Genomic DNA, 72,089 nt, shown 5'->3' with positions numbered 1-72,089 from the left:
CTTTTATTTAGTGAGTGGGTAGAGGGAAACACTGTCAAGGGAAAACACATAAAAATTATAAAAGCTTCAGTTTTCAGATACTTTTGGAACCCATATATCATAGAGATAAACCAGAGAAACAGCAAACATCTGGCAAGGCAGCATTTTGCCTTAAGTAAAGAAATCCAGTGGGTAGCTGGTGGGAAATGAGAAATTGTCCCCCAGGATGGGGAAATAGCTTCAGAGCAGCCATAACTAGAGAAGTTCTTCTCAAACGTACATCCGGCAAGGACTATAAAACCCTCCCCAGTGAGTCACAGAGGTGTTCCCAGGATGCATTTTGAAGGAGGCATTTGCAGAGAACATCCATGGAGTATTTTGCATTGGGACAGAATTGAACCGCAATTTCAGTGGCTCTGGGTTCCAGCATACACTTGTGAAATAGCAAACAGGGGATGAAATTAAGAGGACAATAGAAATAGTATTAACATGGATTTTGAACCATTTCATAAGAGTCAGCTGATCACTCTCTTCATAACGTATTATGATGATACAGAGAAACGGCCAGGCTGACCTGCACCCATGCAACTTGTGCACCCTCACAGTTTCACAAGCCTGCATGTCTCTGCATAATGTAATTGCCTGTCTCCTTAGACAGATTGTAAGCTCCCTTCAAGAAAACTGTGCTGCCTTCACTGTGGTATCCCAGTACTTAGCAAAGTGCCTACCAGATAATGGACATATAATAAATATTGCTTGATTTTAATGGGCATGGACTCAATAGAATGCAAAAAAGAACTCACTACATATGACTTAACAGAAAAAAGATTTGAATGGAACCCACACTAGGATATTCTCTGATCACCCATGGCTAAGATCGTTCATACCAGAACCACACTGGTACTTAAAATACTATGTTTACACATTATTTTCTCTCTTATAATTCTGATTAAGTAATGCATGATTCAGTAAGACCCATTTCTTCACTCTTCACTGGGAGTTCAAGTCCAAGTGCAAGTTCTTTATTATCTATTTTAAGGCCTTTATTATCTATTTCAAGTCCCCAGTTCAGGGATCCCTTCAGTTCTTATACATAAGAATTCCTGAACCAGGTTGACCAACTAAATTTTGGGATTTCTCTCTAGGTGCCCAGTTGGATTTGTAGAGAAGACCAACCACACCCTCTGCAGTACAGCACCTGGAGAGGAACTGCTGCCATGACCATAGAGGACACCCTCTGGATACAATGCCAGACTTGATGTGGGACTTACTAACCTATGGACCCCAGGCACCACCACCTAGACCTGCTCAGCACCTGAAAGTAAGTCCTACCCTTCTGATGGAAACTCTAGGGTGGCAGTATGAATTCTCTGCCTCAGAGGATGACAGGGAAGGTGACATCCTCCAGGAAGCACAAAGCAGTACTGGGACGAGAGGACAGAGAGGATCTACAAGGATGAGGGTCAGGTATGGGCAGCATGCCTCACCTCCCAAATCCTCTTCTAAGTCATTCCTCTTGCACCCCTGTGTGAAAACCCTTCTTCCTTTGAGAGGCTATCAATCTGGCTCTATCACAGTGTCAGTCAAGATTCCCTTGGATGTAAACAACAGAAACTGGCTGGCTGATGTAGGCTGAAAATGAATGTATTCAAAAATGCTGGCGAGCCACAGAATCATGGGGATGGCGCAATGGGATGGGGTGAGAGGCATCATTGAAGAATCAGCTTCCCAGGCTATGCAACCAGAAACAATGCCCCAAACCAATCTGCAGACCCTGTCTGCTGAAAGCCCACAGCCCACTCAGCACCAGGCACTCCTGGAGGCTGCCGTCCATGCCAGTGCCTCTGCAGGTGGTAATTGGGCATGCGGATTTGGCAGCAGTCCCTTTCCAGAGTGGCTCCTGCACAATGGGTACAAGGTTGAGCTTCCTGCTGCAATTTGAGGGAGGCACGTCTGATTGGCAGAGCCTAGTCACATATCTGTATGCACCTGCCAGGAAGTCTGAGAAAACGATCCCAATTTCATAATGAAAGGAAGTCTCCACCTCCTAAGATGGAGGATTTTCCAGACAGATTCTGTCCTACCAGTCAGTTGCTACAATCACCCGCTATCTTTCCTTGTTACTTCTGTCTGCCAGTCTCCAGGTCACTCCATCTCCTGTTTGTTAGGAGCTCCACCACAGACTTTTCCTGTACCATGTTCTGCTAGCAACACCAAGGACTTCTGTATCCTCATAGTCCATCAGACAACCTCACCTCACAGTTCCTTGAGAGTCTCAAATCTAGAGAGTTCTACTATGTTATTCTTGTCACATATGCCCAGACTTACACCAAGGAACCTACCATTGCCAAGAACTGCTCCAATTTAGAACTCTTCACCTCGAATTCCCCACTCTCACGGCCTCATCACCACAACACCTGCTCTTCTGGAGACAGGCTGCTAGTGCTGCCGTTCTCCTGTTGGTCTCCCTGAGCCCTCTCTTTCCTTCTAACAACATGGAGCTGAGCATGGCTTATGAGTGTGAATAAGTCCTTGGTTCGTCTCTGTCCCAATACTGCTCTGTGCTTTCTGGAGGACATCTTCTTTTGCATCTGTTCAACAAACCTACAATAAAGTATCCATTCTATAAATCATCTAGTACCAGGCTGCTAGCCCTACTAGAGAAGGTTCCTCAACCTGCTGGTTGGCAACACTAAAGGTTCTTGCTCTCCTGCCTTGGCTGGACCTTTAGTACAGAGAAACAATTTCCTTCTGTTTTGTCAGCTACCATTTTAATATTTTTCCACTTTCCTCAAGCGTCCCTCACCCCCTTCCGTGTTCTCACCCTTAGCAAACTGCATGCCTCCTATCTTATCAGGAAAATGAAAGCAATAGAGCATAAAGAATTTCAACTACACATCTATTTTTATTGCAACCCAAATTTCATTCCTTTCTTTCATTTTCAGACAAAAGGCTGTTTTCTTTTCAGCTCTAGGTCAACCTCTCTTCCCAAACTTTGTTCTCCACTGCCTTCTCCAACAGTTTACTTCATCTGCTTTGTATTTTCAGCTTTTCTATCTCCTGTTCACTCTTCATGTAGACATATCTTCAAGTCATCTTCTCCAGGTGATACAAACCTTAAGAGCATCTTTGTACCCATTATGAATGAGTACACAGTGAGTGATATGCATTTGTTGAGTTGGATCTTTGATATTTCCACACATATTTTCAACATACCTGAAATTTATATTCTAAAACTTATATCCGTATCTATATTCTAAAAATGTGTATCTTAAGACTCATCTTTGGTTAAGGGCTCATTAACAGGAAAAGGCTTTTAGCAAATTTATTAATTAGGGTCAATCTACTGTTAATTATTTATTTAGCTTATTAGCTTAGTTTAATTCTATCATTATTACTTGTAAGTAAAAGAGAATGAGCTTGAATTTCAAAGGTATATATCAACTGCATGTTAAATAATAATTGTTACTATTAAATTCTACCCATGGCTTTTATTCCTAGAACAGTCCCACGCTTACTAAACTTTTTTCATGAAGTTGTCATGATGTAAAAATTGCTAAGGTTAACTCCTGGTAAGAATCCCTTTCCACATGCACCATCAATGCACGTGATGGCGAGTGTGTTAAGGAGGAGGGGAGAATGAAAGGCAGAGCTTACAGTGTCTACTTGGACAGTACAAAAGTTTGTCAGAATTTTTTTTAAAAAAGCTACTTCAAAGAGGTGAGTTTTCAATTGCAATTCAAAATGAGGGTGGCCAGGCACAGTGGTTCAAGTCTGTAATCCCAGTGATTTGGGAGGCCAAGGCAGGAGGAGCACTTGAAGCCAAGAGTTCAAGACCAGCCTGAGCAACATAGCAAGCCCCTGTCGCTACAAAAAATTTAAAAATTAGCCCGGCATAGTGGTGCATGCCTGTGCACCACTCAGAAGGCTAAGGTGGAAGGATCGATTGAGCCAGGAGTTTGAGGCTGCAGTGAGCCATGATCACGCCACTGCACTCCAACCTAATGACAGAGTGAGACCCTGTCACTTACTTATGCATTTATTTATTTATTATAAATAAATAAATAATAAAATGAGGGTGACACTCAGAGCCACAAGACCAAACCCCAGGGAAGAAGAGAAGGTGAGCATTAGAGTCTAAGAATAGTTAGTATATGCCATGCTTTCTAGGAAGGCCCCAGAGCCCTTTACAAGCTAGGCTGGGATTGAAGAGAGATGAAGTTACAACAAACTGTATCTGCTTCAAGGTCCTTTCTTACAGCTCTATACCTATGATCTTCCAGAAAAAGAAAGCCCGCTTTCTTTGATGCAGGGATTGTGTTGTGAAAACTCTAGTGCTATGGCTGCCAGTTATTTGCCCTTTCATCCACAATAGTAATTTCTCCTCCAGCTGATGAGCTCAAAGTGTTATGGTTCCAAGCAGAAATGCTACTTGCAAACAAAAAAATCAGAGAGAGTGTTTTTAAATCCAAATCCTTTTATCTTCTGGTTTGCATGTGGGCAAAGCCTATTTTTTAATGTCACGAGTGGCTTATTATTCCAACGCTGGAATAGAAGAAGGCTGAAGTTTGGGTAAGATATAAAAACAGATTATCTTTCATCAGCACCCAATAGTTGGAAACCATTTTTGAGTAGATAATAAACAGACTTCTTTGCTAAGGATGTGCTCTTGACAAGAAGTGTGTCTTGAACTGAGGGTTGAAGTCATTGCCTTAGGCCTCCAGGTAGAATGCAAATCTGCAGGTCTTCCACAGGTTTCTGAAATCTTACGTCTGTATTTCTGGGGTCATCATCCATGTTTCCAAATGCTAACACATATGCGGGAAATGCAGGGTCGTAATGGTGGATGTCCCTACAACGGGCTTTTTTTTGTGCTCTTGAGATTTCTGATCATGTTTTTATGTGATTCTTCAGTCCCTGCACCTACATTCCATACCTTGGAAAGCTGAATGGCTGTTCTTGGTCTCAGCTGGTCCTTCTCAATTTCAGTAATGATCTCAGGACATTCATTTATACAAAAAAATCTGATTAACAGTGTGATGCTCATAGGCAGACCCAATTTTCTTACTTTTTAATAAATTTATTAGCGGATAAAAGTGGGCCTCAAATAATAGTTCAGAGAGATGTTTACCCTCAGTGCAACAAGTGTGCTCTTCATAACTGACTGCAAATAAAGCTCATATCTAATTAAGAGGTTGACTTGGCTTAAAATATATCTCCTAGGCTGGGCCTGGTGGCTTCTGCCTGAAATCAGCAGTTTGGGACACTGAAGTAGGAGAATCACTTGAGAGAAGAAGTTTGAGACCAGCCTAGGCCACATAGTAAGACCCCATCTCTCCAAAATATATAAAATAAAAGTTCAAAAAACAGACCTCATTGCTTAGGAATCGAATGCATCGAATCCCAGCAGAGCTCTTATTGGACACATTCCAGTGTCCTGGCCCAACCAGTCAATGGTAGAATGTACTTTCCCTGTAATGGCTGAGACCTAGCAGTTCAGGATAGAAAGAAGTTGGGATGGATAAGTGGAAAACATGAAGAGAGTCTAGAAGCAAGTTATGGACAGTGGCAGGGGGTTCGGGCTTCAGTTCCTGCGAGAACAGGTGGGGAGAACAGGTAAGAAGACAGGTAGGAAAACACCTCCACATGTTTCAGAAAATATGATGAATACTATTGCTGGATAAACAAAAGCTTAGTCATATTAAAGAAAAGGGAAAAAAAAGAAACACCTTTTCTTAGGAACTGCAGAGGAAGGAGCATAGTGAGGAGCACGTCCTCCACCATCGCACCCAGCACAGAAGACACACACTTGTCCAGTCAGTGATCAAACTGAGGGCACCTCCCACATCACATACCTTTAATCTGCCAATTTCTCACCCACCCTATGGCCACAGCCCCGGTTCAAGCCACCCACACCCTCACCTGTATTACTAGAACACAGCTTCCCAATTTGAGCCCCTCTAATTAGAGTCCCCACTCCAATCCATTCTCCTCATGGCAGCCTGAGTGAGCTTTGAAAAGAGCAAACCTTACCAGTCAGTGTCCTGCTTCAGATCCTTCAATACCTCCCCATTGCCCTGAACTACAAATGCAAATGCAGCTCCTTGACCATGCCTCTGGGTCCTGGGAACCCCTCTCTGCTCTCCCTCGGTATCTTCTCAAGTCAGAAGAAACTCTCACAAGCTAGCAAGCTTTGTGCTTTCATTTTTGCTCATAGGACTTTGCACACAGATCTCATGACTTGGCATGGACCATCTTTTCCACTCATGACATTGGCATGCCTAGTTTCTACTCCAGCTTTGGACATAGCCTTCCTTTCCCCCCCAGGAAGCCTTATCTGACTTCTCCTTTCTGCAGTGGGTACTCCTGCTCTGTGCCCTTAGATCATTCTATAAACTCCCAGCCTTAGGACTATCATATCCTATTGTCATCCTCTGTCAACAATTTCTTCCATCCAGCCTTAGGGCCTTGCCACTCAAAGTGTGGTCCAGAGACCAGCAGCACTGCCATCACCTGTTAGAACTGCAGCATCTCAGGCTCAAGCCCAGAGCTACTGAATCAGAATCTGCTTCTAACAGAATCCCTGGGTGATTCACACACACACATTAAAGTGTGAGGAGCACAGCCCTCACTATAAACTCTATGAAGATAGGAACTTTTCTTTCTTACTCACTGTGGTCTTCCCAGGGCTGGCTAGATGACGGCCACACAGTGTGTCTTTCTCTATTGAAGAGATCAAGAGCATGGGTCCCATGGAGAGACATGAAGCTCAATTTTGCATGCATATGTTTCTCCTTTCATAAATATTCATGACTCCTCCTATAGCTCATTGAATATGCATAGTTGGCCACCTCATTCTGCATAAATCCCCATCTTATTCTTCCCACCCTCAAAGTGCGTATTTCTGGCTTCTGACAGGAGGCTGGGCAACCCTGGAGGCTGCAACCTTTTGTGAAAAATAAGCTCTCCTTTCCAAATGTACAAACCTCATCATTCTTCAGCTGACAGCACTGAGGTTGCTACCTCCCCTATGGCTGGAGCAAGATGAGCCCCAGCTGTGTTTCCAAGTGAGTCTGATTGAGACGGGAGCCGACGTGGGACGTGGAGGCTGGAGATGGGAGCAGGCCTGTAGTGGACTCACTGGCATGGGCAGGCAGTGGGCTGGGTCCTGGGTTCTATCTGTTCCCATGAGCTGAGCAACACTGGACAAATTCCTTCACCTCTCTAGGCCTTATTTATTGATCTATACATTGGGCAGATAAAAATATCTATCTTTCCTTTCTCATTGGAGTCTTAGTAGGATTAACTGAGACAATGCATGCAGAAATGCTTTGTAAAAAGTAATCAGTTCTATATATGAGAGAGAGAAGAACCCTTATTTGATCCTGCCTTTGATCTGCTCGGAGCCATGCACCCACCCTGCAGTGAGTGGGCCGGGCTCAGGTGTCGGGCACGTGGGGACCCCCTGTGAGAGGGCAACCTTCCAGGTCACTGCCAAGGCCCACACTTCCCAGGAGCTCTGCACCAGGTGCAAGAGCACAGGGGGCCCCACCCTGACCTGCCTCGCTCAGTGTTGAATGCATTCCAACCATTCAATAGGGATAATGAGCAGCAAGAAATCTATCAGTCCCCTATCAGCCCTGTAATCCTGACCCTATTTAACAAATCTGATGATATTTAGCATATCAGCATGTTTGCTTTCTTTCCAGCAAACAGTCAAACATGATTAAATTCTTTCCTCATTTCCATATTAATAGGACACCCGTGTGAAGAATTTAGGAAAGCACATTTCTGGAAATCTCATTTTTGATTTAAAATTTTTCAGTGTTGCAATGAACAGAGACACACTGGCATGCAAAAATGTCCTCTCCTGCCAGGGTGCTCAGAGGAAGTGTAGCTTCCTTTCCAGCAGCTTCCAGTGGTCAACAGCTGCATCACAAAATGCTCTCTTCCCCATCAGTTTCCTAAGTCTGCAACTTGAGGGCATTTCTTGCTGTTCTCTCCTTACTGCGAAGAGAGGAGAGGGCTTCCTAGGGAGCTGGGTAAGGTCTTTTCTCATGCCTAAAGATGACAATGACATCCTTCTGTCCCCTTCCAGATCTCAGTCCCTTCCTATTCTAGTTGGATGTCCCATTTCTTCTTACTTTTCTGTAGGTTTGGGGCTGGAACAGTGTGTGGCTGAGGAACGGAGAGAAATGGTGAAAACAGTTCCCACTCTTCCCCAAATCCATCTTGCAGGCCGACAGCCCATCATGCTCTCTTCTTCATGGAGGTTTGGGGTTGGGGGTATAGCCCCATCCTCTCCTGCACAGGCACTTTCCTACTGAAGAGACACCGGGAACAAGCTCAGGCTCTGGAGGCAGCATCACGGCTTCCTTAGGGATATACGGTGTCATTTGGAGCAAGCAGCTCCCCAACACTGCTTCTTTACCTGTACAAATTGAAGCAATGTTAGTATCCATCTCATAAGGTTGTTAGGAGGCATCTGAAGTAAATGATGCATGTAGAACACTTAGCTTAGTGCACAGAAAATACAAATGCCCAGCAGAAGTTGGCTATTGTTATTTTGTTTTTATTGCTCTAAATAATGCATCACAATTCGCTGTTCCTTCCAGCATTCACAGCCGTGGAGAGAGAACCGTTCACTGCCACCACCCACACTTCAGGCCCTTTCAGCAGCAGGGTGACAAAGGAAGAGGGAAATCGACTTGGGAAAGAGGTAGGCTTGGGCCGCCCCTGCTCTGCCACTGCGCTTCCATTCATTGCCGCCATAGAAAGAGCGGTGCTCTGTAATGAGATGTGCGGGTTAGCCCCACCTCTCTCTCTCATCACTTAGTGGAACGCTCAGTTTCTTTAAGTTCTAAAACTTGGGGATTTCTCTGACTTGCTTCCACTTTCTTGTATTCCTGGGTTGGGTGCAGTAAAGATGATTTATCTGTAGAGGACTTACCAGAGCCCTGTGAGGCAGATTTTACAGGGGAAGAAAATGAGATCCAAACCGAGGTTAAGTGACTTACTTAGGACTAGAACACAGGTCTTCCGGGTACAGACAAATTGTTTTTCCACATGGCCACACTGACTCTCAGAAGACCAAGGAAGCCTGCTAGCTGAGAGACGCTGGGCTCCTACCGTGGCAGATTCGCGGTCGACTTCTGTCCAGCAGGGCACTCCCTTTTCTCTCTAGACACTTTCCTGCCCAGACTTCGGAGTGCAGCCCCAGGCTAGCTTTTTAGTCGCTGCATTCCTGTCTCCAGGTGTCTGACCCTGTGCCTGGAGTTACCGAGCTTCCTTCCGGTTCCGAATCCTGCCATCTGCACACCCTCAAGATACTAGCATTCTGGGTGTGCTTCAGGTGACATGTGACTCTTGCTCTGTGAACCTTTCAAAATAATTTGAGGGTTTTCATACAAAACACAAAGCAACAAAAACGATCCTTTTTGTTTTGAGACTTAGGGTAAAGAGGATGGGGGGGAAGGGAGGAGTGGTCCCTTCCTTTCCCTTTCCTCTGATTTCATCCCCTTTGAGTTCTAGATCAGTTATCTTGTATGCACCTGTGTTTTGGAAAAGCTCTCAAACTTGTTTCTTCTCTGCTCTGACACCACCACAACACTAATCATCCATACAGAAGACTTCTAGGGGGATTTCTCACACATCAAGCAGCGGACACCAGCAGTGTGTCCTCCAATTCCATTCCGACACTTTCTACCCAGAGAAAGCGTCAGATCCCACAGATTGAGGGCTCCGTCCCCAAGACTGCTCCCTGCCAGACACCAGTCACAAATCTTGGGGTTCCCATGGACCCCTCTTTGGGTTTGACTAATATGGGAAATACTTGCATTTGCTATTCATTATGAAGAATATTGCAAAGGATACAGATGAAGAGATATGTAGGGGGAGGTTTGGGGGAAGGGCACAGAGCTTTCATGCCCTCCCCGGATGCCACCATCCAGGAACCTCCACGTGTTCCACTATTCAGAAGTGCTCCAAACCCAGTCCTCTTGGGTTTTTATGGAAGCTTCATGACACCAGCATTCCTTCCCCCCAGGTATAGGGCTGGGTCCTCTCTCGGGAGGGTCTTTTAACCCACAATCAGAAAGGCTGGGAAGATTAGAGTCCTGCCTTGGTGCAGTTGAAAGGAAGGTAGGAAGAGGTCAGAGAGATTGTTTCCTGAGGCCCCACACACCCAACAGTATAAGACAAATCTGTAACGGGGCTATGGGGGTTATGAGTCAGGAACTGCGGATGAAAACATATGTATATATATCATAACAGCACAACCTGCCTGAGCCTGGCTGTCCTGGGGAGGCCACGTGTGGTCTTCCTTCCCAGTAGATTACAGAGAGCTGCTCTGTTCTGGCCTCCCAGTTTCATCCTCACCACGGGCTTCTAGATCCCTGTGTCTTTGAATGTTTGCCTGGGAAACACCATATGTGTGAACTAAGTTTATAAAGCAGCATGTTTAAGAATAAATTTCAAGATGCTATTTTTCAGCAGCCTATGAATCACTTAAACTCATTTGCAAAATAAACCGTTTGCCAGGGGAAATTCATTTTTGATGACCGTGGAGAGAATGGAAGTCGTAATGCACGGGGCTTCTCCCTCCTGGTCGTCATGAGCTATTTTCCCAGGAGGGATAAGCACGAACAGTCACATAACTTTTAAAGGCAAGTTCTTGAGAAATAAAAATATATATCACATGTTCTACTGTCAACTCAGGCTCTAGTTTTCAGAGCTGCATGGCATTTTGTCAAACAACTTGGGGCTTTATTTTGGTCTTTCACCAGAAGTAGGAAGATGAATATTATAATAAAGATTTTATAGAGTTGCTATATGCCTTGATTTACCAAGGAGCCATTTATTTCACCACCTGGCAATAAAAAAGTATCTGAAAGATACTTCCCCAGAAGGAATGTTAAGCAAGAGATGGGTTCTCAGACGAAATGTGGCCGGTGTCTCTGATGGGTGGAGGAGACACGTGCAACAGTGATCAAGACTTACCATCCACATTGCTGGGTTTCAAATGCGTTGTTTTCATGTTATCACTTTGTGCTGGCTTTTTTGTGTCTGTGATGCTTGGCTGAATTGTGCCTCTTCAGCTTTCTCTACTCAGTGTGTTGTTTTTTACTTCCTTGTCTGGAGAAGGGGAGCTGGGGCCTGCTAATGATGAAAGATACGTGCAGAAAGCAATCAGCACCATCCATCAGGAGCAAAGCCAGTATGTAGGTCATTACCATGGATCAGAGCCCCTTGCATCAATCTCATTTTCTTCAGAGAGCGTCCAGGGCTGTGCCAGGGAAACGTCTATTGAGAGGCGGCACGTCACAGGGATGTGCACCGGGAATCACTGACCATTTCCAGACGGAGTGCAGCAGGATCAAGGAATTGCAGGAATGCTCCTGTTTACTTGTCATGATAATTGTCCAAATAGCGCTGGCTTCCCTTTTCTAGTATATTTTCTTTTAGCAATTCCAGACAAGGCTACGTTTCTAAAATCAATCTTGATTGGGCCTTCAGGGATCAGACCAATCACACAGACTTTACCGAGTGATTGGTACATAAACCCTGCATGGTGGTTGAGTGTTGAAAGAATGCCGTGAAATGGGGCTTCTGTGCGGGCACAGGAGCAAGTCCCAGGTCGGTGCTGATAGAATTCCGTTGCTTCTGGCTTTCCTGCTGACCACGGAGTAAGAAAATCTTGGCTCGTGCTAATCTGGTTCCATACAGCCTAGTGAGTTGAAAGCAACTTGGGTTTTTGCTTGGACTTAACAACAGCATGCATGCACGCCTGCCGGGTGTGCAGTGTGAACCTATTTTTCTTAATGTAAACATTGGGACAGCAGGAGCCAAGTCCTATGTCTGATGTTCAAGGAACAGTCAAACATTATTTCATTGCTTTTTAATTTATTTTTTTTTTAATTCTCTGAGCTTTCAGCCTTTCTGCACGGCAGGCCCTAAGTGTAGCAGACTCAGGCAAGAGAGGGCAGGGTCTGGGGAGCTTCCCAGGTTGCAATTTCCTGTGAGTTTGGAGGCTGGGGGTTGGGAATTGGGTTAGGCCTCAGTCAGTCACTGCTGAACATTGTTGAATGCATTATCCTTGTCTACACAACAGCACTTCAGGACTCTGTATGTGTGTGCATGTATGTGCTGTCCCATCCCTGAGCACAGGGGCTGTCCTTCATTCATCTGTGCTTGTCCTCAATGAGTCTGGGAAACAACAGAGTGCTTGTCCTCAATGAGTCTGAGAAACAATACCATCTTATTAGGAAGAAGCCCAGAGTTACAGCCCTGAATTAACTTTATGCCAAAATACACCCACCCCCAAACCCTGAACATACACACACCCAATTAGCAACTAAAGGGATACTGTAACAAGAAAAGCTTTATGAGTTGAAGGCCAGCATGAGCCCTAATAACAGTATGTACCTCTTAGTATGATGTAATATGAGGTTCATGACATATTCTTTCTTTCTTTTTTTTTTTTTTTTTTTTGAGACGGAGTTTCACTCTGTCACTGAGGCTGGAGTGCAGTGGCACCATTTCAGCTCACTGCAAACTCTGTCTCCTGGGTTCAAGCAATTCTCCTGGCTCGGCCTCCCAACTAGCTGGGATTACAGGCACCCACCACCACGCCCAGCTAGTTTTTATATTTTTAGTAGGGACAGGGTTTCACCACGTTGGCCAGGCTGGTCTCGAACTCCTGACCTCGGGTGATCCACTCGCCTCGGCCTCCCAAAGTGCTGGGATTACAAGCGTGAGCCGCGGCACCCAGGCTCTTTCTAAAAAAGTTACATTTATTAACATTTAGATCTAACTTCTACTTTACAAAAAGTTCAGAGACTAGAGAAACAAGTTAAAGAACACGCAAAGGAAACAATCACACACATCTAGACTCTGGGACACTCTGTAAGACAACAGGCCCCGTCTCTTAAATATGAAACTTAATATAAGAGACTTACGTATTATTCCCAAAAAACCAGGGAAGGTGATGTGAAAAAGACTTAAGAGATATAACAATCAAATGTAGTGTGTGTTTCTCCATGTGAGAGCCTGGTTTGGCAAAAAAGAAAAGCTGTAAAGGATTCTTGAGGCTAACTGGTCAAAGTGAAGCCTGTGCCTTAGATGACACTGGAGAGTTACACATGAACTCTCCAACATCGTTGGATCTAGGTAGTGGGTGTTCATTGTACCAGTCTTCATATTCTTCTGAATGCTCGAAAAATTTTATCAAAAAAATTTTATGGCCGGGCGCTGTAACTCACACCTGTAATCCCAGCACTTTGGGAGACTGAGGCAGGCAGATCACGAGGTCAGGAGATCGAGACCATCCTGGCGAACATGGTGAAACCCCGGCTCTATTAAAAATACAAAAATTAGCTGGACGTGGTGGCGTATGCCTGTGATCCTAGCTACTCAGGAGGCTGAGGTAGGAGAATCACTCGAGTGGAGTCAGAGGTCAGAGGTTGCAGTGAGCCGGGATTGCGCCACTGCACTCCAGCCTGGTGACAGAGAGAGACATTGTCTCAAAAAAAAAAAAAAAAAATTAAAGAAAGTAAAATAGCAATTTGACAAGAAGGGGAAGGACATTCTAATATGAGCTCTTAGGCATGGAGGTGAAAATCAGTGTGGTGGGCTCTGGGACCTACCAGGCACTTGACGTTGCTAGACTGTCAGATTCACCTGAGCGAAGCTGACAGTGAGAGTAGAAAAGCAGAACCCACCATGCTGCCATGGAGCTTGGACTTGGGAACCACTGGAGGCTTTTTTTAAAACAACAGCTTTACTGAGATACTACTTATATACCATAAAGTGCACACTTTTAAAGTGTGTGATTCACATGGACACATCAGGGGAACAACACACACTGGGGCCTGTCGGTTGGGGGTGGTGGGAGGGAGAATAGCTAATGGATGCTGGACTTAATACCTAGGTAATGGGTTGATCTGTGCAGCAAACCACCATGGCACATGTTTACCTATGTAACAAACCTGCATGTCCTGCACATATACCCCAGAACTTAAAATGCAAGTTGGAAAAAAAAAAAAAGATAAAGTCTGTGATTCAGTGGTTTGGGGTATATTCAAAGAGCTGTGCATCCATCACCAGCATCTAATTCTAGATCATTTAAATCACACCAATTTGAAACCCTATACCCAACAGCAGTCACTTCCCACTCCCCTCACTGTCCCCAGCACCTGGCAACCACAAATTTGCTTTTCTGTCTCTATTTATTTGCCTATTCTGGACATTTCATATAGACAGAATCCTAGAATATATGACATTGCCTGTCTGGCTTCTTTCACTTAGCATGTTTTCAATGATTATTCATGTTGTAACATACGTCAAAACTACTCTCTTTTTTATGATCAAGTAATATTTTATTGAATGGCTATACCACATTTTGTTTCTCAGTTGATGGACCTATGCATTAGTTCCATTTTTGGCCATTATGATTACTGCTGCTATAAACATTCGTGTACAAGTGTTTGTGTGGACATTTGATTTGAATTTTCCTGATGATATACCTAGCAGTTTAACATTTTAAGAGCTGTCAAATTGTTTTTCAAGACAATTGAACCATTTACATTCCCACCAGCAATGTATGGGGGTTCAAATCTCTCCATACTCACCAAGACTTAAAATTGTCTTTTAAATCATAACCATGTTAATGGGGATTGATATCTCATTGTGGTTTTGATTTACATTTTTCTAGTGAATAATGACGTTTAGCATATTTTCATGTGTTTTTTGGCCATTTGTATATATTACTTGAAGAAATATCTATTCAAATCCTTTGCCCATTTTCGAATTATTTTACCTGTCATTTTATTGTTTAGTTATAGGGGATTTTTAGATATTCTAGAAACACAACCCTTATTGGGTATATGATTTGCAAACTTTATTTTCTCCCACTCTGTGTGTTTTTTTCCACATTTTTATGTAGTCCTTGAAGCATAAAATTTTTAAATTTTCATGAAATTCAATTTATCTCTCTTTTATCCTTTTGTCACTCATACTTTTGGTGTTATATCTAAGAAGTCATTGTCTAATCTGAGGTCACAAGGATTTACTTTCATGGTTTTCCTGTCATTCCCAAAGAGTTTTGTACTTTTAGCTCTTACAATTATGTCCCATCCATTTTGAGTTAACTTTTCTATATGGTGTGAGGTAGGGGCTCAACTTTATTCATTAGCCTGTAGATATCCTATTTTCCTAGCACCACTTGTTGAGAAGACTATTCTTTTTCCCATTGAATGGTGTTGCTGCAAATCTATTGCACCCTTGTTGAAAATCAATTGACCATAAATGTACAGGCTTATTTCTGGGCTGTCAGTTCTATCCCATTGATATATCTGTGTAAGCCAGTGCAACAAGGCTTACTGTAGTAGTGAGTTTTGAAACTGGGAAATGGTAGTTATCTAACTTTGTTCTTCATTTTCAAGGCTATGTTGGTTATTCTGGGCCCCTTGTATTTCTAAGCAGTAGGTTAAAAGAAAGAAAGAAAGAAAAGGTCCAGAAAGAACAAAAGCCAACTGGGATCTTCATAAAAATGCATTGTATCTGCAGATGAATTTAGGGAACATTACCATTTAACAATATTAAGTTTTGTAATCCATGAACATGAGTTGTCTTTCCATTTATTTACATCTTCTTTCTTTCAATTATATTTTAAAGTTTTCGGAGTATAGGTTTTGTACTTCTTTCTTTTAAATTTGTTCCTAAGTATTTATTATAATTTTTGATACTGTGAATTGAATTGTTTTCTTGTTTTTATTTTTGGATTGTTCATTTTTAGTGTATAGAAATATAGTTGATTTTGGTATATTGAGCTGTAAACTTACTGAACTTGCCTATTTGTTCTGATAGTACTCTAATGGATTTCTTAGAATTACCTTTATGTAAGATTATATCATCTCTGAATAGAGATGGTTTTATTGCTTCATTTCCTATCTATATACCTTTTTTCTTTCCTAATTGCCCTGGCTAGAACCTCCAGTACAATGTTAATAGAGGTAGCAAGAGCAAACGTCCTCATCATGTTTCTGATCTTAGGGAGAAAGCATCATTTCTTCATCTGATGTTAGCTACGGGTTTTTCACAGTCTTTATCATATTGAAGAGTTCCCTTTCATTGCTAGTTTGCTGAAGGGGTGTTGTTTTTTGTTTTTATCCTGAAGGGGTGTTGGATTTTGTCAAATGCTTTTTCTCCATCTGTTGAGATGATCATGTGCTTTTCCCCCTTTATTCTACGAATGAATCTATTACATTGATTGATTTTTGTTGAACCACTCTTGTGTTTTTGTGGTAAATCCCACTTGGCCATGATGCATAATCCTTTTAATATGCTGCTGGATTCAGTTTGGTAATATTTTGAAGATTTTAGTGTTACATTCATCAGGAATATCAGTATATAGTTTTCTTATAATGTCTTAATCTGCCCTTGATATTAGGGTAATATTGGTCTCAAAGAATGAGTTGGGGAAGTGTTAGCTCCTCTTTTATTTTATAAAAGAGTTTGTAAAGGATTGGTGGTAATTTTGTCTTAATTGTTTTACCCATGGTAAATTCATCAACAAAGTCACCTGGGGCTTGGCTTTTCTTTATAGGAAGTTTTATGAGTGCTAATTTAATTTTTTTACTTGTCATAGGTATGTTCAGTTTTTATATCTCTTTGTGAGTTGGTTTCAGTAACTTGTGTCTAAGAAATTGTCCATTTTATGTAGGATATCTAGTTTTTGGCATACAATTGTATTCTCTTATAATCCAGTAGTGATGTTCCTCTCTCATTTCTAATTTTACTAATTGGAGGTTTTGTTTTTTATTTCTTGGCCACTCTGGCTAAACATTTGGTAACTTCATTGATCTTTCAAAGACACAACATTTGATTTCATTAATTTTTTTCTATTGCTTTTCTATTCTCTAGCTCATTTATTTCTGCTCGAGTCTTATCATTTCCTTCCTTCTGTATATTTTGGTTTCATTTGCTTTACTTTCTATAGTTTCTTAAGGTAGAAAGTTAAGTTATTGATTTGAGATCTTTTTTCTTTTTAACACAGGCACATATAAATTCTGAGCTATAGCGAAGCAGGGGAGGGAGTGCTATCGGCAGACATGTCAGACGTGTAGCCCTGCCTTATGCCTAGTTTCATAGTTGTTCACTCACAGAAATTCCTGTGGCAATCCAGGACAACATTTTTATGCTAGAATGAACCTCAGTGATTTTCTAATCTCCTTCCACTCCACTTTCCAGGAACGTGAGGCCCAGAGAGATTAAGTGACCTTCCACAAGGTCACACAATCAAGGGCAGTAGTAGTAGTATCTGTGTACATCAGTCTAAGCTTTGCCAACTTTCCTTAAATGGGAATGGCCAGACCATGTCTACTGTATCTTAATAATATAGCTTCTTAATTACAAGGAAACCTCACAATGTCAGCCATAGAGAACAGGTGCCTCAAAGTAATTTCATAAGAATTTTCTGTCAATAGTCTAAAGTGGGACACACCCAGGGTTCTACTTGAGCCACAAAGGGGCTGTTCTCCCCTAAAGACCTTCAATCAGAATCTCATAGATATGAAAATTGATATTCCTAGATATGGGCTACCATGTGGATGATTAGGGTGTTGTGTTTTAGGCAGGAAAGCTTGCTTGTAGAGAGATCTACCTTGAAAAGGGTACTTATATAGTCCCTGATGGGAATCAGAATTGGTCCTGGGGAAAAAGAAAAAGAATTGGTTCTGGCAATAACAAATGCTGGAGAAGATATAGAGAAAAGGGAACTGTTGTACACTGTTGGTAGAAATGTAAATTAGTACAACCACTATGGAGAACAGTTTGGCGGTTCATCATAAAACTAAAAATAGAGCCACTATATGATCCAGTAATCTCCCTGATAGGCATATACTCAAAAGAAAGGAAATCAGGAGGCCAGGTGCTGTGGCTCACGCCTGTAATCCCAGCACTTTGGGAGGCCGAGGCGGGTGGATCACAAGGTCAGGAGATCGAGACCATCCTGGCTAACATGGTGAAACCCGTCTCTACTAAAAATACAAAAAATTAGCCGAGCGTGGTGTCAGGTGCCTGTAGTCCCAGCTACTCGGGAGGCTGAGGCAGGAGAATGGCATGAACTCGGGAGGCGGAGCTTGCAGTGAGCCGAAATGGCGCCACTGCACTCCAGCCTGGGAGACAGAGCAAGACTCCATCTCAAAAAAAAAAAAAAAAGAAAGAAAGAAAATGAAAGGAAATCAGGATATTGAAGAGATATCTCCACACCTGCGTTTATTGCAGCACTCTTTCTAATAGCCAACATTTGAAAGCAACCTAAGTGCTCATCAACAGAATAATGGATAAAGAAAATGTGGTACATGCACATAATGCAGCACTATTCAGCCATAAAAAGAATGAGATCCTGTCATTTGCAGCAACATGGATGGAACTAGAGGTCATTATTGTTAAGTGAAATAAGTCAGATACAGAAAGACAAGCATCGCATATTCTCGCTTATTTGTGGAATCTAACAATCAAACTATTGAACTCATGGAGATAGAGAGTAGAAGGATGATTACTGAGGGCTGGGAGGGATAGTGGCAGAGTGAGAGGAAGTAGGGATGGCTAATGGGTACAAAGGATAATTAGAATGAATGAATAAGACCTAGTAATTGATAGTACAATGGGGTGACTATATATATATGTATATATATGTATAGTCTATAATAATTTAATCATACATTTAAAAATAACTAAAATAATGTAATTGGATTCTTTAAACACAAAGGATAAATGCTTGAAGGGATGGGTACCCTATTTACCATGATGTGATTATTATGCATGCCTTTATCAAAATATTTCTTGTACCTTGTAAATATATACATCTCCTTTAATTTTTGTGTAGACACAAAAATTAAAAATAATTTTTTTTTAAACAAGAATTGGTCCTGGAGTTTCACACAGGGCTAAGCCCCAAGTAGGATTAAGCTGGCACAACCATATTGGTTAAGGGCTTTGGAGGCAGGGGTGTGCAGGTCACACAGTGAAGCCAGGTGTCAGGGCAGCAGTAAAATAAGGAGGCTAATAAAGTTCTTTGTTCTGAGATAATGCAAGGAGGCAGAATGGAGAGGCCAAGAGAGAAGCCTAGAACAAGGGCCAGGAGGAGTGGGGAGAAGATAGATACTAGTGAGGGGTGGGAATTGGGGTGGGAGGCTCTGGAGGCCAACCCAGGAGGGCCGAACATGCTGTGGAAAATGACTTTTCCCTCCAGGAGCCAAAAGGAAGCTTAAGGATGTAATTTGGCCTTGGTGGAAGAGGAGAGGGCCAGCTAGAAGCAGGTCCAGAGTCAGGGTAAAGACTATGTTCATTCCCCCAGAAGCTCAATGCCTGCCCCAGCATGAGAGCTGGTCATTCTCCTCCACATGCTCCCCCGACATCAGGAACCCTGCTCCTCAGCAGCCTTCCACTCTGAGCTCTGGAAGAAACTCAGTCACAGAGTCCCCTTCCCTTTGTGCTCACCACTCAGAATTAGTAACTGCTTTCCCCACATGGCAACATGCACCCCAGAGAAATAGATCTGAAGCTTACCTTCCTCTTCCCTAGCCCAGAGGAAGGACTTTGGGATAAAGAAAGGCAAGAGAAGACCCATAACAGGAGCTGGAGAGGCTGGTGCTAGGGACCTGGGTCAGTCTATGTCATGAGGACCTGCCCCGCATGTGTTCATCCCCAGGAATGTGCTTCTTTGTCTCAGGCAGCTTTGTTGGCAGGGTCGTGGCTCATGTGTCAATGTCTCAGGTCCTGTTTGGTGGCAGTGAGGATGCAGACAGGAAGACATGTGATGGATTTTGAGCAGAAGGTCTGGAATTCTGGGTCACGGTAGAGAAGCCCCCAAAGTGGAGAACCTGAATTTCTCTTCAATCATAATTTTGTGTGGATTCAGCCTCTGCCTCACAAGTTTGTCCCCAGGCGATACTGATAAAAAACCAACTCTCCTATGAGAGGTGGAAACACACTTCGGAGGTTCAGTTGAATCTTAGCTTGCTTTTGCATCCCATGGGAGGATGATTTCTCCAATAGCACCTGCTCCAATGTGCCCATAGAGAGCCCATTGATAGTACCACTGCTTATATAGAAATATCCTTCTTCAATTTTTCTTCAACCTACATTGGAAGAACAGTTATGAATACACTGGAGTAACTACCAAGACATTAGCAGGAATTCGTTTACCATATTATCTTTAAGTGTCCAACCATGAGTACTTTGGGGCACTAAGGAAATGGCACCTTCCATTATAATTGAGGCAAGAACAGAGGTGGGGTTGGGTTGGGCAAGAGGATGACCATTTGTGCCCTGAGAGAAGGCAGAACATCTCTAAGTTAGGACTCTGAAGAAAGACATTAAAAGTTGTCATTTTACTGAGTGTTCCCCAACCCAAGAGGATATTTAAATCCATGATATTTCTGCCTCAAGATGCATTTAATTTCTGGCTAATTGAGTCAGATTACAAATCACATCCGTTTACTGTAAATAGAAACCCAGTTAGATTTCACCATTTCCATCTGAGTCACTCAGCTAATTAAATTCCTGATTTATCATTACCTATCTATCTATCTATCTGTCTGTCTATCTATCTATCTATCTATCTATCTATCTATCTATCTACCTACCTACCTATATCATCTCTATCTCTCTATTTCTCTCTTCCTCAAGTCAGATTGCCTGTGGTCAGTCTACCTCATGATTTCTCAAGATGAAAACCAGCCCTATGGATTGACAGCTCCCATGGCAGCAGACAACCTTAGATGCTCCAGTTTAGGGGTTCAACACCTCAAAGGTCACAATTTACTCACCAAACTCGATCTGCCTCCTAGTCAATACAGCAACCCACAATGAGGAACACTTTCTTGACAAATGATAGACTCCACACCATTTTTTTGGAATGCAAGTTAATTTTTGCAATATCCTTTCCAATCTACAAAGCATCTTTGTCTATCATCTCATTGATCCTACATTAAAATAATCCGATGAGTTAGATAAAACTGGTAGTATCATTATCACTGAAGCTCAAAGAGGTTAAAGGGATTTGTTCAATGTCACAGAAGTGTAGGAGCCAAGGGAGAGCTTTCTCTTTAGCTCTCTGAAGTTTTGCTGAAAAAGCAACTCATAAAAGGCAGATTAACTGGAGAAAAGGCATAGATATTTATTTAATGTGTACACATCGGAGCCTTCAGAATGAAGACCGAAAGATACAGGGGAAATTGTCCATTTCTATGCTTAAGTTTGACAAAGTATAAAGAGTCATGTCGAAATACAACTGTACAGAAAGGATATGATCTAATGCTAATAGACTCATTGGACAAATCCAGCAAGATCTGTCTGTCTAGATTCTTCTTGGGCTCTCTGAGCTTGCATTCCTTCCTCTGAGTGTAAGGCAGGATCCCCTCTGGAATGGGGGTGTTAGGGCCTGCAGTAAAACAAGGTAGATTAGATAATTTCTTTATGGCCAGTTTTCACACAGAAAGATGGAGGGAAAGTTAGAGTAATGTAATATTGTTATATCTGATGGCTGGCTTGGGAGAAAAGGGAGTCTGGTTTCTCTCACTTGCTTTGGGGAAAGGGATTCCAGTTTCTATGGCTGGCCTTGGAGAAGAATGGAACTGAGAGAGAAGAGGGGAGGAGAAGGTCAGAGGAAAACTTCTGCTTTTCTCTGTGGCTGTTTCTGAGGCCTTCATTTTGGGGTGTTGTTTTCTGAGCCCCAGCATTCCCCAAAATGAAACTTCCTCAAGAAGTGTCAGCGTGCAAATATCAGATTTGTGAATTGTCTCAGAAGTCATCAAACCAATCTCTCAGTCCTGAGAATAGGTCAGTTCAATTAAACAGTTAGCAGTTGTGTCTCATTTCAGGCAAGTGTGCTACAGATGGGCTTTCACCAGAGGCAAGCCTTTTTATGATGTAAGAAATCAGATATTTAGTAAGAGTCATTTCAATGGAAATAAATGCAAAACAAAGGTGAATGGTTAGAACAAACTATAAACTCAGATTTTAAATCCAGAGAGCAGTCAGCCAGTGAAGATTTTTATATGTTAGGCACAGCATCTTCAGATGAAGTGAGAGCAGATAGTGACCCTCTGACACATTTTTCCTGTTTGTAGTTTGCACCAGTTGTTCCAGTGAACTTTCTGAGTAGACTATTTATCAACAGGCACAATTATATGTTAAGTTGTTCATATTTTAAACTATTCATATATTAAGTGCTCTAATGATTTTTCAAAGTTTCTAACAAGTTGTCTAGCCTCATCTTGCAGAGCTTCAGGGAAAAGCAGTTTTAATTTTAGAGATTTCAAATTAAAAAATGGGATTTAGAGATTTCAAATTAAAAAATTTAAAAAAACTTCTTATAGTTTTTTCCATTTTTCATTTTCCCAACTTTTTATATCCATTCCATTTTATTTATCATTTTCCCCTTTAATTTAAAGCAAGTTTTAAAATCCTCGAAACTAGACAAAATTAATTTTCCTTTAACAAAAAACCATATTTTATGTCTTTTTTAAAATAATTTTTTAAACCAAAAAGGCATCTTACTTTTCTTATACTCTTTGTGAATAGAATTGCTTTTCTTATATGTAGTAGGTTTTAATTACATATATTAGTTATAATGTTAGCGCTTAGTAATCCTTATTTTCAGTGAAAAATCTAGGAAATAAGCAATTTTAATTATGTATCAGATACAGAGCCTAGGAAAAAGGACGATGCCTGGAGGAGGAGTTCCTGCATCCCTGGGCCTCATCATGGCCTAAAGGTGCAAATCAAAGATAGAAGCTCACATATTTAAAAAATCATACAGCAACTATTTTATGACCTTAAAATATCTATCGGTATAAACCTGTCTGACCAATAGACACAGGTAAAAATATCTAAATTAAATTCTGAAGATTTTTTTTATTTTATTTTACCAATAATTTTAAAACTACATTTATTTATCAAAGATTATTGAAGCCACATGACCTTGAAAAGCATTTGGGCTAGTTATTTATGAGTACTCATTTATCTTTAAGTTAATTTGGTGCCATATATAGTATATAAACATCTGCACAGACATATACATACATGTAGACACAACATATAACATATATATGTATGTATCTAAAAGCCAGATTGATCAAGGAGTTTAATGCAGAAGGTAGTAAAGCTTTAGATTTAAGAGGAATCTGTCCACTTAACAACTATTGGGGTTTTACGAGGAAAAACATACATTTCTCCCCAAAAGAGAAGTCTGTAGTGCCTTTGCTGCTTTCCTTAGAGATTTCAGGGTGTTAGAAATTTTCTTAGGTGTCCCCATGTGCCACGAAGTATGGAGAGGAAGGAGGCACGGACAGAAGTCAACAGAGAAACACACCAAAGGAGCATGTATGGTTAGCAGGGGTTCAAGAAGAGGGGAATTCAGTGGACAGAGACATTTTTAGAGAGAGAGAACAAAGGCATTAAACCTATATGTATATGTGTACATATATAGCCTAAATATCAGTTTCAACAAAGTTGACTTTTGACCATACAGCTCCTAAAAAAAATCTTTTAAATCTCTTATTATTAGATTTTAGCTGGGACAAATGGCTAATATTTCTGGTTTTTGAATCCTTTTTTCTTAAGCCAAAGATTCCTTTTAGTTGAACACTAACCATGGTTATGACATAAGCAAGGATGCAAGAGGTGTCTCCAAAGAGAGGAAAGCACTCGTCACAAGATCCAGAACCACCTCAAAGACAGCTCAAACAATGAAAACGTTTGCTAGCCACAGACGAGGTCAAGTCCACATTTCTGTCTAGCCATATTCTTTCAGGGTCTCAGTTTTTCAGCTGACAGTCTACACCAAAGGCCCCCAAACCTTGCATGCTCCCACAGATAGAAAAAGACAGGGGCCAGGCTCAGCGGCTCACGCCTATAATCCCAGCACTCTGGGAGGCTGAGGCGGGTGGATCACTTGAGGTCAGGAGTTTGAGACCAGCGTGGCCAACATGATGAAACCCCATCTGTACTAAAAATACAAAAATTAGCTGGGCGTGGTAGCGGGCACCTATAATCCCAGCTACTCGGGAGGCTGAGACACAAGAATCGCTTGAACCTGAGAGGCAGAGTTTGCAGTGAGCCGAGATTGCACCACTGCACTCCAGCCTGGTTGAGAGAGCGAGGCTCTGTCTCAAAAAAAAGGAAAAACACAGGAAATCAAAATGGTCAATAACAAATGGATACCCCCAAAAGTCAAAAGTCACACAAATATCAAAACTGGAACCACTGTTCTCTGGTCGGGAATTGAACCCAGGCAACAGCTATGAAAGCCAGGAATTTTAACTACTAGGCCACAGGAAGTGGCCTCTATTATCATTCTCACAAGGATCTAAAGCAGGCAGTTTGTACAAATATTTTAGCTTTGTTTTATGTCCAATTTTTGCTTTTTATAAAGAGAATTTCTAAGGCTAGCCATGACATTGTTAAATGTCTTTTAGTTTGGTCTTCCAATCAACTATTTAGAATAAGAGATCTCTGTTTTGTTTTTGTTTTTGTTTTTAATTTCGGAGTTTAATTTAAAGCATCCGTCTTTCGGCCATTGACAATTAGAATTTCCCATGGTGTATTTATAGCACTTCAATAGCAACTCAATTCAACGGCCACTTCAGAGAAGAAGCAATTCTGAAGATTCCCTCCGGAAAATTCCCTCCTAGGAATAGGCTAAAATAACAAAAGATTCTTGTTGCCACTGACATTTAATGATAGTGTTTGCCTTCAGTAACCCACGAATTTATGGGGTGGCACCAGTCACAGACCTGTTAATCTCTGATACTAGGTAGGCCCTCTTGGGACTGGACTTTTCCAGCACTACGCAGGCAACAAGGGTTGAGATAACAAAAGTTCCTTATGGACAGGACTTCTTATTAAGACAAACTTTCCTGAGAGCTTGACATATTCTGAAGAAAAGTTTCAGGTTCCTAGCCATTTTCAGACTGACCACCTGACATTACCTAAAAATCATGCCCGGCAGGTGGCAAAGACTGACAGAGTACTCCTGCGGTCACATGTCACACCTTCAAAGAAATCAAACAAGAGGAAACTTTATCTGATACCTCTTGTTACAAACAACATAGAAAGACAAAGGAAAAGACCATTTTGGGCAGGAAAGGGATCAAATAACATGAATATTCATCCACAAAGAATCAAAAAGTACACCAGGGTTGCTACAGCAAGGCTAGTCACACACAAATCTTTTGGTCCTATTAATAAAAATTTCACAGAGAAAGAGTGATTTTTACCATCCACTCAACTGGATTGCACAGAGAAAGAGGCTGGAAGCCTGGATGGCTAGAAATCCTTACCCTTTTGCAGCTAATCAGGTTCCTGGATTTCCTTAACTGAGGCTTCCAGAAGGGGGGGACTTTGATCATCTCGTTTGTGACAGCAAACTATAGAAACTATAGGAACCAAGGAGAATCTTCCCCTTGGCTCTCTGAAGTTTTGCTGAAAAATCAACTCATAAAAGGCAGATTAGTTGGAGAAAAGGATGCAAATATATTTGAAGGGTATACATGGGAGCCTTCAGAATGAAGACCCAATGATACAGGGAAACTGACTTTTTTTTTTTTTTTTTAAGACAGAGTCTCTCTCTGTTGCAAAGGCTGTGCTGGAGTGCAGTGGCACGATCTCGGCTCACTGCAACCTCACCGCCTGGGTTCAAGCGACTCTCCTGCCTCAGCCTCCCAAGGAGCTGGGATTACAGGCATGCACCTACCACGCTTGGCTAATTTTTTGTATTTTCAGTAGAGACGGGGTTTCACCAGGTCGACCAAGCTGGTTTTGAACTCCTGACCTCAAGTGAGCTGCCTGCCTCGACCTCCCAAAGTGCTAGGATTACAGGTGTGAGCCACTGCACCCAGCTGGAATTTGACACTTTTTATGCTTAGGTTTAATAAAGCATGGACAGCCCTGTAGAAATGTGATTGGACAAAAAGTACAATCTAATGCTGATAGACTTAGTGAGGAAACCCAGCAAGAACTGTCTGTCTAGATTCTTCTTGGCCTCTCTGGACATCTATTTTTTCCTTCAAATATGGGGCAGGACCCTCTCTGGAATGGGGGTATTAGGACCTACAGTCAAACAAGGTAGGTCAGACTATTTCTTTTTTTTTTTTTTTTTTTTTTTTTGAGACGGAGTCTCACTCTGTCACCCAGGCTGGAGTGCAGTGGCCGGATCTCAGCTCACTGCAAGCTCCGCCTCCCGGGTTCACGCCATTCTCAGGCCTCAGCCTCCCGAGTAGCTGGGACTACAGGCGCCCGCCACCTCGCCTGGCTAGTTTTTTTTTGTATTTCTTAATAGAGACGGGGTTTCACCGTGTTAGCCAGGATGGTCTCGATCTCCTGACCTCGTGATCCGCCCGTCTCGGCCTCCCAAAGTGCTGGGATTACAGGCTTGAGCCACCGCGCCCGGCAAGACTATTTCTTAATAGTCACTTTTTACACGGAAAGGTGGAGGGGAAGTTAGAGTCGTGTTTTAAGGTTTTATGCCTGGCTTTGGGGAGAGGAGATTCTGGTTTCTGTGACCTGCTGTGGGGAAGAGGGATTCTAGTTTCTACATAGCCTTAAGGGAAAATGGGACTGAGAGACAGGAAGGCAGGAGAAGGTCAGAGAATAACTTTTGCTTCTGAGACTTTCATTTCGGGGTAATGTTTTCTGAGCCCCAACACTAGCAAGTGGTAATGCTGCAGATATAGGTACAATGGTCTTCTATCTTGAGATGCCATGTTTTTTATTTCTTTTTAACAACTACATCACAAAGATGATCAAATGCTACTGGCCCTAATCCTAATTCTTAAGAGGATTGGATGAAGAGAGCATCTGACAGGCTGGGGAGACATCTTCAGTTTTAAAGCATTCTGTTGATTCTCTCTCAATGTACACGGTGTGCATAACACCAAGGAAGGGAATGTATTAGAGCTCATTCTTGAGTCTCCTGGCCCTTGTCCACTGGCTTGAGATGCTTGGCTTTTGGTGTGTTCCTTGGTTGGACTCACACTCATATGTGTAGACCACAAAATACCAGTGCCCATAGTGCACATTGCCGTCAATAGAATAATCTTTCTACAGCACATCTCACACTAGTCCATTTTGCATGAAATGCCTCATGTGTTCTGCCCTCCCTAACAATTATCGTTTGCCCTCTTCTTGCATTTTTTGGTCCTTGCAACTACATTATTTTTCTTGAAACCTCAAATACTACTTCGGGTGGAAGGCTACCATTTTCCCAGACACAGACGCAATTTCTCCCTCTTCTGAACATCCATGGCTTTCTGTCTGTGTTGATCTTGCTGCATATCTTTTCAATATGCCAGTAATACATATATCTCATCTTCCTAAATCAGAAGATTGTTGGGATAGAGTTTAATCTGATGGGTTTTGCATTGCTAACAGCAATTACCACAGCCATGCTTGTGGTGAGCTGAATAATAGCCCCCAAATATGTCCATGTCCTAATCCCCTGTGAATATTGCCTTATATTACATGGCAACAGAGTTTTTGCAGGTGTGACTAAACTGAGGGTCTTGAGATCAGATTATCCTAGATTATCTGAATGGATCTGATGTAATCACACAGTCTTTATAAGAGGGAGCCAGGAGGAATTGGAGTGAGAGGAAAAGGCAAAGTGACAATGGAAGCAGAGAATGAAATCATATGCTTTGAACGTGGAAGAAGTGGCCACAAGCCAAGGAATGGAGAGGGCCACTGGAAATAGAAAAAGGCAAGGAAATAGATTCTCCCCCAGAGCCTCCAGAAGGAACCTGCCCTGTGGACACTTTTGCCTTAGCCCAGTTAAGCTGAATCTGAACTTCTGACCTCCAGAGTGTAAGAAAATTAGTTCTGTGTTGTCTTAAACTACTGAGTTTGTGGTAATTTGTTACAGCAACAATAGGCAACTAATACAGTGGGAAAATGTTTGTTGACTTAAAAAAAGAAATAAATGACTATGAATAAGTCAATACATGAATGAATACATTCAAAAGTTTTTTCTTTATAATATTTCCTTGCTCCCTTTGTCTAACCACTATGGGAAGTCTTGCCATAGAGAAAGGCATTTTTTAAAATGTCCCTGAATGTTTCTTCAGAGGTCCAATCAAAGTGCCAGTGGTTCAGCTGGAGCTCCGGATTGGTAGGGCATCAACCTCCTTACTCCTATGGACTCCCCCATTGTTCTAGAGATCACAAGAACTGAGGGCATAGAAGGGAAGATAGGACTCCGTGGGGATGGAGGATCTGAGAGCCTGGGGCACAGGGTGTCTCCAGGACAGGAGGGGGAAGTTCTTGACTAGATCAAGAGCTGCCCAGTGCCATACCCTGACTTGAACCAAGTAGCTGGGAAGTGAGGCACGCCCAGCTAATTTTTGTATTTTTAGTAGAGACAGGGTTTCGCCAAGTTGACCAGGCTGGTCTCGAACTCCTGGCCTCAAGTGATCTGCCTGCCTCCGCTTCCCAAAGTGCTCGGATTACAGGCATGAGCCACCATGCCCAGCCCTCCTATTTCTTTCTAAGGACAAATTCTTATCATTTTCAGGGACAAAAGTTTGGAATAAAATTATTTGCTGTTCAGTGTGTTTCTTACTTTTCAGTGACTGACTGATAAGCCCTCTTTTAACTTTAATTAGAAACCAAACTGAATAAAATACTTGGCTTGACATACCGTAGTGATTTAAAAGGGCGTTTCAACTCCAGTACCAAAAAAATACGAAACAGTAATTCAAAGGGCTGTTAACATGGAGCCTCCACCACCTCTTGTGCATAGGGAAGGGCTAAATTAACCAAAATGATAACTGTGCCACAAATTAATTACTATTTAAGGTTACTCCTACTAAACTTGACCATAAAAGTCTTCATATTCCCTAAACTACAATCTTAACTATTGTCTTTTTGCAAAAAATAAGCCATCTCTTTTATAAAAACTCACACACACACACACACACACGCATGTGCACACACACACACAATAAGCTCATCTCTTCATGGACTATTAACCTAGAGCTGATCATTTCCCTCATTTTCTCAAATAGCATATATCATTCACACAGAGCGAGAGCATAATTTGAACAAAATCGAATGAGATTTTCCTGAGCTTCACATGAATTGAAGTGGGAGATAATAATCCTTTCTATTTTTTTCCTATCCAACAAGATCAGCTCTTAGAAGTCTCCCCAGTGTTTCAGATTTAAATACATGATATTTAATGCAGTTTCTAAATTTTAACTACTTCTAATTCTTCTAACTGTGCAGAAAAGTGTACTGAGATTTTGAGATTGTGCAATCATTCTGAAGTCAGGCCCACAAGCATGAGCAAGAGCAGAATGTTGACTGGCGTGCTTAGCAGAATCCCAGCTCCAGGTCTCTGATTTGGAAATGTGTCCTTCAGTCAAACTAAAAAACTTACAAAATTAAAATTTCAAGCAAAGAGAATGACTTTAATAAAACATCTTATTAAAGTTGTTTTTATACAAATTTATGTAAAGTTACACACATTTATTTAAAGTTGTATAAACATTATTAAAGAGAGGTAGACCGTATAAAGAAAATGTGGTACATATATACCATGGAATACTATGCAGCCATAAAAAAGAACAACATCATGTCTTTTGCAGAAACATGCATGGAGCTGGGCCATTATTTTTAGCAAACTAACACAGGAACAGAAAATCAAATACTAAATGCTCTCACTTATAAGTGGGAGCTAAATGACAAGAACATATGGACACAAAGGCACTGAGGCCTATCAGAGGATGAAGGGTGGGAGGAGGGAGAGGAGCAGAAAAAGTAACTATGGGGTACTAAGCTTAGTACCTGGGTGATGAAATAATCTGTACAATAGACACCCATGACACGAGTTCACCTATATAAAAAACTGGTACCCGTGAACCTAAAATAAAATTAAAAAAGGAAAAAAGAGAGAGAAGGAGAGAATTCTTGGGTACAAGTTCCAAGTAAATCATGCTTTACACTTAAGTATAATTTTCCTCTAGACTGGAATAGTATTTTACTTATTACTATAATCTATTTTTACCAGCACTCAGAGAAATCAAATGCTTTAAGGAAGAATAAACAAGAACATGTTAAATAAAGCTGCATAAATAATTTTCACACTTTCTACTTGAGTGTCTGTGTGTGTTTTTCATTATCTTCCACATTATCTGTGAAGGTGCAACTGTTTTCTATCCTATGCCTATTCAGATACTGCTCTATGCTTTAAAATTGTAGCTACTGTTTTCTTAACTCAGTAATGTTTGATTCTATGCCTCTTGGATTTCATTACCTCATAGATTTTGCTCAGTTCCTTGACTCCTGTGTCATTCCCCTAAGTCCATAACAATTGGCGTATTCGTTGGGGAAGTTACCTATGTTTTATCTGTAGTAATGAAATTATGGGAGGTCTGTTCACAGCCTGGTATTTCTTTAGACGGCAGATTTGTCTAACAATAAAGTTACACATGCTCCTTAAGCGAATGGAAATGATCCTCTCTTAATAAGTTCACAGGTTCAATGTAGTCATGAGAGCAGAAGAATGCCAATACTTTTCGAACAATCTATTTTACTAGAAGTTTTCAAATTATGTATTTTAAGTAAAAATAATATGATACTAGGCAGAAGGTTTCAGCTCTGACTAAACCCAGAGGAAAAATTCCGTTATCTCTTATCCTCTCTTGAATGCTTCTACAAGGGACCTCTGACCCAAGAGTTTGGTCAAAGCATATGTTGGCAGCCATCTGCACATAGCACCAAATAGGAACTTCAAAGAGAGGAAAGCCACGTTTGGAAGAAAGCTCACACACAGACTGTAAATATTTCAGAGCAGATTGTCTCTGTAGATTAAGTAAGTTGTGAAAATCTGAAGCTCTGCCAAATTTTAAGACCTTGACCTTTACATCTCTGAGTTTCTGTCATTTTACCTTTCTGAGTCTCCTTTTATATTTATAAAATAGAATTAATAATCTTCTCAGCCTACCAAGTGTTAGTGTTCTGGGGATTCAGATAAAATATGTACAAAATTACTTCAAATTACCTGAAACATGACATTTATTCATTCAACAAATATTTGTTGAACATATACGTCCTTCCTGGTGCTGTGTCAGGCGCTGGTGAATATGGCTGTGGTCATGGCAGACTTTATCTCTGCTTTCATAGCTATAATATGAAAGTGATGCTACCACAGTCATGCTATCAGAACGACTACTTTAACATCGACTACTAATATAAAATTTGTAGATGTTTAAATGAAATCATTATTATTTGTGTAACCATTAATATCCTGTGTAATGTTATAATATTTGAGGCATCTTCATAATTGTTAAATGATTTATTTCATTCCCAGGTGAATCTGTAGAAAATAATACAATCACTCTCAATTCCATTAAGGTTTTTACTTTCCGTTTGATTCACATTGCTCATGCCAGTCTAATGTAAGTCAGGACCTGTAAGAACCAGACAAAGAAAAAATAGAGCAAACTTGAAAGAAATCAACTATCATATCTCTATAAATGTATTCTGCCTCTGTTTTTCATTTTCTTTTAATAAAGAATTTTATAAGAAAAACAATGAAGGGCAGGGAATTAGAATCTACTCGAATTAGAATCTACTCAAGCATCTGCTGTATTCTAGACATTTTACATCCATTGTCTCCTTCGCACACCTTGGCACTCGACAATGCAGAGGTTATTATCCCCAATTTGTAGATGGAGGAGGAGAGGCATTGAGAGATGAAGTGACTTTTCAGACCCAGTGAGTTGCTCTCTAAAGCCAGTGCTCTTTCCACTGTACCTAACAATTTCTTTCTATCAATCTGTTTAACTACAACACGATATTAGTTAATGTGACGCAGTTCATATGCTATTGATCAGCAGGGAATTGATGTGAATTTTGTTGGTCTTGTCAGCAAACAGGTTATTTTTGCAGTATGACAATGTTCTAACAAGATCAGAAGCCAGTTTTCTCACCATTAAATCAAAGTCTTATCAATATATGGAGACCTTTATGGAAAGGAACCTGAAATTATGCAGAAATGCCTTGCGCAAGAAGTGGCTAGCATGGTGGCTTCAAGAACAGTGACATTTTCCAGTACGTCTGCTGTTCTAAGACGTTAGATACATCACAATTACCTGGAAAACTTGTTAAAACACAGAGGTCTGGGCTCCCCCTCTTTGCCAACACCCATTCCCAGAGGGTTTCTGATTCCATGGGTCTGAAACACCACCTAATGATTTGCATTTCTAACAAATTTCTGCCTGAAGCTGCTGGTTTGAGGACCACACTTTGACAACCAGTGCACTGCGTTAAGCTATCTGGAGAAGCTGCAAATGCAGATGAAGCTACAAATTTTTCTATGTCAAGAAAAATTGACTGAAGGGGACCTTCCGATCACATTTTTAATGTTTATGAAACTGGTCTCCTTATCAGAAGCAAATGTCTTCAAGAACTTCAGCCTGAGGAAGAAAACATGAGCCCTAGGCATATCAGGGTACAACCACGTTTGGAGTGAATCTAGGCGCAAATCTCAGTGGAGAATTAACTGTACCAATATTTTAATTAGGATTACTATTGTTTTGTTACTTCTCTGATTACAAGGCTCTATAGGTTTTGAATGATCCACTATAACCCTGTTTCTTTTCCATAAGTTGAGTAGTTTTTAGCATGTAATTATGCAAACCATAACGTTTTTCAGGAATACTAATATGGCATTAGATTTAAAATGTTATATTAAAAATTATTATTAAATCTAGTGATAGTAACCAAAAAATAGAAGATTCAGAGGAACTAGGAAATGTGGAGAGAATGGATGAAACGGAAGCAGTGTGAACCTAATGAATACTTGCCAAGCTGTATCTCCCCTGAATTTGTCAAAACATCATCTCCAGCACCTGAGCTAGACCAGCCCTCAGTGCTAACATTGATGTGATTAAAAAGAGTCTGAACGGGGAGCAGAATTCCTTCAGGTATTTTGTTAATAAAATAAAGCCCTCCATCTCTCCTTAAATTAAACTAGCCTGCTCTCCTGGATCATGTTTTGAACATAGTTCATTTTACGAAATGCTTCCCTTTGGGGCCCTTTATTTTAATTCTGCTTGTGCCAATCAGCCCATGTTCTGTTCATGAGGGACACCTGTTCATTCCCCATAAAAACAAATTTGTTGGATGCACCCTGGGAGGCTCCAAGGAGGGAAGTGAGAACGTGCAGAGCAGGTAGAAAAAGAAGAGGCCGGGCGCAGTGGCTCACGCCTGTAATCCCAGCACTTTGGGAAGCTGAGGCAGGCTGGATCACGAGGTCAGGAGGTCTAGATCATCCTGGCTAACAAGGTGAAATCCCGTCTCTACTAAAAAATACAAAAAATTAGCTGTACGTGGTGGTGGGAGCCTGTAGTCCCAGTTACTCGGGAGGCTGAGGCAGAATGGCATGAACCCGGGAGGCGGAGCTTGGAGTGAGCCGAGGTAGCGCCACCGCACCCCAGCCTGGGCAACAGAGCGAGACTCCGTCTCAGGGAGAAAAAAAAAAAGAGAAGTGGGGGCTTTCAGGGGAGGGTACCTGAAGCACCTGAGATTTGGGGGTCTTGTCCCCTGCGTCCTGCCAAAAGTCTTGCCATGCACCTCCTTCGCCAAATAAATGAAGAGTCAAAATGCCACCCACTAAAATTAACATGAAAGGGGATAAAAGACGTGATGTTCGCTCCTAACCTGTGTAGTTTGAAACAAAGTTCCCTGTGTTCTCCAGCCTCATGCCGTGGGTCGGTGGGGGGTGGGATGGGAGGGCAAAGTTTACAGGAAATCATCCCCTGTGTGTCAATAGTGCTTCAGTAGCTGGTATTGTCACCTTAGTTTAGCTAGATAGAGAGTTTATCCCTGGACCACGATGTAAGAGAATGCTGATGTTTTAATCCCATATAAGCTTCTAGTGACTGGTTTGGCTGAATCAGACAACGTGGAAACTGAGTGAAAACTCGCTGAAAATGTGTTTCCAAATGAGCCTGAGTAGGTAAATTCAAGGCAGAAATCTCCTGGTGAGCCAGTGTCTGCAAAGCCTTCAGGGGAAAAGAACTTAGTAGTTAAATAACAAAATCAGGATCTTAAATGATGGAGCAAGGCGTTTTCCTCCCCCCACCTTTTAAACAATGGCCTTTATTAAAAAGTCCACAGTTCTGTGCCGATGGGGAGGTTACTGTAGGTTCGGAGAAAAGGACTAGATGGTGTTCTGAGTTAATTAAAATGTTGGCTTTGGCTAAATATTCCAGTTCCTGTGGCAGTGACAGCCCACAGTTCATTAGCTGAATGTAACTGTTTGACAAGTATTTGAATGAACAGCTTACCTTGAGAAACCCAATGTTGTGTGATAGTTACAAATGCAGTAAGTTCTCCATCTGCTACAGTCTTAATCAAATCTCCCTGAGTAAAGGCATTTTTCAAGCAAGTAGAATGCAAGACAGTGTCCCTGCATACTAAACCTGTGTGGTATGTAATTTAGAATCTTTGTTTCGGGAAATAGTTTATATCTTGATATGCATTGAAGTTATTAGATAGATATGCAGTTACCAGGGGATATGTAGAAGTAGCTATTAAACATCAGTGTGCATTAGAATCACTTGGAGGGTTTATGAAACCCTAGATTGCTAGGCCCCACCCCCAAGAGTTTCTGATTCAGCAGACCAAGGTTGAGGTTTGCATTTCTAACATTTGTATTTCTATTAGAACATTCCAGGTGATGTTGGAGCTGCTGATTCAGAGACCACACTTTGAGAATCATAGAACAGATATTGGTGATGGAGTGGTAAGAGCTTCCACTAGGAATTGCGGCACCTAGAATCTCTTCTAATTAATCATCAGTATGACCAAGGTCAAGCTAATTGCTTTTACTGAGGTTGACTTGGTGGCTTTTCTACAACTCCATGTTGGAATTATTGGGTGAAATTACTGATGAGTAGAGAATTCTGCTAAGATTGTTGATTCACCGTAGTTTATCAATTATCCTTGAAACGGTTACCTGACAGTGAGTATTTTCCAACTTGAAGAAAATGTTTGAAGAAAAAAAGACAAGTAAGCTGCCATTATCAATCAGTTATTACATAATCAAAGAACATTCAACTTCCGAATCAATAGACTGTGCTTTGGAAATGTTCTTTGATTGTCCAATTAGGGCCAACTCCTGGGCCATGCTCCATCACTCAAACCCTCCCAGATTCTCAGATGCCTACATAGTTTGTCTATGACCTTTTCATCTGATTTATCCTGAGCTTCTTTGATTCAGGACTATTTGGCCTAGGGATTTTAAGGAACTGGAAAAGCTCATTGATTATTTTCTTTTAGATTAAGCTACATATGTTAAAAGTCACTAAGCAATCATGTCTGAAAAATCTCGTTTGCCACAGTGAAGGAAAACAGCAACATTTGGATCTTGTGTTTTGAGCCAGGACTAGAAAAGCAGCATGCAACTGGGTCAACTCTAGAAACCACTATTTGCTGTGTTGTTATATTAATCAATTAAATAGGCTTCCAAATGTAAGTCAAGTCCTCTTCCTGGCCATGTTTGAGTAATGTAATCATAGGTTAGTGACTGACCTAAGATACTTGAATGTTATTTTATTCAGCATTGTTAAGCATTGGTTCATGATGCAGCAACATAAAAACAGAATAATTTTAAAGTCATTCTCAAACTTCTTGTCTATTAGCATCATTTGATATTACTTATCATAACATGTATCACATGGAATATCCTACCCTTGCCTCAGACTGTAAATCCCACAGCTAATGACTGGTGTTACCTGGAGGATAGACACAGGTTTCCATATATGGAACGATCGGGGCATCCTTCTAGAAGACAAATTTGGAACATCATTTATCTTTTTCATTTTCAGTTGATCATTGACAAAGAGGAGAATGGCCACCAGCTTCCTTTACAAATGCTAATATTAGAGAATTATTTGAAAGTGCATACTGGGCCATTTCTGTGCTAACTTTTCCGCATTTCTTCTTTCTACATTATTTTCTAGAACAAATAAACACTTACTTGTGTTTCAAATTTGTTACAAAGCCAAAGTTTTTTAGAAAAAAAGCCATTGAATTTGCAGATAAGAAAAATATGTTTTTCTATATTTATAAGTTAAAATTCCAATCCTATATAAAAGTTCTCTGTTATTTCTGTAAAATTATTTTATCTAACATTTGAAAAAGAATAAATATTATATAATGTGCTACATTTAGAAGACGATGACATGCGCAAAGTGTAACAAACTAGAACACATTTACGAGGACCATCAAACCAGAAGCCAAATACACCTTTCCCTTAAATTATCTTTCTTCTCAGAAAGGGAACCATTAGGCTAATATTAAGAATATAGATTTTCAATAAAATAGAACCAAATATCTTTCAATTTTAAATAACAAATTCTGTGTAAGATGATGATTGCTTATAATAGTAACACAAAAAATTCTCTCACCTAATGGTCTTGATATGTTTTATAATTTTAATGATTTCCTTAAACATTAAGAAAAATCGATTTCTGAGGGCTATAATGATATTACATAACTAGCCTTTTAAACGTCATGTAACTCAAGAAAAAAGAAACAATATTAGCTTCCATTTGGACAGTACTTGACAGGTTCTCATAAACAGCTTTGTTAAGATATAATTTACTCAAAGTGTTCAATTCAACTGTTTTTAATATATTCACAGATATATGCAACCACCATCACAGTTAATTTTAAAACATTTTTATCGTCTCAGAAAGAAACTCCATACATTTTAGCTATCACCCCCCACCTCCATCCCAACTTCCTCAGCTCTAATCAACAACTAATCTATGTCTATAGATTTCCCTATTTCGAACTTTCAAATGAACAGAATTATATCACATGTGATCTTTTGTGACTGACTCTTTCACTTAATATGTTTTCAAAGTTCATCCACAGTTTAGAATGTATCAGTGTGTTATTTTATAGCCAAATAATATTCCATTATTTGGGTATATCACATTTTGTTTACCCATTTGTCTGTTGATTAACATTTGGGACTGTGTACACTAATGTTTATAGCAGCATTATCTATAATATCTAAGTTTTTATGTGGACATATTTTCATTTCTCTTGGGTATATCCCCAAGGATGGAAATGCTGGATCATATGGTAACTCTATGTTTAATTGTCTGAGGAATTCCAAACTGTTTTCCAAAATGGCTACACCATTTTACATTCCTACCAGCAGTGAATGCATGTTTTGATTTCTTCACGTTCTCACCAAACTTGTTTATATATTTTTTATTCTAGCCATCCTGATGTGTATGAAATGGTATCTCGTTGTGGTTTTCATTTGCATTTCTCTCCTGGCTAATAATGTCAAGTATCTTTTCATATGCTTATTGGTCATTTGTGTTATCTTTCTTGGAGAAATGCATGTTCTGATCTTCTGCCCATTTTTAAATTGGGTTATTTGTCTGTTTATTGAGTTGTAAGAGTTCTTTATATATTCTGGCTATAAGTCCCTTATTAGAAATATGGCAAATATTTTATTCCATTCTGTAAATATTTCACTTTCTTGATGGTGTCTGCTGAACCACAAGAGTTTTTCATTTTAATAAAACTCAGTGTATTTTTTCTTTCATTGCACATGCTTTTGGTATCATAACTAAGAATCCTTTGCCAAATCTGAGGTCATAGAGATTTATGCCTATAATTTTTCTATACTTTTTAAGTTTTAGCTCTTATCTTTAGGGCTGTGATCCATTTTGAGTTGATTTTTGCATATAGTATGAGGTAAAGTGCTAATCCTATTCTTTTGCATGTGGCTTTCCATTTGTCCAGCATCATTTATTGAGAAGACTATTCTTTACTCATTAAATGTTCTTAGTACCCTTGTCAAAAATCAGCTGGGGCTGAGCGCAGTGGCTCATGCATGTAATTCCAGCACTTTGGGAGGCTGAGGTGGGTGAATCACTTAAGCTCAGGAGTTTGAGACCAGCCTGGGGAACATGCTGATACCCAATCTCTACAAAAAATACACCCAGGCAGGGGTGGCACATGCTGTAGTCCTAGCTTTGTGGGGGGTTGAGGCAGGAGGGTCACTTGAGCCAGAAAGTTGAGGCTGCAGTGAGTTGCATTTGTGCCACTCCACTCCACCCTGTCTCACTGGCCATACAGGTATGGGTTTATTTCTTGATACTCCCTCAATTTTATTTCACTGACTTATATGTCTATCCTTGTGCCAGAACCACTGTCTTGATTACTATTGCTTTATGGTGAGTTTTTTAATTGGGAAGTTAAAGTCCTCCTACTTTGTCCTTTTTCAGAATTGTTTTGGATATTATGGGTCTGTTGCAATTCCATATGAATGTTACAATCATCTTGTCAGTTTCCACAGGTAAGTCAACTGAAATTCTGATAGAAATTTTGTTGAACCTGTAGATCAGTTTAGGGAGTATTGCCATCTTAACAATGTTAAGTCTTCTGATTCATGAATGTGGAATATTTTTCCATCTATTTAGACCTTTAATTACTTTAAATTACATTTTGTAGTTTTCACACCATAGGTTTTACACTTCTTTTGTTAAACTTATTACTATGTATTCTTTTTGATGCTATTGTGAAAAAAAATGCTTTTTTAATTTAATTTTCAGATTGCTCATTGTAAGTGTACAGAACTACAGCTGATTTTTGTATTTTGTTCTTATATCTATAACCTTGCTGAATTCATTTATTGGCTGTAACCACTTTTTAACAGATTTCTTACAAATTTTTTATATATAAGATTATGTTATCTGAGAATAGAGATAATTTTACTTCTTCCTTTTCAATTGGACTGATCTTTTATTTTTTTTCCTTGCCTAATTTGCCTGGCTAAAACCTCTAATAAAATGTGAAATAGAAGTAGTGAGAATGAACATTTTTTTCTTATTACTGATTTCAGTAGGAAAAGCATCCATTCTTTCACTGTTAAGTATGACACTAGCTGTGAATTTTTTGTAGATGGACTTTATCAAGTTGATAATATTTTCTCTTTTTTTTTAGTGTTCCTGTTATTAAAGGATGTTGGATTTTGTGAAATGCATTTTTTGTGTTTTTTTTGAGATGATGAAGTGAGTTTTAAAAAAATCATATTGTGATAATGTATGACATTAATTGATTTTTGAATTTTGAACCAACCTTACATTCGAGGGATAAATCCCATTTGTTCATGGTCATAGTTCTTTTTATAATCATGTGGTCAGTTTGTTTGTGTTTTGTTGAGTATTTTTACATCCATATTTATAAGATATATTGGTCTATATTTTTTTGTGATGTAATTTGTCTGGTTTGTGTATCAGGATAATACTGACCTCATAAAATGAATTAGGAAGTGATGTGGTTTGACTCTGTTTCCCCATCCAGATCTCATGTTGAATTGTAATTCTCAGTGTTGGGAGAAGGACCTGGTGGGAGGTGATTGGAACATGGGGGTGGATTTCCCTCATGCTGTTCTTGTGATAATCAGTGAGTTCTCACAATTATTAAGTTTTAAAAGTGTGTGGCACTTCCCTCTTTGTGCTCTCTCACTCTCTCTCTCCCTTGCTGCCGTGCGAAGAAGGTACTTGCTTCCTCTTCACCTTCTGCCATAATTATAAGTTTCCTGAGGTCTCTTAGTCACACTCCTGTTAGAACTGAGGAACTATGAGTCAAACCTCTTTTCTTCACAAATTACCCACTCTTGGGTAGTTCTTTAGAGCAGTGTGAGAATGCACTAATACAGAAAATTGATAGCTGAAGTGGGATATTTCTATAAAGATACCTGAAAATGTGGAAGCAGCTTTGGAACTTGGTAATGGGCAGAGGTTGGATTAGTTTGGAGGACTCAGAAGAAGACAGGAAGACGTGGGAAAGTTTGGAACTTCATACAGACTTCATACAGACTTGTTGAATGGTTGTAACCAAAATGCTGATAGTGATATGGACAATGAAGTCCAGGATGATGGAAGTCAGATGGAAAAGAGGAACTTATTGTGAACTAGAGCAAAGATCACTCTTATTATACTTTAGCAAAAAGACTGGAAGCATCGTGCCCCTGCTCTAGGGATCTGTAGATCTTCAAACTTAAGAGAGATAATTTAGGGTATATGGCAGAATAAATTTCTAAGCACCAAAGCATTCAAGATGTGGTCCAATTATTTCCTAATTGTATTCCATTATAATTATTTCCTTAGACAATTGTATCTCTGAAAATCTGTATCTTTTGATTTATTTAATTCATTCACATTTTATGTTATTATTAATATAATTGGATTTGTATCAGTCATTTTCCTGTTTGTTTTCTAAATGTCTCAGGTATGTTTGTTCCTTTATTTCTCTTTTAATAATTTCTTCTGCTTAAGTGAATATTTTCTACAGAAACATTACAATTTACCATTACCTTTACCATTGCTCTTTGTTTTGTTGTGTGATTTTGAATTACTGTCTAGGATCATTTGCTTTCAAGCTCAAAAATTCCATTAGTATTTTTTGTAAAGCGGATCTGTCAGCAATCAATTCTCTCAATTTTTGTTTATTTGAAAATTTGTTTATTTTGCTTTTTTAATGATGGTTTTGCTGGATGGATCTAGGTTGATGATTTTCTTTCTTTTCTTTTCTTTTTTTTTTTTTTAAGTCAAAGTCTCACAATGTTATTCATGCTGGAGTGCAGTGGCACAATCTCGGCTCACTGCAGCTTCTGTCTCCCACGTTCAAGCGATTCTCCTGCCTCATCCTCCCATGGAGCTGGGATTACAGGCACACGCCACTGCGCCCAGCTAACTTTTTGTATTTTTTAGTACAGATGGGGTTTTGCCATGTTGGCCAGGCTGGTCTTGAACTCCTGACCTCAGGTGATCCACCTGTTTCGGCCTCCCAAAGTGTTGGGATTACAGGTGTGAGCTACCATGTCTGGCCCAGTTGATGGTTTTGTCCTTTGAGCGCTTTGAATATGTTATCCTTCTCTCTTGTGGCCTTCATTGTTTCTAATGAGAAGTCAGCTGCTAATCTCACCGGAATTGTCTTACAAGTGACAAGCAGTTATCCTCCTACTACTTTCAACATTTTCTCCTTGTTTTCACTTTCAGTAATTTTACTATGTTGTGTCTGTCTGAATCTCTTTACGTGTAACCTACCAGAAGTTTGTTGAGCTTCCTGGATGTGTAGTATACTGTTTTTAATAGATTTGGGGAGTTTTCAAACTATTTTTTCAAAAAAATTTTTCGCATTCTCTATTCTCCTAGTATTACCATTACACAGATGCTTATTTGCTTAATGGTATTTCACATTTTTCTGAGTCTCTGTTCTTTTCTTTTTAATTAATTTTTCTTTAAGTTATTGTAATTTTCAATTCCAAAATTTTCATTTTTAAAATAATTTCTATATTTTCATTGATATTCTCTATTTGATGTAACATTTTCATCATGCTTTCCTTTCTTTTTTAAAAATTTGTATACATGTATGGGGTTTATTTATGTGGTCTAAGTGTAATTTTGTTAGATGAATAGACAAGTGAAGTTGGGGCTTTTAGGGTATCCATCACTTGAATAATATATATTGTGTCCATTATATAATTTCTCATCATCCAGCCCCTCCCACCCCACCACTCTTCCAGTCTCAATTGTTTATCACTCCACACTCTCCAACCACATGTACACATTATTTAGCTCCCACTTATAAGTAAGAGCATGTGGCATTTGTCTTTCTGTGACTAATTTGTTTAACTTAAGATAATGGCCTCCACTTTCATCCAAGTTGCTGCAAAGGACACACTTGTTCTCTTTTGTCTGGCTGAGTACTATTCCACTGTGTGTATATACCACATTTTCTTTTTTTTTATAGTCATGAGAATGCTTTTTATTTTCTTATATTTGAAATGATATGCATACAAAATGATATGCATACAATATTGTTTAAATATATAAATTTAAACAAGTACATATAGTAATTACAGAGAAACAACAAATTAATAACAGTTAAAAATGTAACCATCACCCAGAAAAAATTATTGTTAATATATGGTCATCTTTGTTCCAAATGTTCCTATTTTATGTATTTATTTTTATCATTATTATACTTTAAGTTCTGGGATACATGTGCAGAACATGCAGATTTGTTACATAGGTATACATGTGCCATGGTGGTTTGCTGCACCCATCAACCCATTATTTACATTAGGTATTTCTCCTAATGCTATCTCTCCCCTAGCTCCCCACCCCAGACAGGCCCCAGTGTGTGACATTCGCCTCCCTGTGACCATGTGTTCTCATTGTTCAAGTCCTGCTTATCAGTGAGAACATGTGGTGTTTGGTTTTCTGTTCCTGTGTTAGTTTGCTGAGAATGATGGTTTCCAGCTTCATCCATGTCCCTCCAAAGGGCATGAACTCATCCTTTTTTATGGCTGCATAGTATTCCATGGTGTATATGTGCCACATTTTCTTTATCCCATCTATTATTGATGGGCATTTGGGTTGGTTTCAAGTCTTTGCTATTGTGAACAGTGCTGCGGTAAACATATGCGTGAATGTGCCTTTATAGTAGAATGATTTATAATCCTTTGGGTATATAACCAGTAATGGGATTGCTGGGTCAAATGGTATTTCTGGTTCTAGATCCTTGAGGAATCATCACACTGTCTTCCACAAGGGTTGAACTAATTTACCCTCCCACCAGCAGCGTAAAAGCATTCCTATTTTTCCACATCCTCTCCAGTATCTGTTGTTTCCTGACTTTTTAATGATCACCATTCTAACTGGCATGTATGTTATCTTATTGTGGTTTTGATTTGCATTGCTCCAATGATCAGTCATGATGAGCTTTTTTTCCTATGTTTGTTGGCCATATAAATGTCTTCTTTTGAGAAGTGTCTGTTCATATCTTTTGCCCGCTTTTTGATGTGGTTGTTTTTTTCCTGTGTATACCACATTTTCTTTAACCATTTATCTGTTGATAGACAATTAAGTTGATTATCTTTGCTACTGTGAATAGTGCTATGATTAACATATGGGTACAGGTATGTTTTTAATGTAATAATTGTTTCCTTTGTATAGATACCCAGTAGTGAGATTCCTGGAGCGAATGGTAGTTCTATTTTTAGTTCTTTGAGAAACCTTCATACTGTTTCCCATAGAGGTTGTACTAATTTACATTCCCACCAACCGTGGGAATCCCCTTTCTCTGCATCCCCACCAACATCTGTTGTTTTTTGTTTTTTTAATAATAGTCATTTCGACTAATGTAAGTTGATATCACTTTAAGGCATCATTTTGCATTTCTCTGATTAGTGGCATTGAGAACTTTTGCGTATGCCTGTTGGTCAATTGTATGTCTTCTTTTGAAAATGTCTATTCATGTCCTTTGTCCACTTTTTAATGGTATTAAGTGTTTTATTGTTGCTGAGTTGTTTGAGTTCCTTGTAAATTCTAGTATTAGTGCCCCTTCATACGCATACTTTGCAAATACTTTCTCCCATCCTGAAGGTTGTCTTTTCACTCTATTGATTATTTCTTTTGTTGTAAAGAAGCATTTTACTTTAATTAAGTCCCATTTGTTTTTTGTTTTGTTTTGTTTTGTTGCCTGTGCTTTTGAGATCTTAGTCGTGAATTCTTTGTCTAGACCAATGCCCAAAAGAGTTTTCCTTAGGTTTTTTTTTGGTATTTTTATAGGCTCAGGTCTTACACTTAAGTCTTTAATCCTTCTTAGGTTGATTTTTGAATATGGTGCGAGATAGGGATCCAGTTTTTTTCTTCATATAGCAATCCAATTTTCCCAGCACCATTTTTGAAATGGGTGTCCTTTCCTCATTGTATGTTTTTGTCAGTTTTGTCAAAAATCAGATGGCTGTAAATTTGTGACTTTATTTCTGGATCCTCTATTCTATTCCATACATCTATGTGTCTATATTTTTTATCAGTACCTGTAATGCCAGCTATTGGGGGGCTGAAGTGGGAGGATTGTTTGAGATTAAGCATTCCAGACCAGCCTTCATAACACAGTGAGACCATATCTCTAAAAAAGTAATAATAAAATAAAAAGAGATTTCCCACTAATCACTTTCATAGGAATGGTGGGACATCCTTCACTTCTTTAATCATGCTTTCCTTTAGGTCTGTGAACCACTCTCTACAAACTAGCTCTGTGAATGGATCTCATCAAATTGTGACTCCTTTGAGGAAATAGTTTCTTTTTTATTTTCATTTTTTATTTCAGTGGCTTTAGGGGTACAAGTGGTTTTTAGTTATGTGGATAAATGGTATAGTGGTGAAGTTAGGGATTTTAGTGCACCCATCACCCAAGCACTGTACATTGTACCCAATAAGTAGTTTTTCATTATTTACGCACCTCCCACCACCCTCTCTAAATAAATAGTTTTTGAAGTCAGTATTTGATATCTGTTCTGCCCTCAGGAAGGCTCTTTCTAGCAGGCTTATTCCTACTTCTCTCCTGCAAACTAGTTATCTACAGTCTAGGCTGTATTTTCATTAAATCCATGAATTTCCTCTCAATTACCTTTTCCCGTAACATCCAGTGTTCTTGAGAGCATTGTTAAGTTTAAACTTCTCCACGCTCTGTTGCAAATTAAGTCCAGGTTAATCCAGGAAAAGATTAAGAGATACCTATTTTAGTGCTTGTTTTTCTTTGCAGGTAAAATTTTCTGAGCCAGGGCTTTGAAGTTGGGTGGGAGAACAGTGGCAAGTTTCTCTCTGAGTGATATTCTCACTCTAGGAACTTCACACTTTGTGCAGGCAAGTGGAGCAGCAGCCTGAGGTCACATGAGTGGAACCACCACTTCACAAGCTGGGGACAGGCAATCAGAACCCCAGTGTTCTTAGCACATCATGCCCCGGGTACAGCCTCCATTCCACAAGTGGTGGGGCTGGGCAGAAGAAAAGAGCTCTTACCGCTCATTTCCACTGACCTGGAACATAGCCGCAGTAACAGATAGCAGGGGTAAGATGAGAAACACTGAAGTTCTGCTCCTCCTGGGAATAAAGGCCCCTCTGACTAGAAGCTGGTGGGGCAAGGAAGCCCTGTGCTCTTGGATGCAGCAGTCTGGAGTGGAGTCTCTGCCTTATGTGGGGAAGAGTGGAGTAAGTGGTCTTGGTTCACACACCACAGACTTTCAAATTTCTTACTGAATTTTCTTGAATAGATGCTTCTTTGCTGTTCGTCCTTAGAATCACTTCCAGAGGATTTAAATATGTTGTTTGTTTGCTTTATCATTTTCACCACTTTTACTGGGGAACAGGTCAGTGGAGCTCCTCACACTGTTATAGCAGAAGTTAATCTCCAGTATGTTACAGTTTGTAGTTTTACGTATGTTTTTCATATTATTGTTAAGTACTTCAATAACCATGTCATTTAGGTAGAGTTTCTCTCATGCTTCAGTTCATATTTACTGAACAGGAATTCTATGTCAAATACGGTAAGTATAAAAATAAATACGATCAGTTTTTTTCCTTTAAAGAGTTCATGTTACCTATGTAACAAAACTGCACATCCTGCACATGTCCCTGTAACTTAAAATTTAAATTAAAATTTAAAAAAATATTCACCTGTGTTAGGAGATATAGAGGAAATTCTAAGCCGTCACAGAAGTAAGAGTAGGATTTGAACACAAAGTCATTTGAAGCTTAATCTCACTAGTCGAAGGTGCTTTCTATTGGATCTTGGGACTATATCAAATATGAGAGAAATAGAGTAGCCTATTTGAGTGTCAAAACTGTATTTTTTTAACCCTACCAAAAATTGAAGGTATGGAAATTCCACAGTGCTCTCTCCTGCCTGACATAGTCTAAGTTTTACTGTGTCACTCTTTTAATTTCAGCTTATCATAATATTAGGCATCTAGTTTTTTTGGTGGAATGTTGAAAGCCCAGGTTGTTTGTTAGTGAAAATGTCTTTACGTTCAACTGCTACTTGGAGCTGGAAGCCATTACCCTCAGCAAACTAACACAGGAACTGAAAACCAAACACTGCATGTTCTCACTGTACGTGGGAGCGGAATGATGAGAGCACACGGACACATGGTAGAAAACAACACACACTGGGGCCTGGCAGAAGGTGGGAGATGGGGGAGGGAGAGCACCAGAAAGAATAGCTAATGGATGTTGGGCTTAATACCTAAGTGACTGGATGATCTGTGCAGCAAACCACCATGGCACACGTTTACTTTTGTAACAAGCCTGACATCCTGCACATGTACCCCTGAACTTAAAATAGAAGTTGGAAAGGAAAAAAAAAATAAAAATATTAAAATGGCTAGAAGAGAAGACAATCCTTTTGGAGAAGGAAACAGCATTGCCGAAAGTACAAGTGAAAGTGCAGTAAAGATTACACTGGGCAGCAAGAACAGCACTGAAGTGGGGAGAATCTGTTCCTAAAGGAGAGCATCTCAAAGAACCAAGACCCAAGCACTGATGAGAATGGTTTGACTAAGAGTGTCAGTACCATTTCCAGAAGGAAGCGAGCCTTCAGACGAAACCCACAGAACAGCTGTGTCAGAGGCAGAATATAATGAGTTAACAACCTGAGGACAAGGACAAGGACAAGGAAGTTCCAAACATTGTGGACCCAAATCGACAGCAATATCACCATGAGACAGATATGGCAGAGCAGAGAGTCTCTTCAAAATTCAAGAGGAAGAATTGATGAAAAAGGCAGCGATGGGATAAGGAAATCACTCAAGGAGAGATGACATACCTTTTGCAGAAATTACTTGATTGCAAAGACATGATAAGGCTGCACCAGGCTTGATTGAGCAAAAGCTACACTGCAAGATGGCAGAGCCATGTAAAGAAATATCAGCAAGAGAAGCTGACACTTTTCTATGTCCAAATCAGGAGAGTCCCAATGCTACTCACCAGCAGTTTCACCTCATTCAAATTAAGGAGAAAAAATTTGATGGGGAGTTAAGAGGAATGAGAGTAAAGAGTTAGAAGTAAAGGGAGCCTGGATTATGCCTCACGTGGCTTTGTATTCATAATGACTGGCACACAGTACGTAATAAATAAATGACTTACTGGTATGCTTAGGGAAATATAACAAGAACCAACAAGATGAAGCATCAGTAAGGAAAGTTATTTCTCAAGTTTTAGAGGTTTAAGTTGGTCATTCTATCTCATTCCTTATTAATAATCATACACTGCTACTACCCCTACCATTTATGGAACATTTACAATATGCCAGGCAGCATACTACTAACACATATGTATATATGTGTCTGTATACATATATGTGTGTGTGTATGTGTATGGTTTATGTGTAATACATATATGGAGGTATGGGGGATATCCACATGGAGATAGATATGGAGATATATAGGACATATATGAAGATATATAGTATACGTGGAGATTTGCATAGATATACTTGATTCTAACAACAATTGTAAGAGTAGGTGATCTTAGCTCAATTTTAGAGATGAAATAACTGAGTCTAAGAGCAGTTAAATAACCGAATCTACATGACTAAGTGATATGATTGAGATTTGAACTCAAGTTTGTGTGAATCTAAAGCCCATATTCTTAAGCCCTGCATCATTCTATCTTCCTACAAAGAAGCATGGATTTAGATACTGCATTCTCTAGTCTTACTTTATTATCATAATAATTTATTTATGATTTTCTGCTACAGTCCCTATAGAAGCATTTTTTTTTCCACAAAGAATAATTAATGCAAACCATTAGATTTTTCCTGGTTTGTGTCCCGCTTCTGTTGGGCATTTACTCGGTCAGGACTTTTCAGTAGGACCAGTAGGACCTTACAAGGACCAAGGATCCCCTGAGGAGCAGTTTTCTAGGGCACCAGTCCCTAATCTTTTTAGCACCAGGAACTGGTTGGGTGGAAGACAACCTTTCCACGGACCTGTGGGAAGGGAGAGGGTGGGTATTAGACTCTCACAAGGGACATGAACTTAGATCCCTCGCATGCGCAGTTGACAACAGGGTTTGTGCTCCTATGATAATCTAATGCCACAGCAGATCTGAGAGGAGGCGGAGCTCAGGCGGTAATGGGAGTGAAGGGGAGTGGCTGTAACTACCAACAAAGCTTTACTGGCTTGCCTGCCACTCACCTCCTGCTGTGAGACCTGCTTCCTAATAAGTACTGGGCCATGACCAGGGGTTGGGACCCCTGTTCTAGGGGCAAAACCATTCTCTAACACTGATTCCATTTCCTATCCTCTTTCCATCACAGTATTTTGTAACAGGTATTTTAACTAGGTAGGATTTTTGTTATAAGAGAACTGATAAGATCCTGCATGCAGACAGAGCTGAAACAGTTGGAAGAAATCTGTCTTCCCCATTGCTCTAGGAGGCCCAGCATGTCATGGGTTCTTAGATAGACCAGAGCTGGCACCCTCCTGAGGTGACTGAATCCTCACAAAAGGCATCTTTGGCAGGATCATGATGAGGCTTCCTCAAGCGGCTTTGTTGACTGAGAGCAAGGGGACTGAGGTGTGTGCTGTGTAAGGAGATTTGAGCAGGCGTCTGGGCTGAACTGCACCAGGTGACACTGATTCTGATCAAAGTGTGCACCATGAACCAGCAACAACAGTATCACCTTGGAGATGGTTAGAAATGCATAGAACAAGGCTCACCCTAGACCTACTGAATCTGAATCTCTTGGAGTGGGACCCAGAAATCTGTGCTTTTACAAGCACTTTGTGTGATTCTGACACATGCTAAAGTTTGAGAAGCACTGATCTAGGTGAGAAGCAGTGAGACTCTGAACTGAGGCAGTGGCATTAGGGATAGTATAGAGGGGAAGGGATTCAAGAGATATTTGGAAGAAAGAACCAGCAGAACCTGGTGACCAGCCAAAAGTGAACCAGAGGACCACAAGTTTATTTTGACTCTCAAATCAAAATTGGAGTTAAATACAGCATGGATATCTTTGTCGTTCACAGGACAAGCAATATAGGGGAAGGAACAGGTCTGGAGTGCAAAGAGGCAATAATTTCTGTGTTGAGCTTGGGATGCCTGGGAGACATCCAAGCATAAACACCTATTAGAAAAAAGTAACATAAAAATAGAGCAATGTAATATTTCAGTGAGCCGGTGGAGGGTGTGAAAAATGAAGCCGTTCTCCTTACTTAAGAGACAAGTGTGTTCAAATGCTGGATGCTCAAGCAAACTGAGAAAAAGTTTTTCTATCCAGAACACTCCTCAAAGTGTCTGTCCCCACCGTTTGGATCTAGTTACCTCCCATTGCAAGGGTATTAGGGAATTTGTGTCTTTTCCTTGGTGAGCTCTGGTCCTATTTGTAAATCTTTGTGACTCATGGGGCTGAAATGGCACTACATTTTATAGCGACCATAGGTTCTAAGCCAAAAGTCAGAATATAGTGTCTTATGGATTAAAAAAAAAAATCGGATTTGAATATTTACTTAAAAGATTATTATAAAAGGTGACAGTTAAGGAATAACTTTTTATTAGAAAAAAATGTTACATGACATAGAGATCATTGTTTCCTGTTTCAGAATCTACCAGGATGCTTTTTAAAATGCAGATGAAGCCAGGTGCGGTGGCTCATGCCTGTAATCCCAGCACTATGGGAGGCCAAGGCAGGCAGATTGCTTGAGTTCAGGAGTTCCAGACCAGACTGGGCAACATGGCAGGACCCCGTCTCTACTAAAAATACAAAAAAAATAGCTGAGTGTGTGGTGTGAGTCTATTGTCCCAGTTACTCTAGAGGCTGAGATGGGAGAACGGCTTCAGCCCAGTGGGCAGAGGTTGCAGTGATCTAAGATCACACCACTGCACTCCAGCCTGGGTGACAGAGTGAGACGCTATCTCAAAATAAAATAAAATGCAGATGCGTAGCTTCTACTGCATCAGAATATACCAGAATATCTGGGAATCTACATTTTAACAATAATTCAAGTGATTCTTTTGCCTTTGAAAGTTTGAGAGCACGGATCTAGGATAGTTTATTTTCAGATTTGTTACTATCATTTAATGCAATGTTTTAAGCCCTGAATTTGTATGTGCCCATTTTGTGTAATAAGGAGAGATTCCCTTTCTAAGGGACTTTGAGCACCTGAGGGAGGGTAGTTTTAAACTACCCAATCTATAAATTTTAAAGCCACAATTTTAAATTAAATCATGCTCTTCTTACACTCTTCTGCTTTATACTTTTATGGAGGCTTTTTTTCCTCTAAGTGACTGACTTATGCTATATCTCAGATTTCTGCCTTAATTTCTAAAAGTAACACTTCCTTGGAGAGTAAGGTGGTTGGTGAAACATCAAATCTAATGGACGGGAACGTTAAATCTCAGTAGATCCAGTTCAGTATTCTGTAAAGGGAACTGGCATAGGGCCTAACAGAAAATGCTTAGCAATCTTTGGGATAAAAAAAAGGTTTATACTGGAAATGTTGTAATGTCTTATGTTTATTCCAGGATATCTTATTTATTACTACCATCACTGTTGGTATCATCTGCCATCACTGCCATCATGTTTTAAACAAATTTTACATCTTAGATAATGGAACACAGTATATATGTAGATGGACTTAAATTTAATTTTCATGATTAAATAGAGAATTTAATGGCCTAACCCTATGCCCTGCTTACTAAAATCAAATGACGAGTGGCCATCCAAATTTATGGAAAAGGCCTCTTGATGTGGCAAAAACATTGTTTGGCCTGAAGGGAAAAATGAAGACCTGGGTTTCTAGAAAAGTTGAGTGACAAGTGTTGCTTAGAATTTGCTAAGAAAGTGACGCGCTTAGAAGCAAGGTGGAGAAATATGTTAGTTTGCTAGGGCTGCCATAGCAAAGCACCACAGTTCTGGAGGCTGGAAGTCCAAGATCAAGGTATGGGCAGGGCCATGCTTCTAAAGGATCTAAGGCAGGATCTGTCCCAGGTTTCTATCCCAGATTTCAGTAGGACCTTGTCTTATGGCAGCATCACTCCCATCACCACATGACATTCTCCCAGTGAGCATGTTTCTTTCTGTGTGCAAATTTCCCCTTTTCATGAAGACACCAGTCATGTTAGATGAGGCTCATCCTCCTCCAGTAAAACCTCATTTTAAAATTATAAATTGACAATTTATGGTCATGTAAATTTACGGAATACAGAGTACAAAGTGGTATTATAATTCATAAATATAATGTGAAATAATTAAATCAAGCTAACATATCCATTACCTAAAATACTTAACATTTTTGTGGTGAGAACGTTTGAAATTGTGAAATGTACAATACTCTATTATTAACTGTATTCACCATGCTGTGTAATGGAATTGGAACAAAGAAGAAAAACATATTCTTCCTGTCTGAGATTTTGTACACTTTGACAGTCCTCGCCCCATTCCCCCACCCCGCCAACCTCTTTAACCACTACTCTACTCTCTGCTTCGATGAGTTTAATTGTTTACATTCCACATATAAATGAGAAAATGTGGTATTTGTCTCTCTGTGCCTGACTTCACTTAGCATAGTGTTCTCCAGTTCCATCCATGTTATCAGAATGACAGAATTTCCTTATTTTATTTAAGGCTCAATAGTATTCCATTGTGCATATATACCACATTTTATTTATCCATTCATCTGTTGATGGACACTTAAGTTGATTCCATAACTTGGCTGTTATAATTAGAACTGCAGTGAACATGAGGAAGCAGACATCTCTTTGACAAAGTGATTTCAGGTCTTTTGAGTAAATTCCCAGAAGTGAAACTGTTGGATCATATGGTAATTCTATTTTTAGTTTTTGAGGAACCTCCAAACTATTCTCCATAATGGTTGTACTAATTTACATTCCTACCAACAGTGTATGAGGATTCCCCTTTCTCCACATCCTCACCAACCAGTTATTTTCATCTTTTGAAAAATGTTATTCCAACAGATTTGAGATTATATCTTATTGTGGTTTAATTCATGTTTTCCTAATGATTAGTGATGTTGAGCCTTTTGTATGTATCTGTTGGCCGTTTTTGTATTTTCTTTTGAGAAATGTCTATTCAAGTCCCTTGCTCATTTTTCAGCTGGGTTTTTGTTTTCTTGCTATTCAGTTGTATGAGCTCCTTTTATATTTTGGATATTAACCCCTTATCAGATGTATGGCTTACAAATATTTTCTCCCAATCCATAGGTTGTTGCTGCACACTGTTAAAAGCTTCAGCACAGCAAAGAAAACATTTACTTTGTTGTAATCCCATTTGTCTATTTTTGCTTTTGTTGCCTGTACATTTTGGGTCAAATCTAAAATATACTACCCACAGTAATGTCATATAGTTTTTCCCCTATGTTTTCATCTAGTAGTTTTAGAATTTCTGGTCTTACAATTAAGTCTTTAATCTGTTTTGAGGTGATTTTTGTATATGCTGTAAGATAAGGATCTAATTTCATTCTTCTGCATGTGGATATCCAGTTTTCCTATGGTCAAAAATGAGTTGATTGTAAATATATGAGTTCATTTCTGGGCTCTCTCTTCTGTTCCCATGGTCAATGTGTCTTTTTATTTTGTGTGGGGCGGGGCGGTGGGGTGGGGGTGGGTGGTAATACCATGCTGTTTTAATTACTACAGCTATGTAGTTTAGTTTGAAATAAGGTAGGTGGTACTTTCACCTTTGTTCTTTTCCTTCATAATTGCCTTGGCTTGATTACCCAAAGTTTTTCGGTTCTGTATAAATTTTAGGATTATTTTCTATTTCTATGAAAAATAATGTTGAAATTTTGATAAGGACTACATTGAACCTATATATAATTTTGGGTAGTATGACCATTTTAACAATATTAGTTATTCTAATCCGTGAACACTGGATATCTTTCCATTTATTTGTGTCTTCTTTAATTCCTTTTATGGATGTTTTATAGTTTTCAGTGTACAAGTGTTTCATTTCCTTGGTTAAATTTATTCTTAAGTATTTTTTCATAGCTATTATATATGAGATTGTTCTCTCGATTTCTTTTTTAGATAATTTGTTGTCAGTGTATAGAAAGTCTACTGATTTTGCATGTTGAGTTTGTAACCTGCAACTCTCCTGTATTGATTTATTAGTTGTAACAGATTTTTTCGGTATAGTCGGTAGGATTTTCTATATATAAGATCATGTCATCAGCAAACAGTAGCAATTTCCCTTCTTCCTCTCCTATTTGAATACCTTTTATGTCTTTCTTTTATCTCATCTTAACTAATTGCATCTGCAATGACCTATTTCAAATAAGGTCAGATTCTGAGATACTGCATGTTATGACTGCAACATATGGATTTGAGGAAGATATAATTCAACCCATAGCAAAGAACATGAGAATCTGTGACATAGTCTATGAATAAAGGATGTGGATTGTATATCAATAGTGCAAAAATGTTTTATCATTTCTCCAGTCATATCCCAAGGCCTGTTCTCCTTGAGAAAAAAATAAACAAAACATAAATATTCAATACTAAAGCAGAAGGGTTCTGACGGATCATTTACTTTCATATCTTATGGTGTAGATGGGAAAACTGAAGTTTGCAGGATTAAAGCGAAGTACTTACTCAAACAGTGGGGTAGCAAATCCAAAACTTGAATTTGCTATACTCTGTCCCCTGTGTCCAGCTTACCAAGAGCTGGGATACTGTGAAGAACTTCGCCCTTCAAACTAAACATTGGTTTTCATTCATGGGTTGTTAAATGTAAGGGCAAATCCCTTCTGTAAGTGAAATTGGGCATCAGGGCCCCCACCCACATCTCTTCTTCAGTTGTCCCTGAGGTTGCATTGACCAGAGGACTCTCCAAACACAGACTGAAATTCCTGTAGCGTCTTGGACAGCACTCTGTGCTTTTCACATTGCCCCTCTGCTTCTCCATCTCTCCTTTCACAACTTCTCTGTCCTGTCATCTCAGAGCCTAGCCCAGCTCCAAGTTGGTAATCAAAAACATGTTAGCCTAATGTATTTGTTTCTTAATAGCTGATAGGTAATCTTTTAATAGTAATAAGCCAGTCTTCTACTCCCTTTCCTCTTTTAGGAGTCTCTTGGGCTTTCTGAACGACTATCTTTGGAGGATAAAATAAGACATATTTTCTCCCATTCTGTAGGTTGTCTTTTCACTCTGTGGATTGTTTCATTTGTTGTGCAGAAGCTTTGCAGTTTGATATAGCCCCACTTGCTTGTTCTTGGTTTGGTTACCTGTGATTTGGTATCATATTCATGAAATTGTTGCGAAGACCAGTGACATAAAGTTGTCTCCTGTGTTTTCTCCCATGACTTTTACAGTTTCAAGTCTTACACTTAGTCTTCAATCAAGTCATTTGAGTTGATTTTTGTATATGGTGTAAGATAAGGATCCAATGTAATTATTTTACAAGTGCATATCCAGGTTCACCATTTGTTGAAGGACTCTCCTTTCTCTATTGTGTATTCTTGGCACCCTTGTCAAAGATCAGTTGACTTGATATACATGAATTTATTTCTGCGTTTGCTATTCTGTTTCATTGGTCTGTATGCCTGTCTTGATGCAAGCACCATGCAGTTTTAATTACTATAGTTTTATAGTATACATTGAAATCAGAAAATGTGATTCCTCTAGTTTTGTTCCTTTTTCTTAAGATCGATTTGGCAATTCATAGTCTTTTGTGGTTCTATATAAATTTTAGAATTGTTTTTTCTGTTTCTGTAAAAAATGACACTGGGATTTTGATAGGGATTGCATTGAATTTATAGATCACTTTGGGTAGTATGGACATGTTCACAATGCTTAGTCTTCCAAACCATATATCTGATAAGTGGTCAATCTCCAACATATATGAAAAAAACTCCTACAACTCAATAGTGAAACAACCACCACAAACATAAACAGTCTAAAGATTTGTGTAGACATTTCTCCGAAGAAGACATATAAATGGGCAACAGGTATCTGGGGAAAAAATGCTCAGTTTCACTAATCATCAGGGAAAAGCAAAACAAATCCCAATGAGAGGTCACCTCACGCCTATTACAATGGCTATTATCAAAAAAGATGAGACAATAGTGTTGGTGAAGATATGGTTTTATCCTCACGAACCCTCATATACTGTTGGTGGGAGTATAAATTGGTACAAATATTGTGGAAAACAACATGAAGTTTCCTCAAAAAGTTAATAATAGAAAATACCACGTGATCTGGCAATCCTACTTTTGGGTATTTTTCCAAAAGAATTGAAATCAGATCTTGAAAGGTTATTAGTGCTTTTGTGTTCATTGCAGCAAGATTCACAATGGCAAGATGTGGAAGCAACCTAAATCTCCATCAGCAGATGAACAGATAAACAAAATGTGGAATAAACATGCAATAAATTGTTATTCAGCCTGAAAAAAGAAGGAAAATTCTGCCAAATGCAACAACATGCATGAAACTTGAGGAAATCATGGTAAGTGAAATGAGCCAGTCATAGAAAGTACATGATTCCATTTATACGAGGTATATAAAATAGCCAGGTTCATAGAATCAAATAATAGAATGATGGTTGTCAGGGGCTGGGGAGAGGGGGAAATGGGAGTTGTTAATCATCTGGCATGAAGTTTCAGTCAAACAAGATGAACAAGCTCTAGTGATCTGCTGTACAACATTGTACCTATAGTCAACAATAATGTATTGTATACTTAAAAATTCATTCAGAGGGTAAATCTCATGTTAACTGTTTTTACTGCAATATAATAAAGACCTTTAATCTTTGGTTTATTTTGACCAAACTAAAAGGCTTAGGTTACTGGATAGATACAAGTAGTCATCATGATATTCTTCAGATTTCAAAGAGCTGGTCACCATCTGATTTGGTTTGGCTGTGTCCCCACCCAAATCTCATCTTGAATTGTAGCTCCCATAATTCCCACATGCAGTGGGAATGGACTGGGTGGGAGGTAATTGAATCATGGGGGTGAGTCTTTCCCATGCTGTTCTTGTGACAGTGAATAAGTCTCAAAAGATCAGATGATTTTATAAATGGGAGTTCCCCTACACAAGCTCTCTTGCCTGATGCCATGTAAGACATGAACTTGCTCTTCATTTACCTTCCACCATGATTGTGAGGCCTCCCCAGCCATGTGGAACTGTGAGTCAATTAAATCTCTTTCCTTTATAAATTACCCAGTCTCAGGTATGTTTTTATTAGCAGCATGAGAACAGACTAATACACCATCTTTTTTCATCTACTCTTAAGGCTTTGGCATCTTGGGTGGGCTATGGTAAATTTAACACATTGAGTTGTAAAGAGCTTATACTGCAATTGGTATGCTGTTCAGCTTCAGGGCATGTCCTGAGCTGTCTAGATAAACTCTACAGTATATCTGATCACACTGGGTTTCCACCCTCCCTACAAATTTCACCTTTTTCAACCTATTCAAAGATAGCTTGAAACAATACTTTCATGCTGCTTTCACTTTACTCCCTCTGTGCATAGGATTTCAAAAAGCAAAATACTGTATTGATCAGGCAACTATCTTGGATTGTCTCAGAAAATACTTCATTCCCCAAAACAAGCTATCACCTTCAGTTCCTTTGAGGCTGCATCAGTTTCACTATATCAAATTTATAATTGGAAAATGGCATGAGATTAATTATGGAAATGCTTTTCCAATTTCAATAGTCAATTAATAAGCAAGTATATGAAGACCACAATAATTACATTGTTCTACAAGCATTGCACTACAAGCCTTATTTAAGTATATTTAGACTTTTAAAAGAGAATCTGATTAGCATTATTTTTTAAATGAATTTGACATTCAAGGGATGCATGAATTTACTTTGGATGTTGGATTACAAATTAATGCTTATCAAATTAACATTGATTTTCTTTATAGTCTAGGACCATCATCACAGAGAATTTTTCTGCATGAATTCCTGCCATGGTTATCACCAGGCTCATGAGTGAGATATCAGAAGGAACATAAACTCCCATGGACCCTATTAAAAAATATTCTTTCCTGACATCTGTAGTAGCCATGTCCAAGTCAAAGATCTATCTTGCTCCCTTAATTGAAGAAATTGTTATTCTCTATTCTGTCCAAAGAGGGAAAGTAAGAGCTAGCATAGACCGTGGAAGGTGGTCCTAAAAGTGTTTGATTTAAGTAAAACCTCTGACTTATTTTCATAGTACAATTATACACCTTCAAAGGCGCAGGTCCTGAGTGTACAGTTAGATAAGTTGTAATAAATGTATAAAAAAACACTGGAATCAAGATATACAATATTGTCATCACCCTACAAAGTCATATGAGATTTTACGATAGCAAAATGTAACAGGTCTCTCTTTCCACACATCTTCTATAGTCCAAATTTTCTGGGAGTGTGTGATCTTCACTTTGCCTCCTTCCTCTTTGGTGTTTGGATGAATAGAAAAGGCAGAGTCTGTCATCGACTCACGTACTCATTCGTAGCCCTCCAACCCCTTCAGACATTTGCTGGGACACTAGCTTTGGAGTCTGACAAACCAGGCATAACCCTTGGCTCTATATCTACTTATTAGAGTTATTTTAAATGCCTGAGTCTTGGTTTCCTTATCTATAAGGTAAAGATGCTAATTGTACCTCATATGGTTGGTATAAAGATTAACTAAAATATGTAGAAGCCCCTGACGTTCAGAACATGCTCAGCTGATAACGCCATTCACCCTCTCTGGCTAAAATCTTGGGTGTTGGGTCCTTTCTCTCCCTCTTCCTCACCCCAAACAACCATCCAAAGGGTATTTTCTAGTCTTTTAGGATGCTGCATTTTAAAAAGACAATTTTTCTAATCAGAAAAACCAATCCTCACTAATGCGTTAGTAAACTTGAATCATTTCCCCTTCCAGGTAACATATTTGCATTTTAATTTAAGCCTTTACGGAGATGTTGTTTTAGCCCAAATAAAGGACTTTGAGCTAAAAATATCAGGAATTGGGGAGTGGTGTAATATTTGGGGCCAGGCAGCAATATTTCTCTCTAGGTTCCAGACAGCTACCCATCTGCCCGTGTGCACAGTTGCCGGTGTTAAATCTAGGTGGTTTTTTTCAGGAAAAGATGACGTGTACAGGTTGCAGGTACATTTTGGACAAGCTGCTTTAAACAAACTCATACAGAGGTTAAAGTCAGAGCGTGGCATCTAAGTGCCGTGACAAGGAAACTGCCTTCCCACGGGTGGAGTGACTGCTGACAGTTGGTTAGCAGATGAGAAGTAGAGATCTGCAGATAAACACTAGGATCATGGCAGCAGGCAATGGCCTCTGCTTTTGTGCGCCTCTCAGCGCAACACACTGAGGTTCTGTGCGCCTCTCAGTGCAACCCACCTGGCAGGTTCTGCTGTAAGTGCCAAGAGCATATCAGGGAAGGTAGCTGATCAGCTTCCCATTTAAAACATATTTAAATTCAGAGCCCTCAGTGAGAGGCATCAAAACAGCTAGATAAGCATTTTGGAGGGCTGCCTTTTTGTTTTCCTACCTTCCAGGCGCTGAACTGATAGAGCGCTGGCTACGCCTTGTTCTTCCTCTTCCTTTCTTACCGAAAGTGGTTACTGACCATTAGAACCTGCCCAGGCGTCAGTTCCTATTCAGGGCTCTGTCTTCCTGTGATGCGTCCTAAAGTCTTCTTCGCTATTGGCTAGTCCCTGATTTTGTAACATTTGATTTTCTCAGGTAAACTGACTCCCATTCACCTTTCCTTTCATCATGCTTCTCTAGAAAACAAGAAAATGTCTTTTTTTTTTTTTTTTTTTTTGAGACGGAGTCTCGCTGTGTCGCCCAGGCTGGAGTGCAGTGGCGCGATCTCGGCTCACTGCAAGCTCCGCCTCCCGGGTTCACGCCATTCTCCCGCCTCAGCCTCCGAGTAGCTGGGGCTACAGGTGCCCGCCACCTTGCCCGGCTAGTTTTTTTTGTATTTTTAGTAGAGACGGGGTTTCACCATGTTAGCCAGGATGGTCTCGATCTCCTGACCTCGTGATCCACCCGCCTCGGCCTCCCAAAGTGCTGGGATTACAGGCTTGAGCCACCGCGCCCGGCCTGAAAATGTCTCTTGATCACAAAAGATACTCTGATTGAAGCAAAGTAGATCTGCTGCCTTTTCTCTCCCTGTGCAGCTTTGTAGATAGATTGTGGATAAAACTGAACATCAGCATCTCAAGCTGCTGCAAGCGCTGACCCCAAAGCAGATGACACACATCACCCATGATCATCCCTCAGCTCTATTGATGATGAAGTACAAAAGTGAGAACTCTTTTAGCTATACACAAATTTGCACTCAATATGTTTTCACAGCTTCAATTGTTTTAACAAATCATTTGAAGAAATACATTTAGGCATAATCCTTTGCTTCCTTCTCTTTTGATATAGCATTCAGAACTCATACTTAACAGGAATTCACATAATCAATATAAGTATCAGGGAACCGTGTATGTGTAATCCTGGCACACACAAAAAGCATAAAAAGAATAAAAAGTATAAAAAGCAAGGAAAATTAGATACTTAGTACCATTAAATCTTCAGGTCCAAATTACTTTCTTTACACCTATCTATCTAGACAGCAGCAAGCTGTCAATGGGATATATGGGTGGAACTTTCAGCATACAGAAAATAGTTAATTTCTTAGACCAATGAATTAGGGACCAAGGGAATGGTGTTCAGTAATACATTGTGTTCCCTTGATCATTAATCAAGTTTACAAAGAGCTGCCCAGTGCAAGTGCTTTTGTATTTTTTTAATACACCTGGCATTCAGCATCAATTTTCAATGTCATTGGCATTAGCCAATTAAGTAACGAGATTAGGAGTGCCCAGCTACAGTAAAGAAAAATATGTCAAAGTCGATTTTTCTTAATGAGACTGAAGCCTCCATTTTGCTGGTGTCAAGAAGAGGAAGAATGGCCATCAATGAATCTGATGACTGTGAGAAATTTTAGTAGTCAATGAGTAATCAATTTTGCAGTTTTTTTAAATCATTCTGAGCAATTGTGTGAATATAATCTTTGGTGTGTATTATTAAAATAAAAGCTTAGGGATTTTAGCAATACTGAAAGTTGTACCTTCCTTTTAAGACAAAACAACAAGAAAAAATAGTGGCCATGACATTTTTGGAGCTTCTATTTGAAATAAGCCATCCAATATGTCAGTGATAAGCAGCTCTGCAGAACTCTTCCATTTTCAAGTTCAGCACTCTTGGCTAATTTTATTACGCCACCTTAAGGTCCTTCAGGGGCTTTCTAAATGGACTGTAGAATAATTCTCATTGCCCAAATAGTTAAACTATTCAGTACATGCAAGCCAAGAGGTCCTGTGTTGATTCGGTGCCAGGACTCCAAACCTCTGAAGGCCCTATTAGGAAAGATAAATGAGAAGTGTTTCCACCTACCTGTCCTTGCTTTCCACAGAATGAACTTTAAATCAAATTTTTAGCTATGTCACTTGAGAGAATAGTGAGAAGGACTTTCAGGTGGAGGGAGAGCTATGATTAAAGCTTGTGAAGGGTTGAGAACAGATACATGGTAAATGAATGTGTGCGTGTGTGTGTGTGTATGTGTGAAAAATGGTGCTGAGGATTTAGAATAGACAGCATTAGCTGGTACCAAAAAAGTGTGATATATTTGCAGGGGAAAAAAGAGGAATATACGTTTGATAAAAACGGTTTCCCTCCATCCATCAGTGAATTTGGTGGACAGCTCTTTGCTGGCCACAAAAGCATCAGGGAAGAGAATATAAGTGGAACTCAATACATTTAAACAGGAATCGATCAAATACATTGCTGCATGCAAAAGAATCTAACAGAACACGAAATAAAGAGCATCTAGTTTAGGAAAGAAAATCTTGTCTCTTTACTAGGATCGGAGGCCAGCATTCCTCTTTGGGAGACAAGCAGGCCTCCATGGACACCACAGGTCAAGATCTTGTGTTTTTGACACATTCAGTATGCAGTTGGGATCCCAGCGACTCTTGATAGGCTCTAAAGTCAAAGTGGCATGGGATTATTGAACTTTGGGTGGCCGACTTTTCCACATTCACAAAACCCAGAATGAAATCCCTTCTAATCGCTGTGTCTCTCTTCTTTGGTAGAAGTTAAGTGGGGGAAGAATTATGCTCTGGAATAAAGGCTTCCTCATCAGCCTCCTGATGTTTATACAGGAGAGTGATCTTTGCTGGGAATTATAATGCTCATTAAAGTGTTTTCATTAAAACTTGCACAAATTAGCAATCATGACCATCTAAGCCTTTGGTGTAAGTCTACTAGCTTGTATGTGCTTGTGAGGATGTGTTCTAGAACTTGGAAGGGCCATAGCATACTTTTATATAGATATTTTCCTTTCCATAGATTCCTATGTACAGTATCTTATTTTAGAGTCTTTAAAATACGTATTTTAAACCACATCAGTAAAACTGTTCAGAAGTTCTTGTTATATTCAATGTGGTCAGATACACAATTAGTGGTCTCTTCACGAACTAAGGCAACAGGCAAGCTGAGAAGCAGGCTAGCACACCACACATTGTGTGTATCTTTACAAAGTGCCTGGTAGGGAAAGAGCACAGGCTGAAACTCACCCAGCCAACCTTACATGCTCTGGAGAAAGCTGTTTGCCCACCTAGAAAATGTAATTCAGTAAATGCGTAGCACATGCAAGTGGAAGTCTTGTTATCAAAGAGAAAGAAAGTACCCTCATTCAATGGGAAATGGAAGAAAAATCAAAATTATTTAGATCCTATCTGGGTGTATGAAGTTAACTGGATAATGACGAAATCACTCACAAAACCTTTATGTGACTCCTTTGGGTCAGGCATTGACCACTGGCCGAGGTGCTTGGGGGAGCAAGTGGTCCTTACTATTTCCGGATACAGCAAGTAAGAGGCCAGTCACATGAATAAAAAAGGTGTTCCCATATAATTAGTGTTGCAACAAAGTTTACATAACATACAAATAAACCCCAGAGGGGTTAGAGACTGGCAGCTTAGTTAGGACTGGGTGGAGAAAAGGTGAGCCTCTTTCAAAGACCCATTTCTCTTGGAGTGCTCAAATCAAGAATTATCTGATTGATATGATCAGAATCCACCTGCTTCAAGTGATCCTATGCCCTTTTGTAGTCCTTTATTCTTTGCTCTTTGGATGGTTTCCCCTTATACCAGGAACTAATACCCCCAAGTAATGAACCCCTACAGCCTAATCAAGCTCCATCAAAGGTATCAGTTGAGGGTTCAAATCCTTCAATGCCACTGAAGAGACAGTTGAGCTGATTGGACACTGAGCCTATCCTAATGTATTAAGGGGCAACTGTGTCTTTCCATTACGTCTCTGGGGCAACATGTATTTTAATAGGACTCTCAAATCCTTAACCTAAGAGATTCACTAAGGTGGAGATGGTGAGCCGGCAGGGAAGGTATTTGGGAACAATTGGTTCTCTTGGATCTTCTTCAATCATAGCACATATGCAGAGACTTCATCAACTGAACGAAGCTATAAAAAGTTTATCCCAAGCCAGAAAAATAAGTTCCGATTAAAAAGTCCAGAACTCATACATTCATTAGCATAGTTTTTGATTCCTCAAAAGAATTACTGAGAAGGCCTTTGATGTATCAAATATTAAGCCTTTGATGTATCAAATGCTATATGCCTGGAGGGATTAGTTCTGATTAGAAAATTCTAGTCTCCGGTCTATCTCCCAGCCTTTAACGACTTGTGCATCCTTTATTAATAGGCAAATGGCAGCTGGCATTCTTTTGCCAGTGTTTGTTTGCAGGTGCCTGTGTTTGCAGTGGCACACTATGTGTCTAGCCAAGGAGGACACTGTAGTTTGGACTTGGGGGTAGCAGTCAGAAGAACTTGCTGATCTTGGGGGCATTGTTCACAATATTATCACTATGTATTTTCATGCATTCCCTGAAGATAAGTATTCCTTTCTGAGTCCCTGGAACCTCTGTGAGCTATTGTTTCACTTTGTCTCCCAGGAAGAAAGGACAATCTGGCAGTCTTCATATGTCTAATGGTTCTTTTTTTTACATATCTTTCACCAGGGCTCCCTGGCATTGGAACAGAGATAAACTAAATTAGAAGGACTTTTGCAAAGTAAACTTCTTAATAGGACATTTCATAGGATGGGCCACTTTTGCAACCGAGTGATATTCGTGAAGGTGTCTGAAGAACAGTAGACAGTGGTCAGGGCCCTGACACTGCTTTGTCATTTGTATAAAATCAGTCTTGGTTCATCTATCATCTTAAACATGATGATTAACACAGATGTTTTACACAGATTTCGATGGTCATACTTTTATGTAAAATTCACTCTGGAAGGAAAAATAAAAGGTACCTTACAGGGAAAAGAAGGAACCTGTAAACTTCCGCTGTGCTCTGGGGAAACATTATTTGAGGTGCTGCTAACTGTGGATCTCTGGACTCTCCTCTAGTGGGAATTATTCCAGGTGGTGTCCCTCAGGAGCCTCCCATCCGTGGAGAAAGCACAAGTCAGGAAATTCGGCTGTTGGCTACTTCCTGTGAACATTCTACCCAGGGGCCTCTCAACAGCTTAAAGCAGAAATAGGCCTTTTGCTAGTTGGGTGCAATGACTCAAATTGTGCTCTCCCAAGGCTGCATACTATTTTGAGAGCAAGCAATTAAGCAATGCTCAGGTTTATGGCTCAGCAGATGAACCTGGAATGGTTCATTTGTTCTCCTAAATAACCGCTGTGTGTGTGTGTGTGTGTGTGTGTATGTTTCCCTAAAGGTGAACTTCAGGATAGGTTTGTATTGTGTGTGCCCCAGGAGGCAACTTTATTGGATTGCATTAAAATGCCCTTCAGAAGTGAGTTAGAGCTCTCCTTGTTGCTGTGGACTCCTCATCTGTGCAATGGAAAACACAACCCAACTCTCCTGTAGAGGCTCCAATCAATGACTCCCAGGAAGTGGTGGGCATGTGTCACCGATCCTCAGCTGTCCATTTACCTGTTATGTTTCCAGAAGGCTGTTATTCCCAAGAGAGGCTGTGGCTCCAACATGAATGAACAGTGAGTGTTCGCTTTTGCTAGTCCTCAGTTTACACTGAGCACTTTCCTAAACTGGGCTCTGGGTTTTGAGATGGGCACTTACAGAGCTGTAGGGAACAAGAAGGTGATATGATGTCTTCACAGTATTCTTGAGGTCATTTCTTTTTCTCTTTTTTCTTTTTAAGAGATAAGGTCTCGCTCTGTCGCCCCGGCTACGGTGCAGTGGCATGATCACAGCTCAAACTCCTAAGCTCAAGTGAACCTCTTGCCTCCGCCTCAAGTAGCTGTCATTACAGGCATGTGCCACTGTGCTGGGCTGAGGTCATTTCTTCTTGCCCCTAAAGCATCAAAGACAAACCTTCCTTGGTTAAGCAGCAGGGGTAGCCAAGTTGGCACAGGAAAAAGAGGGGAGAGGTGATTATTGCTCAAGCGCAAAGTCTGCCCGCTTCTCCCTCCCCCGCTCCTGGAACTCTGGACTGGGCTCAAGTCCTACTTTGACTTCCAGGGAGGCCTCCCTGCCTTCACCTCTTCAGTGCAGAAGGAAATGCTCCTGAGGGCCAGAGATGCCAACAGGAGATTTTACATTCATGTTTTGTATTCAAATTAAAGGTAACTTCAGCATCCTTCCTCATCAGTTAGTCCTCACATTTCCTTTTGTATTAAATGTACATTAGACTTCTTAAAAGAAAATGTAAGCTCATGCCTGCAATCCCAGCACTTTGCAAGGCCAAGGCAGGCGAATCACAAGGTCAGGAGTTTGAGACCAGCCTGACCAACATGGTGAAACCCCTTCTCTCCTAAAAATGCAAAAATTAGCCAGGCGTGGCCGTGCGTACCTGGAATCCCAGCTACTCTGGGGGCTGAGGCAGGACAATCTCTTGAACCTGGGAGGCGGAGGTTGCAACGAGCCAAGATTGTGCCATTGCACTCCCACCTGGGCAACAGAGCAAGACTCTGAAAAAAAAAAAAAAGAGAGAGAGTGGCCGGGCGCGGTGACTCAAGCCTGTAATCCCAGCACTTTGGGAAGCCGAGACGGGCGGATCACGAGGTCAGGAGATCGAGACCATCCTGGCTAACACGGTGAAACCCCGTCTCTACTAAAAAATAGCCGGGCAAGGTGGCGGGCGCCTGTAGTCCCAGCTACTCGGGAGGCTGAGGCAGGAGAATGGCGTAAACCCGGGAGGCGGAGCTTGCAGTGAGCTGAGATCCAGCCACTGCACTCTAGCCTGGGCGACAGAGTGAGACTCTGTCTGAAAAAAAAAAAAAAAAAAAAAAGAGAGAGGGAGGGAGGGAGGGGGAGGGGGAGGGGAAGGGAAGGGAAAGAAAAGGTGGGTTATTCCCTAATTTTCAGCTTCCCAACTCATAAGATTACAGCAGCAGAGTAGAACTACTTTAAAAGGAAGTTATACTCTTCCCCGACTTCCACTCTTGACCTCAGAGGGCCATTCTAGGGGGCGGCTATGCAGAGCCCCAGGAGGTCTATGAGGTGGCCTTGCTTGTGATGGTGCAGGATTCCTCAGTGCGGGTGGGGAGTGGTGCAAATTGAGAATTTGGTTCTCAGCTGGCCCCTCTGGGGCCCCACAGTCACACAGTTTTGAGGCCTATCCCAAATGCTGCAGGTGGGTCTGTTAAATTAAGTCCCTAATGTCTCTGCCCCAAATAGACAAGAATATCTAAGGCTTTAGTTCCAGAAGTTTTCAATTTGAGTTTTCTTTTTAAAATGTTTACCCATCCATATTTCCAAAATCTTCTCATGTGTAAGAAACACCACAATGTGCCGGGTGTGGTAGCTCGTGCCTATTATCCCAGAATTTTAGAAGGCAGGGGCAGGAGGACCACTTGAGCCCAGGAGGTGGAGACCAGTCTGGGAAACATAATGAGACCTTGTCTCTACAAAAAATAAAAAAATTGGCCGGTCATGGCCGGTCATGATGGCACGTGCTTGTAGTCCCAGCTACCAGGGAGATTGAGGTGGGAGAAGGGAGGATTGCTTGAGCCTGGGAGGTCGGGGCTGCAGTGAGCCATGATGGTGCCACTGCACTCCAGCCTAGGCAACAGAGTGAGACCTTGTCTCAGAAAAAAAAAAAAAAAATCACAATTTTTTTGTGCAAGTTCTCAACTTGTGTCTCTCCCCACCCCCACTGAGGAATCCTGCACCATCACAAATGGAGATAAGTGATCTTGTGAACTGCCCTCAAGCCAGAAGCAACTGGAAGAGTCAACCCATGAGTCCCTTGGTCCCCAGTGCCTGAATACTGCCCTTCCCACCTGGAATGGAATGTGTAACAATCCCATGGACTGTGGCACTGTATCTACATTACATAAGCCACTGTTGTTTGAAGAGTGCAAAGGCTAGGACCTGAATTAGGCTAGGACCCCTGTGTTAGTTCATTCTCATGCTGCTAATAAATACATACCTGAAACAGGGTAATTTACAAAAGAAAAAGGTTTCACTGACTCACAGTTCAGCATGGCTGGGGAGGCCTCAGGAAACTTACAATCATGACAGAGGGGGAAGCAAACACATCCTTCACATGGCAGCAGCAAGAAGTGCTGAGCAAAAAGGTGGAAAAGCCCCTTATAAAACCATCAAATATTGTGAGAACTCACTCACTGTCATGGGAACAGCAGCATGGGTGTAACTGCCCTCATGATTCAATTACTTCCCACCAGGTCCCTCCCATGACACATGGGGATTATGGGAACTACAGTTCAAGATGAGATTTGGGTGGGGACAGCTAAACCATATCAACCCCCCAGGTTCCATGGATGTGGGTCTGTAGGATACAGGTGTGGATTCCTCTCCACTGCTTCCTAGCATTCTTGAGAAAAATCACATAAATGCTCTCAGTTTCATTTTCTTCCTCTGTCCTAGAATATCCCACGAGTTATTGTGGAGATTAAATTTGAATATTTTTAAAGGGTTCAACAGGTTTCTCATCCATGACAAATGGCCAATGCATGTACTTGATTATATTAACCCAAGGGTCTTCATGCTTTTCAATTGTGAAAAGACATGCACATTCCAGCCACCCTAGGAAAGCACCAGGTGGCATGAATATGCCCAGGCTGCAGGGGAAGTGGCCAGTGTTTGGGGACTGGTTCCAGACCTTAGGCAGTATTGTGGACACTCAGACCCTCAATGAGATGGTATTAGAAGGCGGGGCCTAGGGGAGTGATTAGGTCATGAGAGTGGAGCCCCCATGATGGGATTAGTTCCTGTAAAAGAGGAGACATGAGACAACTTGCTTTCTCTCTCTGTTCTTGGCCATGTGAGGACACAATGAGAAGACAGCCATCTGCAAACCAGGAAGAGGGCCCTCACCAGACGCTGGATCTGTCAGCACTTTGATCTTGGACTTCCCAGCCTCTAGAACTTGAGAAATAAACACTTGTTGTTTAAGCCTATAGTAATTTGTTTCAGCAGCAGGAACAAAGACAGGAAGGTGGCTCTGTTCTTTCCTCCAGGCTCCAGAATGTACACATAATTAAGAGGCTAAGATGCAAACCCCAATATCAAAGGGGTTTCCTCAAAGCAATGAAATAATGTGGAAAGTCTTTCTGAAATTGACAGGATGTAAAAGAAAGCCTCCTTCTAAAAAAACAAATTCTTACACAGCCAAATGATGAACTGTCTCTCTCACAAACTCCCCAGGACTTTACTGAAGACTGTCAGATGACAGCCACAGGAAGTAGCCTGTACCAAAGGATCCTGATGCATTCCTCAGGCTCTCAGGAGGACTCAGACTCCTGGAACCTGAGCTCCAGGCCTCCAGGTAAGCCGTTGCCATGTTGAGGGCACAGAGGTGCTGCCATGCTCAATGCTGCAGTGGCCTCTGCATCAGTCTCTCCCCTGGGGCTCAAAACATAAACTACTCCTAAAGGTTCCTCCATTTAAAACAGAATGGAGCTCTAGTGCTGATAGTCTTGAGCTTGTTTATCGCCTACCAATGGTAACTTAGAGCAGAGAAATGGGAAAAAAAGTCATTCTAATTTACTTCAGAGAAAAGCCCTGGTGCTCAATCCAGAAACACTATGAGAAATACAGAGGCCAGGCCCCACCAGAGCCTACTCAGTCGAGCTGTCTGGTTGGTCCTTAGGGGATTTACATGAGCAGCCCAGGCTGGGACCCATGGGAATCCACTCCAGGATTAGCAGTGACAACTCTCATTTTCAGCAGGACAATGAACCACTTCTATACAAAGCGGGTGGAGGGTGGATCAGCTGCTTTGCACAACTGTCTTCTAAAGAACAAGACAAGGACCATCGCTCAGAACCTGGGCATCATCTCCATGGGCATTGCTCTCATAAAAGCAGGGTCAACAGAGAGCAAGTTCCTGGATCTTCTCCTTGGTGAAATTCTGCAGTGAGTGCATCTCTAGTGATGGATGGATAGAGTGCATCTCTAGTGATGGAGGATCTAAGCTGCAATTGTTAAACCTACCCCTGATATAAAAACCATGAAATATCCAGATGTATTAGACCATCTTCACAAGGCTATAAAGAACTTCCCTGAGACTGGGTAATTTATAAGGAGGTTTAATTGACTTACAGTTCTGCATGGCTGGGGAGGCCTCAAAAAACTTACAATCATGGTGGAAGGGGAAGCAGGCACCTTCTTCACAAGTCAGCAGGACAGAGAAAAAGAGCGTATGAAGGGGGAAGAGCCCCACGCTTATCAAACAACCAGATCTCATGAGAATTCACTCACTGTCATCAGAACAGCATGGGGGAACCATCCCCATGATCCAGTCACCTCCCACTAGGTCCCTCCCTTGACACATGGGAATTACAATTTGAGATGATATTTGGATGGGGATACAGAGCCAACCCATATCATCAGAGAACAATGGGGCAGAGTCTAGTTGCACTTAATGGGCCTTAACATCAACCATGAACTCACCGATTTGTCTACATTACTTCAAAGCCACCTGCCTGACAGCCAGCCAGCCAGATTAGACCTGGCCATTTAGTTAAACCTACAGTCTCATTCTTCCAAATAGCTGATATTTCCCTTGGGATGGTTTGCACTATGCAGGCTAAGCTTATGAGCTCCTATTTCTATAATGCCAATTCGCCTGGATGGTTGAGTGTAGCCGACAAAAATCTGTCTTGAATCACACGGTGATTCAAGATGGTTTAGATAGGCAGATATGCTGTATGACTGTATAGAAACCATTTTCTTCTGGAAGCAGGTGATAGAGGGAAGTGTTCTTGCTAAGGAACTATAAATGAGATTCTACCCTGGATTTGTAGTGACCAGTGACCTTTTCTGACTTATAGCTCATGATCAATGATGTCTTAAATTTGAGCATTTAACCTTGAAATTAATTTCTTCAAATTCATGGGATTATAGTATATGGGACTTAGAATCATTCCAGTTCAGCACCCTAGTTTTAACCCCAAGGAAGTAAAAATGCCAGGACTTTGTCCGTGACTAAAATACAAGTGCATGTGCATGCTTGCACACATTTTATTTTCTGACTCCTGATAGAGTGCTTTTCCCATGATGCTAAGATGCTTCCAGTCTGATGTCTGAATCTAAAAAAGCCAAACTCTTTGTCATCCATTGTGTATTAGTCAGGATAGGATGGGATATGCTCTGGTAACAAAGACCCTCGAATCTCAGTGGCCAAACCATAAAGGTTTACCTTTTTAATCACCTCCAAGATGAGCAGCAAGGAGCTCTGATCCTGGGTTACTCTGGAACCTAGGCTACTGGAAGCACTGCCACCTTTATGTGTCACTTCAGTGTTTGCCACAGCTTTGGGATCTCACACTCTCTAGGTGTCAACCTAAAGTGACGCTCATCACTTCTGCTCTCATCCTAGTGGAAAGAACTCACGTGGGCCCTGGTTGCAAGTGATCTAGGAATCATGGTCCTCTGTGTACAAGGGAGGCGAGATGAACCTGATGATGGTTAGCACCACCATATTTAATAAGCATCTTGGGGACACCCCCTCTGTGCTATATACTGTGCTGGTGGCTGAGACTACCCACAGAAGTCCCTACACTGGAAGACGGAAGGGGTTAGACTTTGTGATGTGAGAGACTATATCAATGAAGACCCTATGGTTAAGGAAACAGTTACCTATGGGTCAAGGGTTCAGGGCCTGGATGGCATGGCATGGCAAATTTCTAAATTCCTACTACTGTAAGAAAAATCCTACTCTTCCTTAACCCCCTACCAAAAAGAGTTATCAGGTTGATTTACAACCCAGACCACTGCAACTCTGATTGGACAGGGGACTGGTCTTACAAACACTCTTTTCTGATAAGCTATTACAGACTTCAAGTTTTGGCCAGTGGATAGAGACTGCACACAAGCTGTCTTTGTGGCCTGTAGTTCACCTTTTGACATACTGAGCCAAATTCTACCTCATTTTAGAGCTAAAACTCCACCCCAAATTGAACATGGCAGAATAGGTTACATATATGTTTACCCATTGTGCATGCATTCACTCCCCTCATAAATATGTATTATTTCCCACCAAACCTGCTGAATATGTATGACTCCGGCCCTGTGAGACTTAAAACCTGCCCTTTCCCTCTTCAGTCCAAGGTGGAGGCTTTCTCTTCCCAGCTTGCAAACCGGTATCTCCAGCAAAGCTCTCCTTTCTACTATTCAGCCATCCTGGTTGTCTTTTGGATGGCAACTTGCAAATAGATAAGCTACAATATGACAAGTGCTGTAATGAAAGTGTGACGAGAGTACAGCCAACTTCAAATATGGGAAGAAACATGATTGGGAAAATTGAGAAAGACTAACAAAGTAGGTGATATTTGAGCTGGGTCTTGAATACAGAATAGAATAATCTCCTTATGAACACATCGTAGTCTCATTTGAAATAATTCCTTTGCTTTTGTGAATGTTCTACTGAGGTTTGTTTTAGTTCTGTAAACTTCTTGACAAAGGTCCAACATTCTCTTGAATAGCCTTGAAATAGATTTGAACTTCTAAAGAATCAAATAAGTAATACATAAGCACAGTTGTGTTATCAGTATGAGCTGGAATTGTGTGACCCAGAAAGAAACTGGCAAGAGCCCAGGAGTACAGTGGAAAGTGTACTGAGGTGGCCATATTATATTTTCAAACTAAAATCAGAAAGCAAGAACTTAGAGGAATTTTAGGTTCCCTTTGCATGAAAAGGCCATAAGTTTGGAATATCTGAGATATTCCAGAAGTTTATAGCAATATAGAACCAGAATGTGTTAAATATTATAAAATGATCCCAGAAAAATCTGAAATGTGTTGTCACAGAAGCAACAAATACAGCCAGTGATTTGTATAACAACCATTTACTGAACACTTTTTCCTAGTCAGGATATTGTATTAACATACAATTAAAAATCACTGTTGCATCATTTTTTCGTTCCTCCAGGAAAAAGTAAAATTCCTTTCTTCTACTATCTTAGTGAAAACCTCTACCCAAATTCACAAAGGATGATGATTTCAATAAGGACAATTATAACAAATAACAAGAATTTGCTATGTGTCAATTATAATTCTAGTCATGTATTTATTCACACTTCAAGCACGGTTTGTTGTAGGAAACTCCAGTATCTTTAACTTACCAATTAAATGGAAAATAGCTTTGAGTTCCATACACTAAAGTGGCAGAACTAGGATCTGAACCCAGATAGTCCAACTACAGAGCCTCTATTCTTAATCATTTCACTATGCCTTTTTCATAAAATGATTTATCCTCTAGAAAAAGTGAATGACAATCCCTCATTTCTAATTAAAAAAGGAAGAAAGAAAAGGCTCACATATTGGTTTTTAAATTACTGGGCTGCAAATATTTTCTTTCCAGGTATCCAAATCTATATTAAGGCCTATCTTCATTAAAAATGACTTATAATATTTAGCTACTCTCAAACACCTCCCTTGCTTTCCAAGGGCTAGAGCTAAATTGATTCAGATACATGATGCTGTGGTATTAGGATATAATCCAACGTATGTATTTGGTCCTCATTCCCAGGTTTCTGCCCAGAACTCCTAAAACCCTTTTAATTTCCTAAGTGATAAGAGTGATAAAGGTGAAAAAGAGCATCTTTTGTTATTCATAACAAGCCCCGTTCATCTACATCTGAGCTTAGGTTGATGCGATAACATTTGGAAAGCCCCTAAGGATGGGGGCTGGTTGCCAGGGGAAACGAACCACAGGATTAAAGGCCCAGGACTTGCAGCCCCACTC

The sequence above is a fragment of the Theropithecus gelada genome, chromosome 18 (genome assembly GCF_003255815.1).
Source record: "Theropithecus gelada isolate Dixy chromosome 18, Tgel_1.0, whole genome shotgun sequence".
NCBI lineage: Eukaryota > Metazoa > Chordata > Mammalia > Primates > Cercopithecidae > Theropithecus > Theropithecus gelada.
The sequence above is the reverse complement of the archived record's forward strand: the minus strand, read 5'-3'. Positions refer to the sequence as shown.